The sequence below is a fragment of the Pipistrellus hanaki genome, assembly GCF_964339955.1.
Source record: "Pipistrellus hanaki genome assembly, chromosome: 2".
NCBI lineage: Eukaryota > Metazoa > Chordata > Mammalia > Chiroptera > Vespertilionidae > Pipistrellus > Pipistrellus hanaki.
In genome coordinates, this window is record NC_140504.1 from 153874508 (window position 1) to 153946596 (window position 72089).

Genomic DNA, 72089 nt, shown 5'->3' on the forward strand with positions numbered 1-72089 from the left:
TCTCTCTCCCTCTCCCTTCTTCTCTGAAATCAATAACAACATATATAAAAATAAATAAAATGATAGAACTACACATAGTATTAATAAAAATATAATATCAATAATAATATTAGCAATAAAAATTAATAACATTTATTGAACTCTTAACTATTTTCCAGACACAATACTAAGGTTTTTATATGGGTTATATAATTTGATACTTAGGCCATCTTAATGTAAAAAGGATACCACTTTTTTGTCCATTTTATATAGAAGGATAAAAGTTAGAGAATTTAACAAATTTGCCCCAGTTTCCCAGCTGCTAAACAATAAAATAGGTATCCAAACTAAAATAGTTCTGACTCCAGTGATCACTTGCTTAACTGAATTCATTAAACTGCTGTCTAAACATTTTCAACAGTATAAAAGTAGATGTTATCCTTTAGAGATACATAATGAAGGAGAATTCTGAAAAACACTTAAATCAGACAAACCAGAAAAATATATTTAAAAAATAAGTGATTAATTTAGATATTTTGTAAGATGAAGACAGTGAGATGATTACAGAAATACAAGGGTTTCTTTCTGTGTGTGTGTGTGTGTGTGTGTGTGTGTGTTTTAATACCACAACCAGTCTTGAAAGCCAATTTAGGATGGAGAACATGAATTTATAATAGCACCTATTTTGCTATTATAAGATATATCTTCACAAGTAAAAATGCTTGTTTCCTAGAAGAAATACTTCATCTCTCAGTTCGTCTCTATTCATTAATAGCAGCAAAAAAATAAAATACCTAATTAATAACTTTGTAAACACATACCCCTTTATGGAAAAGATGTGACAACTGAAGGGCATATATAGCTTTTCAAAAATAAAAGTTTATTGTACAGATCACATTCTTTTAGCCTGGTTAGTTTCATGGGTTACAGCATATTCTATATTTACAGTACCATGCAGGCAACTGAACAAAGACTGTAGTCCAAAACTATTGCATTCAATATCCCTTTTATTTTAAATTGTCATACCCAACTTAACTGACACTGCTCAGGAATGAGGTATGCAACATAAATCAATTTTCAGGTAGTTGAAGCTTACCCAGTGTTATATCAAACTGATTCTATTTTACTGAATTTAATAGGAACCTAAAATATATTACATATTTCCAGTCCTTCTTACAGAATGTATAAAATGTATTCTTTTATGATCTAGAATTATCATTATAAACATAAACATCAATATTTGTACTATGCTATAACCTGTCAATGCCCTGAGGATATTCAGGTAGTTTTCCTTTGGACTAAGACCACTTCAGAGCTGACATAATATTTTGAATAAAACAAAGCACAACAAAGAACACCATGTGCTTTGTATCCGGCCATTTAGAGATTAAAACCTTGGCTGTCCCATTTAAGAGTTGGGTTTGTTAGGCAAGCTTTTAACCACTTATGAGCCTTTCTTTTCCTATTAGCAAAAATGAAGGTAAAATACGAGCTAACATTGAGTATGTACGAAGTGCTGGCCGCAGTGCTATGGTTTTTGACTCCAGAATGAGATGCAGTATATCTTGTACAGCTATTAAATGCACAGATTCTGGAGTGAAACCATTTCTAGCTCTGCTCTAGATAGTAGGCAAGCTACTTAACCCCTCCATGCCTTAGTTTCCTTATAAGTAAAAATAAGGTCATAAAAATAGTTTTTATAGTGTTATTGTAGAAGTTAATATATTCAGAATACTTAGATTATCTGGATCCTAGGAAACACTGAATAGTAGTAAGTGATGGTGATGAGAACTCATTTAATCCTTGTAGAAATCCTGAGAGGTACTTAATATGATGATTCCTAATTTTGAAAATGATGAATCTAAGGCTGAGAGATCTGCACAGCTCTGTAAAGCAGTCCTGCCACTAAGGCTGCCTCCTCTATCATGCAACAGTTTTTGAAGGTTACATGAAAGTTTAGAGACAACCTTTCACTAAATGGTAATGGTTTGTCACCTCTCTATGCTTCAGTTTCTTTAGCCCTTTTTGGCTGCATCTAATATGGTACGCCCTGAGCCTAATGAGGAATGAAATACCTTGTCAATTCAATAATTACTGCTAAGCCACTTTCTGGTCTAAATAATATGTGTTTACCTCTTACTGGGAAAGGTTCATGACTTGTTGACAGATACTTTAACACTGGGTGTGGCCGGCAGTTTCTAACATGGTCCCCAATGATCCATCACCGCCTCCTGATATTTAGGCCATTGTATAATCTATTTCCCTTGAGAAGGGTTAATTAGTGACTTGCTTCTAACAAATAGGACAGGGCAAAAATGATGGCTACCAATTCTGATATTACATTATAATTTAATGACTCCTATCTTGCTTGCACCCCCCTCTCACCCTCTCACATGCTCACTTTAACAAAGCAAGTGGACATACTGTGGGCTGCCCTATGGGGAGGTCCACTTGGTGAAAAACTGAAGGTGGCCTCCAGGCAAATAGCAACAGAGAACTGAGGCCTTCAATGCAATAACTCACAAGGAACTGAATCCTGCCAACAACCACAGCAGGGTGCCTAGAAGCTGATCAACCAGGACAAATCTGTCATAACTAGAGCTCAACCTTGATTGTTCCTGAGTCAGAGAACCCACGAAGTCAGCCCCAGGCTACTGACCCACATAAACTTCCACATAACAAGTGTTGTGTTAAGCCATTAAGTTCTGGGATAATTTGTTACACAGCAATAGAAAAGTGATATACTGGGGCTTTTCCCATTGTGTCTCAAATCCCTGCTTATGTTTCACATATTGGACCAAGACACACTACTAAAAATAAGCAATCTCTGACTCAACTTTTGCCACATAATACTCTCATTACCCAGGTCCTTTTGCCTATCATACTAGACTATGAGCACCTTGAGAAATAAAACTGTATCTTTTGCCCTTACATTTCCAAAAGCAGAGGCTTCGTTATTTAATAACTAGAGGCCCATTGCACAAAGTTTCATGCAATAGGCCTTCCTTCCCCTGGATGCTGGCACTGGTTTTCCTCTGGCACCCAGGACCCAGGCCTTCACTCCAGCCACAGTGGAGAAGCCAACCCTTAAGGCTAGGCTTCTCTGCTCTGGCCACAGCGGAGAAGCCAAGCCTCTTCAGTCTTCAGTCTTTGCTCGGGCCAGAGCCTTCAGTCTTTGCTCCAAGCCTATATATGCAAATTAATGCACCATATTTGTTTGGTTAGTTTGCATACTCACTCCTGATTGGCTGGCGGATGTGGCAGAGATGCGGTCAATTTACATATTCCTCTTTTATTAGTATAGATTAAAATATCTGGACAAAGTTAAAAGCCAAATATGAAGTGCAAATTCAGAAGAAGCAATGATGTTAGAGGGAAGAGAAGGCTATGATTAAAGAGAGATTTCAAAATTTTAAATCCTACCAAAAAATTTTTGGGGATGATGATAATGTGCGAAATGGTGGTAGTACTTTGCTGGGCACACAATCCATTAATTAGCCCATGAGTAGTATCTTATCAAAGGCAATAGCCACATAATAAAGAATTAGTGGTGAGCCAAGCTCCCTTGATTTTGAGAAACTAATCTAGAGTTAATGCAGACAACTCATTGCCTCTCTAACATTTCTTGAACTCAGGGATGACATCCCAGGCCTAGAACATTACACCTAGCTTTATTTCCAGACACAGCATGACAAGAAGAATTTGGGGGCAAAAACCCTGACACATCACTTAGAGCAGAATGATATAAAATAAAACTTTCTATATGAAGGCTCATGGGCAGAACTTTGAAAGGTTCATATTACATTGAATTAAGAAAAATAAATTGTTTACTGAACTTTATCTGCCCAAATTGACCTGATTTTGGTGAGAATTGATTTTCTATAATTTGGGGGATTAATTCAGAAATGTCATAATCAAATCAGTTTTTAATAACTATTCTACTCTTAACGGCTTAAGTTTCCTTTGTTGTCCTTGCATTTTTATACTTTTAATTAAAGTCAGCAAAAATATTAGCATATCCATGATTTTCTATACTATTACTTGTTATTTATATAATGAGGGATGAGATTAGAAAGAGACCATATTCTGTGGAAATAATACAGCTCAGAACACTAGAGATTTGAGTTCAAGTCTCAGATGTTCAGTTAACAAAATTTGCCCTTAGATAATAATTTAGTTTCTTCATTAATTCAATCGGTATTATAAGTTATAATTTCTGTCTGGATAATGTGAGAGGATAAATGTTGAAAGCCTATGATAAGATTAATTGAGCTGTTCAATGCAAAGTAGAAAATAATCTGTATCTATGACCTCCTTTAAGGAACAATTAACTCACCTGCTTTAAGAAACTTTCTCTAACTCCAACTTCATCAGCAATCTCCTTGCCACTAGAGTTCTTGTGTGATTTATTTTATCATGCACTTATTTATAATCATAATAATTTTCACTCAAATTAAAGATACAAATGTACAAAAAGGTTTTTAAGGTAAATATCAAAGTCAAGCTTATCTTCCCATTAGCTCCAAAAAATCTAAATGTCTGCTCCCATGTAATTTGTTAATCTCTCCAATAATTTGTTATACATCTAGAATATTCCACCATATCATCTCTCACCACCAGCAACAATTGGTCAGCTTTTCAGAATATTATTTTCCAGGATGTATAATAGCATTATTTCCAGTAAATTGGAGTTTGTTTATGGCGAATTAAAACCTCCCAGTTTCAGGACAATCCCTACAAAAGACAAAATTTCAAAATGAAGAAATGAAAGGAATGTCTCCATCTGGCCTTAAGAAGACTGGGTTTCTCCATCCAACTTTACCTAATACCTGACTGGAGCTGGGCCATGGCACAAGCTTCCAACACACAAGTCCACCCTTCCTAGGATACAGCATATTGTACACTTTCGAGTGCCATCCCCAAATATCCCAGTGAGATCAACTTTGCAGGCTAAAGAGCCCAACATCAGCCTGTCTACTTCCTCAGCTACTGTGGCTGCAGCTCCTCTAGCTACTATTTTCTACAAAATTCTGAAAAGTTGACCAATTGTTGCTGGTGGTGAGAGATGATATGGTGGAATATTCTAGATGTATAACAAATTATTGGAGAGATTAACAAATTACATGGGAGCAGACATTTAGATTTTTTGGAGCTAATGGGAAGATAAACTTGACTTTCATATTTACCTTAAAACCTTTTTGTACATTTGTATCTTTAATTTGAGTGAAAATTTCTCCCTTCTATCTAGGGAGTTAATCAGAGGGTATTTTTACTTGTTGCTTTATATTAATAAAATAAATTCTTATAGTAATAAAAAATAACATAAATGATCCCTGATTTCGGAGTAGACAAACCTTTTTAGATTATATTAAGTAAAACTGGCCATGTTCAGAGGGACCAAATGCTAACCAAGGGTATTTCTCCCTCCAACCTTGCTTCAAACTACCCACTCAACCACAAACACACATAGACAACCTCCAGAGGTACTAATATCATTTCATTTCACATGAGAGTGCAACCTAGCTCTCTCTAAAGAGACAAACAAGGTTGCCTTTTGGGCAACTATAGCCGTTTATGCTATGATGCTTAAATCAGAACACAGCATGTTTTGAATACCCACAGCATGTCAGCCAATTCTTTCAGAGAATCCAGTCCAATAAGCACATCCCAACATTTCAGCTCAATGCAACCTTCAGACTATGGCCAGTCAAGTACAACCTAAACAGCTTCAGTTATTCTCTAAACTAAGGTGACCAGATCGTTCAGGTGTTGGCAGGACAGTCCTGATTTCTAACAATTTTTTCCCCATGTCCCACAGCATTTTAAAAAAGTCCCGATTTTTGGAAAGATTGGAAACATTGGAAAGATTCTTTCCAAAAATCGGGACTTTTTTAAAATGCCATAGGACATGGGAAAAATTGTTAGAAATCAGGACTGTCCTGCCAACACCTGGACGATCTGGTCACCTTACTCTAAACCCATCTACTCATACATTTTGTAATACCCAGGTTCTCCATCCATTCCCTAGGTCTCCATGTGCTGTCACTCTTCTGGAGGTCTGAGGTTCATCTGGAAATAAATTATCTTGACCTCCAAAAGCTCTCTTGTCCATGAAGATAGAAATATTCACTCCTAACATAACCTTTCAGTCACTCTCTCCTGAAGGCTTTGGCCTCTATGAATTATTTTCCTCTCCTTTTATTCATGTTGTCCAGACAAACAAGATTATTTATTTTTGTCTATTATGTAGGAATGTATTGAAACAAACTTGAAGGAATAAACTCAGAAATAAAACTCCCAAGGACAAGATGATAAAAGGAATCAAAAGATGTCTGAGAACAAGCCAGTAAAGACATTAAGTTATTACACCCTGTTTTTGAAAGTCATGGTGATTTGTCTGGAAAACTTAAGATAAAACTGGTGATGAATCTAACAAAAGTGGGATTGACATTTCACAAGGACATTTTACAATTGATATTTCTTATCCTCTATTTGTAAAGGATAAGATAAATGGAAGTGCTCTGGAAATAACACTGCAAGACAAGCAAATATGGATCTGCTACCGGATGAGAAAACAGTAAAGGAAAGCTGCCAGCAGATGCCATCAGGAATCATTATAATAAACTTGGTTTATTAGGATGTATACACATTAAGTGGTTAGTAATTGGTAATGATGCATTACCTGCAGGGAAACATTTATTATAATGACTACATTGGTCTCCTGGAGGCCAGAACAAAATGGAACATTTATAAAATGCTGAAAGAAAATAATTATTAACCCAGAGTTCCATATCCAGAGAAAGTATCTTTTAGAAATAAAATATAAATATTCTCAGATGAAGAGAATTTTCTGCCAGTAGATTTGTTCCCAAAGAATTATGGAAGGAACTTCTTCAGACAGAGGGTAAATAATGCCCAAAAGAAGCCTGCAATACTGACAACAGAAATGGTAAATATCTAGATAAATATAATTACCATTCATATCCTGTATTGTTTTAAAAATGTTTAATATTTGAAAGCAATTATAACATATCTTATGGGATTCTCAATGTATTTAGACATAAAACATAAGATAATTATAATATTAGGGGATCTAACAAAGGAAACTTGTGGAAAGGTGACTGGGTACTTATGGAAGATATAGGGAGACAATAGGATATGTAAATATCCAATTACAATATAACTGTCTTCAGGACAATGAATTTATTGGGGTGATAAAAAGTATATATGTTTCAAAAATACAATTGTATAATATGAATCAATCTTGCTTCTGATTCTAAAAGTTATTGAAGCAAGCAGGAATAGATTGAGGAGTGGTGTAATGTGAAATCCTTTCACAGCATACAAGCATCCTCATGATCTAACCCACATTTACCTCTCCAGCTTCATCTCACCCTTCTTTTCCTTGTACCACATACATATACTAATCATATAAAAAATTATTTGCAGTTCCCCAAATATTCCATACTCAATACCTCCATGACTCTGTATAAGCTAATCCTGCTTAGGAATGTTTTTTCTTTCTGGCATACATGGTAGGAGCCAAAATCTATATATGTAAAAGCCTAATATGCTAATAGTCCCTCCAACTGTTCAATGAATAGCTATGACGCACACTGACCATCAGGGGGGCAGACATTCAATGTAGGAACTGCCCCATGGTGGTCAGTATGCTCCCACAACAGGGGTACTGCTAAGCTGACCCATGAGCACCAGACACTGAGCTCATGGCTAGGGAGCACTGCTGTGGCAGTAAGCCTCTCCCATGGACACTCCTCCTGCATACTCCTCCCCCATCTGGAAGGGGATGGGGACTAGCATCCAGACTGACTTGGCACGAGCCCTTAGTCACTTCCTGGTCATGGGTGCATAAGTATTGCCCTAGGATGGGCACATAGATACCGCAGCGGAGTTGCCTGCTGCTTCACGCACTACTACATCCCAAGGGGATGTCAGACTGCCAGTTTCGTACCAATTCCCTTAGGCCAACCCGTGGGACCCCACTGGTGCACGTGCACCGGACCTCTAGTAATGACATAAAGGGGCAGAGTCTAGCCTGGAAAACTTGGAAAAGGGAATGAGATGGGGGACACAGAACCCTGGGAGGTCCAGGCTTAGGGGGAAGACCCAGCAGAAGCACTGGAAGGATTAGGAAAGAGACTGGCTAGTTTAAATAAAAGCTTGTTCTTGCCCAAGCCCAAGGTAATGTAATAAAAGGCCAGTCTGGCTAACACACATTTGTTCCTTCTTCGCCCTTTCCTTTGTGCCCTCTCTCTCTGTAGCAGCTGCCCAGGCCCAGGCACAGCACTGGTCATGGCCCAAGCACAACTGTGCAGATGGGGAAATGAGACACAAAGAAGTTCTGCATCTTTGGGACCTGACCCTCCTGGGCTTGGTGAGGATAAGTGCAGGCTAACAGCCCCAGAGACTGGACTTATTCCATAGCAGGACAGAGCTGAGGAATGTGGTTGTGAATGAGACACAGGACACCTATGGAATAGTCTCTTCTTTTTGCTTCAATAAATCTTACCATTATACCTTATTCTCCTATGTATGGGTCCCCGAAATGCTTTTCTCAGGACTCCGTGGAAGAACCCTATTTCCACTAAACATTTCTCAGAGCAGTGCTCTTTCTAACATACTACCAAGCATCTCATAGATAAATTCTAAACTAATGAATGGATTTTGTTTTTAAAATATATTTATGAATTACTTGTGGTTAGAAGTGGGAATTAATTTTTTCCCTAGAAATAATTTTAAAATTGGGTTGAATTATTAAATATAGATATTCTGAAGAATGTATAGCCCTTCAATTTAACAGTCTGCAAAATGGGAAGAATAAAAGTTAAAGGAAAAAATATTTTCATGGGTAAGTCCTTAAATCTTATAGGTTAAGATCCTGGAACATACCACTAATAATTCTTGTTATTATATTTTGGAATTATTGTCCCTCACTAATGGTATCTGCCAGATGTTTTGTAGTTGTTAGCTATCTCAGCCGTGCTAATTCCAAAACCTTCCTATAGGAGCTGTAAGGAGTTTTATAAAATATGGAAGATTCAACATTTTCCTTGGTTTAAATCCAACCACACTAACTGCATCCAGGGCCACTTCATGTGCTTATTACCTTAAGGCAATCGGGTCTATCACCAGAATGGGCAGTAGTGTATTTCCCTAAACTTATAGATTATGCATGAATGAGGTGAAATGCCAAAGAAAATTCTGAATGATATATGGAAAGTGGATAAGGGAAACAATCAATAAATGTCCATTATAATAGGAGATAATGTTCCTATGATCTATGAATTTTTTTCAAGGCAGAGTCATTTACAGACTTCATGCAGGCTTTTCTCACTGAAAAATTCACAAATTGACCCCTCTTCTATCAATCCCCTTCTACTAATGTCATTGTCACACACTGAATTTACCAGATAGTTACAGAGCAGTTAACCAAATGATTTTTTTTTCTGATTTGGGTATACATACATACATATACGTTTACAGTTGTGAGTACAAAAAATAGAATGCTTTCATGTATAATATTTATTAATTATTGTATTGTTTCCATATGAACAACTGTAAGCCTATTTTGCCCCACCCTGTATATACATACAAACATTCATGTCTTAGACATGTATAATTATATAGCTAAAAACAAACTGATTTTTACTGAACTATCTTTAATCGGAAAAAAAACAAACATAAAAATCACATTAAAAAGGACAAACTCAGACATTCAATGGCACATAAAACATTAGCATTTTCTACATACACTGACTGACATTCATTGATAAACTTCACTCCCTGAAGGGTAGTATAACCCTGACAAGCAGAGGATAATGAATTGGCATTAAAGTTTAAAGAAAAATAGAAATCTATGAAATGGCATATGATATAACTAGAATTTCCTACAGCCTCCTCCCTTTCTGCCACCTCTCTATCAAAAGAGACAAAAGATAAAGGGGAAAAAGTAAATACAGTGAAGAAAGACATAAGAGAAAACTACTTCTTGAATGGCTATAAGGAAAAAAAATTAAGTTCTACATTAATGCCAGAATATAACTTATAAAACTGTATTAGTTTTATTATTATGCACTAAACACACATATACACTAGGGTTTTCAGGAGGCCAAACTCACCACTAAACGTAAAAAGTTATACGTGACAAAAATAGCTTAGTTGTCAAACATCTGTGAAGCTTATTAGAAAGGCCAGCACGTGATTCTGAGCAATCCTGATACTCTCACCAACGTAGTTATATGGCTCTTTATTATTGATACTAGAGGCCCAGTGCACAAAATTTGTGGTGGGGGGGGTGTGTCCCTCAGCCCAGCCTGCACCCTCTTCAATCTGGGACCCTTTGAGGGATGGTCCTTGGAATCGGGTCTAAACAGGCAGTCGGACATCCCTCTCACAATCCAGGACTGCTGGCTCCCAACTGCTCACCTGCCTGACTTCCAGATTGCCCCTAACTAAGGTGACCAGATCGTCCCACTTTTGGTGGGACAGTCTCGATTTTCAACAATTTTTTCCGCGTCCTGCAGCATTTTAATAAAGTCCCGATATTTTGAAAGATTGGAAATATTGGAAAGATTCTTTCCAAAAATTGGGAGTTTTTAAAAACACCACGGGACATGGGAAAAATTGTTAAAAATCAGGACTGTCCCACCAAAAGCAGGATGATCTGGTCACCTTACCCTAACTGCTTTTGCCTGCCAGCTTGATCACACCCTAACCTAGGGGTGTCGAACTCAATCAGAGAAGGGGCCAAAATCTAAAATCCAGCCTAAATTGCGGGCCGAATGGTTTACTGAACAGTCATAAACTGACAATGTCATAAACTGACAGCGGAGTGCAGTGATGACAGCGCGCTGCGGGCCACATTGCAAGGCCTGGCGGGCTGGATTTGGCCCGCGGGCCTTGTGTTTGACACATGTGCCCTAACCACTCTGCTGCCAGCCTGATTGATACCTAACTCCTCCCCTGCCAGCCTGTTTGCCCCTAACTGCCCTCCCCTGCAGGCTTGATTGCCCCCAACTGTCCTCCCCTTCAGGCCTGGTCCCTCCCAACTGCCCTCCCCTGCTTGCCTGATCACCCACAACTGCCCTCCTTTGCAGGCCTGGTCCCTCTCAACTGCCCTCCCCTGTTGGCCACCTTGTGGTGGCCACTTTGTGCCCACATGGGGGCAGGATTTTTTACCACTGGGGGCAGCCATCTTGTGTGTTGGAGTGATGGTCAATCTGCATATTATTCTTTGATTAGATAGAATAGAGTCCTAGTGTATAGGTGAGGGCCAGCTGGTTTGCCCTGAAGGGTGTCTCGGATCAGGGTGGAGTTTCTCTTGGGGTGTGGGGTGGCCTGGGTGAGGAGCCTGTGGTGGTTTGCAGGCCAGCCACACCCCCTGGTGACCCAAACAGAAGCCCTGGTATCTGGGATTTATATATCTCCTACAACTGAAACTTTGTAGCCTGGAGCAGAGTCAAGCCTTCTGCTTGCTCTGTGATTGCTGCCATTTCTGTTTGGATTTGTTTACCTTCCAAAATTAAAATTTTATAGCCTTGAGTGGAGGCTTAGGCTGGCAAGGGCAGGCAGAATGCTTGGCTTCCTCCATTGCCTGGAAACCTAAGCCTCTCTCCTGTTCTCTGTGGCTGTAGTCATCTTGGTTGGATTTATTTGCATAGTTGCTCATTGGCTAGTGGGCATGGCTAGTGGGTGTGGCGGAGGTATGGTCAATTTGCATATTACTCTTTTGTCAGATAGGATGGGACTCTATTACAATGATAAAACCTTACCAAGGAGTTAATAGCATCCTCCCTGAGATATATCATTGTCATTTATATTCTTAAAAATTCTCTTTTCCTGGAGGTCTTTGGATGGTAAGTGACAAAAATCTAAACAAACAAAAATTATATATATAAATATATGTACAAATATATATTAAATTCTAGGGATCCTTAGAAAGACTAAAATTAGTCCTTTCTCTTATTTCTTTCTGTTAGGCATCAATGCATTTTACCAGACTAGAAGTCTCCATTCAGCTGTAACTATAGACACCACTGGCTGTGGCTCATCTCTTCTCACTTTAATCACCAGAAAGAGAAGGCTTGTTCCTCTTAACCCAGTCTTTTTTTTTTTTTTGGGGGGGGGGGGGGGGAGGGGAGGGGGGGGGTCTTGGGGGGCCTGTAAGAGAAAGAGAGAGAGAGATCTCAAAGGCCTCTGTTTGACTCATCTTGGCCATGGGACTACCTCAATGAGTCAGGGGGGCAGAATGCTGTAATTCAGCAATTGAATACTGTGTTCATTCCTGGGAACAAGGAAGATGGAAGAGTGTATTCAGAGTGCACGCTATAGTAGGAGAAGCAGTTATCCAAATGAGGAGGTCTGTATTCCCTAAAGAAATGAGTCAATTATCATACAAAACAATGAATGTAAACTACACTTCTAATTCTAAACTATAGCAGCTGTCTACATAATTTAGAATTCAGGATCTGGGAAAAGTAAAAAGTAGTTATTTTAAGAATATATGCATGGACTTACCCAGTCTTTACTGGGACTCAGTTCAGTTACTCATGGTAAAATTTTTAAGTTTCTTATAAGGATACATAAATTAAAGACAATCAGTGCACACAATAAAAAAAAATCAGCAGTTCAAAAAGAGGGTCCTTTTTGAGCACTTTGTAGTGAGTTTCTATAAAACATAAAGTGAGTAACGGAAATTAAACCAATGAGTTTAAAGGTAAGTTGCAAGAATACTCCCAGAAATTTGAAAGAAAGAAAACAGAGAAAAGAAAATTATAGAAGGACATTAAAAAAGAAGATAGATCCAGGAGGTCAAATAATCAATAAAGCTTCTAAAGAAGGGAGGAAAACAGCAGCCTGGAGAATTTAAAAGGAGTAATTTTCTCAGACCAAATAGTAGTCAAGATTCATGAAATAAGACTAATAACTAGGCACAGCATGGTAGAACGACTGAACTTCAAGGATAAGTGAGTCTTATATACATGCAGAAAGGCCATAAAATGTTTCTGAGGAAGAAAAATAATTAGATTGTATCACCCACATATAAGCTTTCTTTTTAGTGATTAGAGAGAAAAAAAAACTTAACAATTCACCAACTATTTATTAGATTCCTACCGCATGCTGTTAAGCAGCTAGAGATAGGGGACCAACTTATAGATACAGCCTCTGCCATGAAACTTGCATTCTAGTGGGAATAAGTGAAACTGCATGGGCAGAGAGGAGAAAGCTTCCTGAGACAGACAATCTCTACCTAGGTAGAAAAAAAATTGTTTCATCGTATTTAAGAGATGAATCATGCATTGCATTGCATTTTGTGACATTCATTCTGTTGATTAGGATTAGGCTCAACTGTAAGAGTAAATTAACAGGCTCATATTTTTCTCTTATAAAAGTCCATGGCAAGCAGTCCATGGCATTTTAGAAGCTCTACTCCACAAAGTCTTCAGAGACCCAGCCTTTTCCACCAATAATATACTGTGTACACATGCTGCCATGCCTCTCCATACACACACACACACACACACACACACACTCCCCCCAAATTGTTTGGGGAACCCAAGGAATCAGCATTTTTAACAAGTATATCAGGTGACTCTAATGCAGGTGGTCTATAACCCATCTGAGAAATCCTGATGTAGAACAAATACTCCAAGAATGTGGAAAAAGAGGATAAAGTGACTCCTAAAAATTTGCTGAGAGAAATAAAATTACTTCTAAGAATCTGCCAACCCAAGACTTTGGACAAGACCTTTAATGCTTGCATCTTAGTTTTTGTCATTTGAGAAATGAGATTTACTGCAGATTTCTAAAATCCCATAATTGTATAACCATAATCTAAACATATCCAGGATTCTTTTTTTTATTGTTCTAAGTATTACAGATGCCCCCCCCCTTTTTTTTACCACCCATTGACCTACTCCTGCCCCCTCCCAGACCTTCACCACATTATTGTCTTTATCCAGAGGTTACCCATATATATGAATATTAGTTCTTTTGTTATCTCTTCTGGTCCCCTACCCCTTCCCTCTGCTTCAGTCTGTTGCATGCTTCCATGTCCCTGGATCTATTTTGTTTGTCAGTTTATTTTGTTCACTAGATCCCACATATGAGTGAGATCATGTGATACTTGTCTTTCTCTGACTGGTTTATTTCACTTAGCATAATGCTCTCCAGATCCCTCCACATTATTTCAAAGGGTAAGATATCCTACCTTTTACAGCTACATAGTATTCCACTGTATAAATGTACCACTCTCAGCAAACTGAGAATACAGGATCATACAACATAATAAAGAACATATCTGTCAAACCTACAGCCCATATCATATTCAACGGTCAGAAACTAGAATCCTTTCCCCTAAGAACAGGAACAAGACAGGATGGTCCACTTTCTCCACTTTTGTTCAACAAGGTATTAGAAGTTCTAGCCACAGCCATCAGACATAAAGAAAACATAAAAGGCATCCAAATTCAAAAGGAAGAAGTAAAACTGTCATTATTCACAGACGACATGATATTGTACAAAGAAAACCTCCACCAAAAAGCCAGATTTAATAAATGAATTCGGCAATGTAGCAGGATACAAATTTAACTTCTAGAAATCGGTGGCATTTCTATATACCAATAATGAACTCTCAGAAAGAGAACCTTAAAAAGCAATTCCATTTACCACTGCAACAAAAAAATTAAGATACCTGGCAATAAACTTAACCAAGGAGGTAAAAGATCTGTACCCAGAAAACTATAGAACACTAAAAAAAGAAATAGAGGAAGACACAAAAATGTGGAAACATATACTGTGGTCATGGATTGGAAGAATTAACATAATTAAAATGTCCATACTACCCAAAGCAATCTACAGCTTGAGTGCAATCCCTACTAAAATACCAACAGCATATTTCACAGATCTAGAACAAATACTCCAAAAATGTATATGGAAAAAGACCCTGAATAGCCGCAGCAATCTTGAGAAACAAGAACAAACTTGGAGGGATCACAATACCGGATATTAAGCTATACTGCAAAGTCACTGTAATTAAAACAGCTTGGGCCTGGCTCAAGAACAGACATATAGATCAATGAAACAGAACACAGACCCCAGAAATTGACCCAAAACATTACCTAAATTAATATTTGACAAATGAGTCAAGACCATATAATGAAGTAAAGACAGTCTCTTCAATAAATGGTTTTGGGATAATTGCACAAGTACATGCAAAGAAAATGAAACAAGACAACCAAATTACACCATACAGAAGAATAAGCTCAAAATGGATAAAACACTTAAATGTAAGTTGTGAAATCATAAAATTTCTAAAAGAAAATGTAGGCAGCAAAATCTCAAGACATCTCTCATAGCAATATGTTTGCTGATACATCTCTTAGGGCAAGGAAAACAAAGGAAAAGATAAACAAATGGGGCTATATCAAAATAGAAAGCCGCTGCACAGTAAAAGAAACCAACATCAAAAAGAAAAGGAAACCCACTGTTTGGGAGAACATATTTGCCAGTGATAAATATATAAAGTACTCAAAATATATAAGCAAAATATATAAAGTACTCATACAACTCAAGAAAGAAAAGACAAAAAATCAAATTAAAAAATGGGCAGACAGGAATAGACACTTCTCCAGAGAGGACACTTCTCCATACAAATGGCCAAGAGACATATGAAAAAAAATGCTCAACATCACTAATCATCAGAGAGATGCAAATTAAAATGACAACGAAGTATCACCTCACACTTGTCAAAATGGCTACCATCAACAAATGACAAATGCTGGCAAGGATGTGGAGAAAAGGGAACCCTAATGCAGACTGGTGCAGTCATTATGGAAAACATTGTGGAGTTCCCTCAAAATATTAAAAATGGAACTGCCATTTGACCCAGTGATCCCACTTCTAAAAATATATCCTAAGAAACCTGTAATACCAATCAGAAAGAATATATGCACCCCTATGTTCATAGCAATATTATTTACAATAGCCTAGATTTGGAAACAGCTCAATTACCCATCAGTAGATGAGTGGATTCTTATAAAGATACTAGTGACCTGGTGCACAAATTCCTACACATTGAAAAGAAATTAATTAGAAGGAATATTTTAATATCTCTATTCCCCCTTTCTCTATAATAGAAGTGTCAACCAAATTCATTATTGACAATGACAGATCAAAACATATGCATGAGATTGGCACCAGCAAGAGCTTTATATGTATCATGCATGGGCAAGTCAACATAGCCTTTTATATAGAGAGAATAAACTTGCTTAATTAGACTTTTTTCTGATTTAACTAAACTTTTTCCAGCCCAGTGAAGTGCCCCAACTTCTCTTTCAGATAATTGTCAGAAACACAGCAGTAAATACCAACACAAAGCACATTATGATTGTAGATCACACAGGAAGAACAAAAGGAAAATATATTCTGCACAGTGAGAAAGCCTGAAGTCACTTTCAAGGTCCACCATTTCTTCTTTTCAGTCAGATCAAGTTTCTAAGCTTTCTAACTCTCAATATTCCAGCTAATGAAAAGAAAATAGGATTCTAGCGAGTCTCCTACCTACCTACTCCAGGACTTCTGTGAGGATCAAATGAGAAGAAGCTGGGGAAAATGATTCACAGACATTTGGTTATAGTATGAAGTGTTTCTACCTGGCTATAAAGCAAGTCGTGTTCCTGGGCTGAAGAAACTGCAAGGAGGCTAGTTGTGGCTGGGGAGAGGAAGCCAGGCATTGCTATGTGATGTCATTACCTGGAAGAAGGGAGGGACACTTAGTATATTAGCCTTTTATATAGATAGAAAAAGACTAGAGGCCCAATGCATGAAATTTGTGCAAGAGTAGGCCTTCCTACCCTCCCTCCCCCTCCCCCCTGCAGGCACCAGCTTCCCTCTGACACTTGGGACCTGGGCTTCCCTCGCAGACCAGGCTTCCTCCCAAAGGATGCCCAGTTTAATTAGCATAGTATGCTTTTATTATTATAGATTATTATAGGTGGTAAGTAGATTTTCTTAGGGGAAGCAATTTGGTAAGTTTCACATAACTTTCCCAAAGTCCAGTGTGTACTTATGAAAGTTGCCTCATGCACCAAATAATGGGAGCAAAGGTGTAAATCTACATCTTACCCCTGGGGAGAAAGGAATTACTGGCACTTGCTTAAGTACCAGGGTGAAGGTATTGCAACAAATACCACAGGAGCTTTTTTAGAAGCAAAACCAAGAGGTTTTATCGGGTGAAAACTATGCCTCTGGGATGCGGCGGTTGTTTTTGCAGGTTAACCACGACTCAAGATCCTTGAATAGCCAGGGTTTGCTTTTTCTTTTCAATTTTCAAAATTCCGTTAAACCCAAAGCTGGGCTTCAACCAATCTGGTCTGGGACTAAACCCACCTCACCCTTCCTGTGTGAGTGTGGGCACTTGACTCCGCCTCGCCCAGGACCTGGAGCAGCAGAAGGGAACAGCTCCAAGGAAGGCGGGTGAGGCGGGGAAGCCGTCCCCCCGCCCAGCCGGCCCGCTGCAGAGCGGTCAGTACCAGGCACCAGGCACCCGCGCCGCCCCAGGTCCCAAAGCCGCCGCCGCCGCCGCCCACGCCCGCGGCGCCCGGTCCGCGGCGGGTCACATGACCGGCGGCGCAGCCAATCCGCGCAGCGCCTGCGTTATTCAAATCGGCGGCGCGGCCCGCGGGCGTCCCGGCCACACAGCCGCCTGGACCGCCGGGGAACCTTCCTGCGCCATGCGCCGCGCCCCGCGCTGACAGATCCCCGGGCCGGAGGGCGGGAGGCATGGAGCATCCGAGTGTGCCCCCGGGGCCTTACCGGGCCACCAAGCTGGTAAGCATAGCCGCCACCATTTTTACGGGAGAGTGCTCCTGCTTTTACCTTGGCGGAGGGATGGCGCCCAGAGCGGCTGGGTGCGCTGGCTGGAGATTGGGAGGAAAAAAGAAAAAAAAAGCATTGAGGGGGATCGCGGAACCGCTGCGGGGCGAGTCTGCCCCCCTCCGGTGCTGCGAGCACCCCGCGAAGGCGCAGCCCACTCCCGCCTCCGTAGGGGCTCCGGCCCGGGCGCTGAGGGCGGCCCTGGGTCCGAGCGCCGCCGCTCCCCGCGCCTGGTTTCCCAGGTCCCCGGGCTCCGCGGAGAATTCTCTGCGGGCCCGACGGGGCGCCGGCCCGGACCCCGCAGTGCCTGTGGCTGGCTCTGCAGAACTGAATGCAGGACGGACCAGCCGGATGGATGCCAGTGGGTCACAGCTGGCCCCGTCCACACTGGCAAGCCGGGGATGTGTGAGGTGCCATGGAGCACAGCGGGTGCGTCGCTGGGTCTGCGCCCGCCCCTGGGGGTGTGACAGTAGGAGAGTCCCCTGACTTCTGCAGCCTCAGTTTCCCGGTGAAGTGGGGCTGATAATACAGGTCCACCCTGGAATATAATATTTCTGGAGAGGACAGGTCTGTGGAAGTGTGTGATGATGTGTAGGATAAGAAACAGCTTACTGCCAAAATCGGTTTGGCTCAATGGATAGAACATCGGCTTGGGGACTGAAGGGTCCGGGGTTCGATTCCGGTCAAGGGCATGTACCTTGGTTGCGGGCACATCCCCAGTGGTGGGTGTGCAAGAGGCAGCTGATCGATGACTCTCTCTCACGGATGTTTCTAACTCTCTATCTCTCTCCCTTCCTCTCTGTACAAAATCGATAAAATATATTTTTTTAAAAAGAAATAAAGAAACAGCTTACTGAGAGGGTCGGTTGCAGCTCGTGGCTGTGTGTTGGATACATAAGTGACAGGTTGGGGTGTGGGAAGAGGAAAAGGATGCGGGCCTTGTGTTTTCAGCGGTGAGACTTTGCAATGTGATGCTGGGGCCGCATAGGTTAGAGACAGGGTCACACAGGGAGCAGGGGCTAGGCTGGGCTTATGGATAAGATTTCTTGACCTCTGTAAGATTGTTTACTAAATAAAAAGTGTGTCGCCCTAACGAGTTTTGCTAGAGTGTCAGCCTGCGGACTGAAGGGTCCCAGGTTTGAATCCAGTCAAGGGCATGTACCTTGGTTGTGGACACATCCCCAGTAGTGAGTGTGCAAGAGGCAGCTGATCAATGTTTCTCTCATTGATGTTTCTAGCTCTCTTTCCCTCTCCCTTCCTCTCTGTAAAAAAAAAAAAAAAAAAAAAAAAAAAAAAAAAAAATCAATAAAATATTTTTTTTAAAGTGTGTGTCTACACCATCACCACGTTCATGCCCCCCCTTAGCGGTGTCACAAATTTGAGTGATTTGAGGACAATTTTGAAAATGTGTCTTTTAAAAATGTAAATATATCACAGTGTCATTAAATACACAATGGACTTAAAATTTACTTAATTCAACCCCATCTGTTTCATGTTCAATATTGGAATCTTCACATAAGAGATAATATAATAAATATACTGTATAAGCTATTTTAATATTAAAGGTGTTTTACTATTAAACTACTGCCTGCCATGAGTTCTGTTTGTGGCCAGCATTGTAGTTACAAGCTCAATCAAACCTGGGTTAGAATACCTGGGTTAATCACTGAGCTGTGTGACATTGGTCAAATTATTAAATCTCTCTGTGCTTCTCATAAAAAATTGGGAAAATTGTGTTCATAGATTTGCAAGAATTAAAGTGAAATGATTAATGTAAAGCATAATGTCCAACACAAATGCTACCACCATACTATTAATATTAATTGAAGATTTTTTAAAAATATATTTTATTGATTTTTTTTTACAGAGAGGAAGGGAGTGGAATAGAGAGTTAGAAACATCAATGAGAGAGAAACATAAACCAGCTGCCTCCTGCACCCCCTCCACTGGGGATGTGCCTGCAACCAACGTACATGCCCTTGACCGGAATTGAACCTGGGACCCTTCAGACCAAAGGCCAATGCTCTATCCACTGAGCCAAACCTGTTTCGGCTAATTGAAGATTTAAAAAAACAAAACAAAAAAACCACAGGAATAAATCCTCTATTGAGGACTAACGGACAGGTTCATTGCAGCTCTTCATTATTCCTAGGTTTCCTAAATAAGCCAACCAGCCAATGAAGTGCTTTTATTCAAAAAACATATGAAAATATTATCACAACAGTAGGATTAATTAAGATACATCTGTATGCGGTATCAAATTTTCTATAGCACCAATAAGGTGAATAATTTCTTCATGAAATTTTATGATGTAATCAGATGTTAATGAAAGAATTTCCTTTGTCTAATTTATTTTAAATCAGTAAGAGATTTCCTTTTTGTTAATTTTTAAAAATATTTTACTTCTTTTGCAGTGGAATGAAGTTACCACATCTTTTCGAGCAGGAATGCCTCTAAGAAAACACAGACAACACTTTAAAAAATATGGCAATTGTTTCACAGCAGCAGAAGCAGTGGATTGGCTTTATGACCTATTAAGAAATAATAATAATTTTGGTCCTGAAGTAACAAGGCAACAGACTATCCAACTATTGAGAAAATTTCTAAAGAATCATGTAATTGAAGATATCAAAGGGAAATGGGGATCGGAAAATCTTTATGACAACAATCAGCTATTCAGGTACTGAATAAAGAAATAACTGGAAAACTGAATTACTTAAAGTTTAACTCCACTTTTAGCATACATTTATTAAAACAGCGGCTTCTTTAGAAGTAATTATAATTTCTGAAGAGAACTGTGAGTAGTCTACTAGTGATTAAGACCATTTAGAAGTTAAAGTTAATTGCTGCACAATTCAAACTTTTAAAATGTTAGATAGCATATATAATAAAATAGGGAATTGGGAGGAAAGTGAAATATTAGCACTTCTGAAAGCTCTATACCATTTTAAGGACAGATCATTATTAACCTTTAACTTCATAGATTTAAGAATTACAAGACAAATTGTCACAGGTCCTTGCCTTCAAGTGCCATGATCTTATATAACTTAAGAATGCATGTGATAAGATAAATATTAGCAAACTTTAATAAATAACACAAGAAATATACCACTGGTTAAAGAGAATAATTAAGTATTTATTGTGTATCAGAGACCCTGCTTTATGGCTTACATGTTTTCTTAATCACAGTAATAGTTAAGAATGGTAGGTGTTAGCTCCTTTTTACAGATGCGAAAGCTGAGGCCGTGCTGTAACAAATCATGTTCCTCTGTCTGAATATGTTCCTCCACCTTGAAACACTGCACCCATCTATCAAACTACTTAAATACATTTCTCATGTCAGCTCTATTGTAGCCTGTTTCCATGGAGCCTTACCGAGTCTCTCGGGCCACATAATTGCTTTTTCTCTCATGCACCCAGGATTCTTTGTTATATTTCCCTTAAATTAGGTCCTTGGATTCTAATATCCACGTGTTTTGGTTTTGGTTTTTTCTCTCTGCAGAATTGGTACTTTTCAAATGAAATATCTTAGAAATGGCTTCTTGCCTATGTGATCAAAGATGACTTACGCTGTACAAATAAACTGCAATAGGGGCATATGAACAGTTCATTTTGTAAAACTCTAGCAATCTTTCTTCTCAAGTACACCTTAGTCACCTTGGTGGGCTCCTTTGCTGCTGCTGCTCATCCTTTAGTTGTTACTGGTTTGAAGATCCTCGACTTTTCTTCACCTCTCTCCCTGCGTGATCTTATGCTATGCCTTCACCTACTTTACTTGCAAAACTCCAACCAAAATATCTCTCCTGAGTTTTAGCCTTTTTTCCCCCCTATTAGTCACTTCAAATATAGCAAATAGAAAATCACTATCACCTCAAAATATTAATTTTTTTATATTTATATCTGAAAGGATGGCACTATCTTCCCTATAGATACCTGACTCCCTTTCTTCTCCCCTTTAAATATGATTTAATTATAAAATGATTTCTACTGTGCTGCCTCAGGAGTTCTCTTTTCTGTCCACTTTTCTCTCCACTAAGAATGTTCTTTTTGTTAGACCATTATTCTCTCTTAACTGGAATTCTACATAACTCTTCAACTAGACCCTCTGCCTTAGTATTTTACAATAGCAACTACAAAGTATATAATAAAGTTTTCCAAAAATGTGTAAGACCTTCCTGGGAGAAATTATAAAATTGAAGATAATAAATGGAGAAGGATGTCCTCTTCATGAATGAGAAGACCTGCTTTTTCATAAATTGATAAATTCAGGGCATTTTTATTCAAGACCTCTATATAATTGTTTTTGTTGAATTTGACAAGCAGATTCTAAACTTTATTTAATAATGTAAAGGTCCAAGGCAATTTTGAAAAACAAGAAAGGAAGAATTGTCTTAACCTGGTATCTGGGCTTAAATTAAAACAATTAAGAACTGAGAATACAAACCCTTACATATATGAGAACTTGGAATAACATATGAATTAAATAACTATATGTGAAAATACAACTCTAGTAAGATAATATAAGAAAACATTTTAGGATGGAGGAATAAGAAAGAACTTTTAAGGTGACTTAAAAACTTATGCATAAATTAAATGTATGACTAAAGATACCACTGAATGAAAAAATACCAAACCATATACTGTTTTTGTATGTTTATTAAAAGTATAAAAACATAAACAAGAAAGAAATATACTAACTATAGGTTAATGATTTCCCTTAGGAAGAGAAATATAGAATAAAATAATTTCTTTAATTTAAAAAAAAAAAAACATGTTCTGGCTGGTGTTGCTAAATGGTTAGAGCATGGGCCCATGCACCGAAAGGTTGTGCATTTGATACCCGTCAAGGGCAAGTACCTAGACTTCAGGTTCGCTCCCTGCCCCTGTTAAGGAGACAACCAGTCACGTCTCTCTCAAGTCATATTTCTCCTTTTCCCTCTCCCTCCATCCGTTCTACCTTCTACTCTCTGAAAAGCAATAGAAAAAATATCCTCAAGTGAGGATTAAAAAAACACTTAATGAAGTATTTGGTTAAATGTTAATTGCATTGGTTGATGGTTACATACATAGATGTTTTATATTATATATATATATATATATATATATATATATATATATATATATACACACACACACACACACACACACACACACACATATATAGTATCTTTGAAGTATTTATATTACCATGAAAGGAAAAAGCTATATAATTAAAAAAAAGTGGCCTGGCTGGTGTGGTTGAGTGTCAACCCATGAGCCAAAAGGTCCCCAGTTCATTTCCCAGTGGGGTCACATGCCCAGGTTTTGGGTACAATCCCCAGTAGGAGGTGTGCAGGAGGAAGCCAATCAATGTTTCTTTCTCACTGATGTTTCTATCTCTCCCTTCATCTCTCTATGAAATCAATAAAAACATTTTTTAAAAAGTAACAGAGACCAACTTCTGGAAATTAGACCAATCACAAAGGGCAGAAAATATATACAAATTAGATAACTTGGGGAAAATATTAGAAAATGTAACATTCTAAATTGTTTTATATGTAAATGATACCTCCTCAACATAATTGATTTAATAATAACCTTGAATTATCCAGAAATAAACAAAATGGCCAGTGTACTAAAGAAGCAGGAAAATATTTAAGTAACTTTGAAGGTTTAATGGGAAAATCTATATAGACTTTTTATTCCTTGATAACGTAAATCAGTTTTTATGTGATTTTTAAGATAAATAAGCAGTAAATTGTTTCTGATGTACATTATTTAATTTGCTTATTGTTCTTGAATCAGATTTCCTGCAAATTCTCCACTTAAAACTCTTCCACGAAGGCATCCAGAATTGAGAAAAAACAGCATAGAGAACTTTTCCAAAGATAAAGACAGCATTTTTAAATTACGAAACTTATCTCGTAGAACTCCTAAAAAGCATGGATTACAATTCTCTCAGGTAAACCATCCTTTTTACTAATCACTAGTTTTAATATAACTACTATGTGCTTAATAATAGAATCATTAAAAGTAAATGATTTTTTAATATATGTAGCCAGTATTTGATACTCTTAACTTTCATTATACTTTAAAAATGTATGGAACTCATAGAAACAGTAATAGAAACTGGTATTGAGATATACTTGAAATAGTAGTTGTATGATTTAAGCATGTTTTATTTTAAATTTATTTGAGGGTGATTTACCCAACTGCAAAACCAAAAGCTTTATGTTATATTATTTCATCAAATACCGTATTTTTCGGACCATAAGACGCACCGGATCATAAGACGCACCAGTTTTTAGAGAAGGGAAATGAAGAAAAAAAGATTCTGAAACAAATAGTGTCCTAAAATATTTTATGTGCATTAAAACCCAACATCACAGTCATAAACACATATAATCAACCCTGTAAAGTAAACAGCAGCATTTAGAACCATTTTAGAGCCGGGCAAGCACACAGAGACCACACTGAGCCGGGCAAGTAAAAAAACTTTTTTTTTAAAGTATATGTGTAGGCTATATTTGGACCATAAGACGCAGGGACTTTTTCCCCCCACTTCTGGGGGGGAAAAAGTGCGTCTTATGGTCCGAAAAATACGGTAATACCTATAAATCCTCATGGAGTGGTATTAGTTCAAGATATCCTTAATTTGAGCATAACATATTAACCCAAAGTAATTCTCTTTTTAGGAAAATACTGAAAACATGAACTGTGACATAATCAATGAAGATCAAGAAAACTCAGCTGATAATAGAGAAATTAGCCAGAAAGATATTGAAGAAGTTTGGAGATACATCATTCTGAACTAGTAAGCTAATATAAACCAAGTTCCACAGATGTTTAGAATTTTAATTTTTCTTTTTTCATCAATATATGCTAATGCAAAAGAGCAGTTTAGTTCTCAAAGCTTAGAACTTAACCTGTATATGTGTTTAGGTTTTTTGTTTGTTTATTGTGGTTTTATTTTTTTGCTGTAATTCTAGTAGAGTAGAAATAGAATGTTTTCAGTATGATTTGGTGTGTTGTTTTTTAATTGTAGCTGTATATTGGACTCTATATTGGAATCCTTAAAAAGTTATAAAAATAAATGTTTTTAAAATTAGATACTAAATATAAGCTTTCAAAGTTTGGTTTCAGGAAAAACAAAAACAGTATACTCTGAGGGCTTTATTTGTTTGCCAAACCCTTTCATATTTATATTCTATTGTACTTATTTTATGGAGAAAAAAAAATGTTTATGTTCTTTCTTCTATTTAGCCTGCAAACCATTTTAGGGGTGTCATCCCTAGAAGAAGTCATAAACCCAAAACAAGTAATTCCTCAATATATAATGTACAACATGACCAATACAAGTAAACATGGAGTAGTTGTACTACAAGACAAGTCAGGTTCGTATCAATAAAAGAAGTTGGATTCTTTTTAAACTTGCAAACAAAGGTGATAGCTATTGTGGGGGTGCACGGAGACCACAATGTAGGAGGCAGAATAGTTTAATTGAAAGAGCATCAGGGACACTATTGCTTTATCATGGGTGCTTTAGCAATCACAATGGAATATTTTTTAAGTGAATATCATATAATATTATTTTAGCTTAGGATAGATTCATGATTTTTTTTTAATGACACAGTTAAATATCCAAAAAATGGTGTGTGTGTGTGTGTGTGTGTGTGTGTGTATATATATATATATATATATATGTGTGTGTGTGTGTGTGTGTGTGTGTGTGTATATGTATATGTATATGTATATGTATATGTATATGTATATGTATATGTATATGTATATGTATATATAAAAGCCTAAGTGACCGAACAACCCGCCAGGCAGTCACTATGATGAGTACTGACCACCAGGGGACAGATGCTCAACACACACAATTGGGCTCCCTCCTGTCTGGATTGGGCCTACGGGGTTGGGGCCAAAACCAGCTCTCTGACATCCTCTAGGGGTCCTGGATTGCAAGAGGGTGCAGACTAGTGCACAAATCTATGCAGCAGGCCTCTAGTACAAATATAATTAAAACCATTTATTAGTCACATTTTACTGAAGACGTATAATGTGCCAGGCATTGTCCCCAAGATTTAGTGATGAACAAGAGGGAAATGGCCATGCCTTCCTGGAGCTTACATGAGCATAAAAATTTAAAAGGGTCAAGACATACAAAACTGAAGTAACACAATAAAATAAGCCCAATCTCTCAACACCAGTACTCTAAAGAAGCTCTGGCTTTGTATTATGTTTATTTTTATGGTATTATATATATTTATATATTGATTTAAGATATAGGAAAATCAGGGAGATAATTCAAGGCAGAGACGTTAGAAAACAAAATGTATCAAAAATGTCTTTTTTGTTTTCATCCTCATTGGAAGATATGTTTGTTGATTTTAGAGAGAGAGGAAAGGAGAAGGAGAGAGAAACATCAATCAGTTGCCTCCCATATGCACCCTCATGTGGAATCAAACCCCAAACTTAGGTATGTGCCATTATTGGGGAATCAAACCTGTGATCTTCTGGTGCACAGGATGGTGTTCCAATGAACTGAGCCATCCAGCCAGGGCTTGAGTAATTTTTTAATAATCAGTTGCTATCTATGGAATTAATTGAAATGCCATTACTTTGAGTTTCTTTTTGTATGCAAGAACTTTGAGGTCTTAATTGTAGGAGCAAATAGTAAATGTCAAAACTTAAGAGTTATTCATTTGGCTTTGAACCATTCCAATGGTTCATTCTGTAAAGTAACAGTATATGTTCTCATCCAAGCTTTCTATTCTTTATAACTATAAACTTTTCAAGTCAAGTATTTGTATGGTTTTTATGTTTGTATAAAAAAAACTGCTAGATTTTATGCAACATATTTCAATTAGTAACAATGAAAAGATTTGAAGCACGCCTCACTGTGAAAGCACACTAATATTCAAATATACCTTGTTTCAATTATAGGTCTCTCCAATCAGTATTATTAATACAGTATAGCTATAGTCAGATCAGAAATGAGGATAAAGAAAAAATGGTGGTAATGGGTAGAGATTAATGTTAATTTATTTTCTAACCACCTCCTATAAAATAATTAATCCTTGATTTGAGGGTATTAAGATTTAAATATACTATCAAAAACGTTGTGAATTAATTAAACAATGTTTATATTTTTTTATGTGTAGATGATCTTCCTCATTGGGTATTATCTGCCATGAAGTGCCTAGCAAATTGTAAGTTAAACAAATATATATATGTGTATTATATATTGATAGTATTGAATAAGAACAGAAAAGTATTTTTAAATAATGTATTAAATTTCTGATAAAATTAAAGCATATAATATATTTTGATGTTTAAATGAAAATCTAGAAGAATTGGTTACATTTCTTTCCATATGGAGTATGTTACAGAGCCCTTAATTTTTTCTTTGCACATGGTGTTTTATAATTCAAGCTCATAATTTATGGCTCAATTTTCATAAATTATAAAGTCATAGGCTAGAAGATCTCAAATGATTTTTTGGTATAATCTACATCAGTTGTCTCAGTAAGAACCAGAGTTCAAATAGCAACTTGTAAGTAAAGCAGCTTATAAATGGAAAGTTTCAATCAGAAATGAAGTCTTATTAAATCCACTTCAAACCCCTTGCCATTGTACACAGCTTTAACATTCAGGTGTTCCATAAACAAGCTTCTACTCTATAAGATATACCAGGGATAGTCAATAGGTATGCTGCAAGAATTTTTAAAACATGCAATACCTGATTATTTTGTCAGGGGCACTGACCTCTTTGCCCTTAAATTGTCAAATAAAAAAATGATAATAGTCAACAGAGGAATAGCCATTTGGTGTGAATGCCCTCTCTTGGACCATAAATGTAGTAGTGTTGAATCTTATTGGACACATCTCATAATAAGGTTGTGTCTGATTGATTAATTCTTGGTATCAGAAATATTTATATACTTAATTTTTTTAAAAGTTACTTTGAGAAAAAGAAAAAAAAGTTACTTTGGAACAAAAAGGATTGGTAATTATTATTATTTTTCTTTGTAAGTCAATCAAAAGTATACCTATATTTTTTGTGAGTTCAGCAAAAAGTTTATGGTGTGCTGCAGAATTTTAATGATTAGTTTATGTGTAGATGAAACAGGTTGAAAATTGCCAGGATATACTAATGGGACTTTTGTGAAAAAAAGACCTGTTACTAATCAGCAAATCATTTTTTAAAAATATATTTCTATTGATTTTTTACAGAGAGGAAGGGAGAGAGATACAGAGTAGAGAGTTAGAAACATCAATGAGAGTCATCAATCAGCTGCCTCTTGCACGCCCCCTACTGGGGATGTGCCTGCTACCAAGGTATATGCTCTCGACCTGAATTGAACCCGGGACCTTTCATTCCGCAGGCCGACACTCTATCCACTGAGCCAAACTGGTTTGGGCAGCAAATCATTTTTAACATGTCATCAAGCTTTTTCACAGTGATCAGTGATAACTGATTTTTATAATTTAAGATTCCAATCAGGTACGAAACCCTAATTGCTTTCAAGAGCAATTTTAAAAATTTACAGAGGTGTGTGAGTCTCAATCATCAAAAGTTAAGTTATATTTTAATTTCTTGAGACAAAGGTATTTTTCTAGTCTTTATAAAATTATTATTTTATTAAGGTTCAGTATAAGTATATATTCCCTTATTGTCCACTGGGTGTCAATATGACAAAATAACAGAACGATGAAGTAAATAATATATGTTAATAGAAATGTTTTATTTATTAAATCAAGGTAAAGATCTTGGTAATAATCCTAAGATTTTTGAGTTTTCCTTTCTACCTTCCCCCTACCTCACTGCCCTCCACTCTCATAACTTGGCTCATAATTTGCAGGTCAGATAAGCATACTATTCTCTAATGCTCCATCTTGAGAGTTTTGTGTCTTCCCTTTCTTCCCAGTCCATTTATACCTAAATGATACCAAAAATGTAATTTACTGAATTCCACTCTAATGACAGTATATGTAGCCAAGTATTAAGACTTTTACTTGTTATTTAATCCCCCTCAGTTATCCTGTCACATATAAGAATTAGTGATCAGTATACTATTACATTTTTTTTTCTAGAAAGAAAACTAAGGCTTATAAAAGTTTTCTAATTCATAGATTCTCTAACTATAAATTGTATAGTTTTAATTCCAGTAAAATATTTCATCTTAGAAAATTTTCTATTGCTTATTAACTTTTTATTCTACATATTAAGAATATTTTTATATCCTCCTTAGAAAAAGATTTTGTTCTACATAAAACCCATATTAGCCTTTATGCTATTAAATGTGTGTGTAATATATGATTTGTTTTCTCTAATCTCTTTTTAGTGTGTATACTCACACATGTGGAGCCATACAAAAGTTTAGGATCAGAATAAGAAATAATTTGGATTTGGGAAGAGAAGGATTTTAACTTGAAAGATAGCATGCTGACTCTCAAACTTGAATGTATATCACATTCACTAGGGAAAATTTGCCAAAGATTCTGATTCAGTTGATTCAACCTGTTTGGAATCTTTTTTTTTTTTTTTTAACTATGCCTCCAGATCCTTAGGGGAAGCCCAGATCAGTGTTTAGAAACTACTACCGGTAGATTAGTAACGCAGAAGCAAACATTTCTAGGTCAGTAATTCTAAGCTCTAACTCCATAGATTCTCATCTGTATAGAGGAGTTTATATTTTTAATGGGCACATTGGATGATTCTCGTTATATAGTTCATGGACCACACTTGGAATGTTGGACCTCAAGGTCCTGGATGCTGCTTTCATTTTACCTTGCTCGAGAGCAAGCATGTCAAACTCAAAGGCTAACATGGGCCAAATAAACAAGGTTTAAGTTTATGTGGGCCACAAAAAAACAAAAGTTTCAATTTTCATAGAAATGTAGGTTTATTTCTATCGAGACATGCTGAATACAATCGGCTGGAAAAAAATGAGCGATCATTAACACAAAATAATAGGAAGTTTTAATAAAAATTGATATTTTTTTCTTGAGCATTAACTTATCAGACACTGAATAATAAGCGTAATGCAAATAAACCTATTTTTCTTGTTCTCCGAAAGTGAAATATTTCCTGTTGCATACACTAAGTCAGTCAGTCCAACACTAATGACATGGCAATCGGCTGCTAAAATATTCACTGCTAGTATTACTGGAGAGAAATGGTGCACGTGTGCATTAATGAAATGAATGCAACACTATTGTAGTAATCAGCAAACATTGTAGTTCGTGACTATTAATTATGTACAACAGAATATTGTAAAAATTAAGTTACAAAATATATAGTGAAAAGTTTCTTACATAACATTGTATTGGCTAGGCCACTGAAATATTCGTTGTGGGCCGGCAGCCTGTGGGCAAGTTTGACATGCTTGCTCTAAGGTCTAATTCTAGCTTGGCCACCAATGGCTCTTTCATCTGGATCAAGTTACTCTGAGGTTCATTCTCCTCATCTATTACATGAGATAAGATCTTATTTCTAAGGAAAACACTCTGAGTAGGCATGCTTATTTAAATAACGTTTAACTAATGAAACAAATGTAAATATATTGTTTAAACTTGTTAAGGTTATATTTCATGTCAGGCAAAATTTATTCATGAAAATATAAATTTGCAAAGACAATTTATAGAAATTATTTGCAGTATCCAAATATTCTTTGCTTTTTAAAATGAATTGTAGTAAAATTTTATTAAAATAAACTTCCCTAATGCTTTTAAAATATATTTCCAATTTTGCTTTATATGCAGTTTTCCAGGCTTATAGATATTTTTTAAAATGGTAATAATTGCAGTAACTTCTGCTGAAAAGACAATGAGAGGGAAGGAGATGTGCACAACCCTTAAAATGTTTGAACTGTGACATAATTTGTTATTAAACATAGTTTCTTTATGAAATACAGGTTTCATATTTTTATAAGTATATTTAAAAATATTTTTATAAATATTACTCATATTTTTTTTGCCTTTTCTTAGGGCCAAGAAGTAATGATATGACTAATCCAACTTATGTTGGATTTGAACGAGATGTATTTAGAACAATTGCAGATTATTTTCTAGATCTCCCTGAACCTCTACTTACCTTTGAATATTATGAATTATTTGTGAACATTTTGGGTATGTATGGAATTTACTTATTGTTTAAATTTATTTCATTAAAGTTTTCAAGTCTCCCATAATTTAAAATATCAAAAAAGTATAGTATAGGTAAATATGAAGGCAGCAAGCTATAACTTATTTTTAAATTCAGGAATACCGATTTCTGTTGTGTTGTTTTCTAATAATTCAGATATATCAATCCAACACCAATTCTCTACATCATTCGGGTGTCCTATAGTTCAGTTTATTTTTGACACTAGCCAAGACCCCACAAGTTAAAGAAAAAGTCTGATACAGACTACCCATTGTTAGTGTAGACTCCACAGATTAAGGGCTGAGTTCCACAAGGCTGCTCTAACTTCAGGCACTATCTGCACATGAGGTCCTCAGGCTTACTCACTCTCCACCCTTCCCCCCCCTCCTGGCTAACTACCAATTCAGGGGTTAGCATGAAACCCCTCAGGTTGAATAATTCACTACAGGAACTCAGAACTCTGGGAAGTGCTTTACTTAATGATTACCGTGTGTTATAAAGGATGCAAGTCTGAAAGAGCCAATTGGGAGGAGAGAGGGTAAGTTATGGGCTGTGCAGAGCTCCATGCCCTCTCCAGGAGTGCCACCCTCCTAAGCACATCCATGTGCTCACCAACCCGTAAGCTTCCTTAATCTTATTGTTTCAGAGTTTTAACTGAGGTTTCATTACATAGTCATGATTGATTAATTCATTCATTGGTCATTGATGGTTATATTACTTCTCCAACCCCCTCAGGGAGGTCTGAGTTAGGGCTGAGGATTCCAAACTTCTAAACAAGGCCAGCCCTCATTAGCATAAACTCAGATTGCTCTAATAGACTTATATGAATAACAGGAGATTCCTTTCACTCCAGAAATTCCAAGGATTTTAGGAGCTCTCTGCCAAGAACCAGAAACAAAGATCAAATATATGTTTTATTATACTATATGTTAGTTATAATTAAGAGCATTCTAATACTTGTAGACTGTGAGCGGATATTTTAATGTATTTGACTCAATGCATTTAATTTAATTGTTGAAATAAATCTTAGTTATTGGTATCACAAATTGAAAACCTCTGGTCAGTCTTGCACTTTGTAACTGAATGTTGCATGTGTCCTGTTTAAGTGGCTTCTGAATTCAGCAACTGCTATTTGTATTATACTAACAATATGTACTATAGTGATGCCTTGTGTTTTTTTAACTTTACTGTTGTTTTTATTTTATTTTTGTCCACTGTCATACAGTTGCATCTTAATTTTTGTTTCATTTCCTGGTAGTTGTTTGTGGCTACATCACATTTTCAGATAGACCCAGTGGGATACATAAAATCCAAGATGATCTACAGTCTTCAAAAATCCTTCACTTAAACAGTTTGAATTCCTTCAAATCAACTGAGTGTCTTCTTCTCAGTCTGCTTCGTAAAGACAAAAACAAAGAAGAATCAAATACTACTGAGAGACTGCAAATAAGCGATCATGGATTTCAAGAAAAATGTGTTAAGAAAATGCAGTTAGTTGATTTAAAAAACAGAAGTGTCAGTGCTAATGACATAATAGGAGGAAGCTGTCATAACTTAATAGGCTTAAGTAGTATGCATGCTCTATCCTCTAACATCAAACCAAGGTGCTATTCTTTAGAAGGAATGATAGATTTGCCAGGGAGTTCACATAAAGAGGTCTCCAATATCATCCATCACCCTATTCTGAACATAGAAGGACAAAATAGACAAGTTTTAGAGTCTGAGATCACACAGGAATCCACAATGAATCTTCATTCAGAGGAAAGTATTCAAAAGCCACTCTGTGTTGGTTTTAAGAGAACCTCTACTATGACTGTTCAAGACCAAGAGGAGTCATATAATGGGAAAAGCAAGTCAAAACAGCTTTGTAGATCTCAGAGTTTACTTTTAAGAAGTAGTACGAGGAGGAATAGTTCTATCAATATGCCAGTGGCTGAAATTATCATGAAACCAAGTCTTCGACAAGGCAGCACAAGTGTGCAAACAGCTATGGAAGGTGAACATGGAGAGTCTAGTGCCACAATCAATAAAAGACTCTGCAAAAGTACAATAGAACTTTCAGGAAATTCTTTACCTTCAGCTTCTTCTATGTTGACTGGCACACAAAGTAAGGCTGATGCTTTCATTGCACGTAATATTAACTTTTAGTGTTTACTAACTATTTTTGCTTACCTGGCTTTTCTTCTCTGAAATTGCTTTTTTCTCCCTCCAAAAGTAAAGTTTCTTACTGTAAAAGACTTTATACTACTTACCTAAAGCACCTTCTTTTTTTCAATTTCACTTATTCTGACTCACTTTAGTTGTAATAACTGTAGGATAAGTTCTGACGAAATTAAGTTCTGAAGAAATTAATGAGAATCTTAATCATGCTTTTGAGTAATGTGGAAATTTCTAGGAATAGTTAAAAGAAATGAAATATTGAAATATTATTTGATTTTCTTTAAATAACTCCATATGCTAATAGTATGAAAGCAACTAATGTTATTGATTATTTTTTTCTGGGTTGGGACTTTGCTTTCTAGGTTTGCTACAACCTCATTTAGAGAGGGTTGCCATCAATGCACTACAGTTATGTTGCTTATTACTTCCTCCACCAAATCGTAGAAAGCTTCAACTTCTAATGCGCATGATTTCTCGAATGAGTCAAAATGTTGATATGCCCCAACTTCATGATGCAATGGGTACAAGATCACTGGTAAGTTGATTTCTTAAGGAAAGAATAGCCGAAACCGGTTTGGCTCAGTGGATAGAGTGTCAGCCTGCGGACTGAAAGGTTCCAGGTTCGATTCCGGTCAAGGGCAACATACCTTGGTTGCGGGCACATCCCAAGTTGGGGGTATGCAAGAGGCAGCTGATCGATGATTCTCTCTCATCGATGTTTCTAACTCTCTATCCCTCTATCTTCCTCTCTGTAAAAAATCAATAAAATATATATATATTTTTTTTTAAAAAGGAAAGAATAAGTCCTGGTTCATAAACCAAAAAAAACAAACAAAAAAGGAAACCAGACCATCTAAAAGTACTACTTGAGTGATGTCATGGTCTTGACATCCTAGTTTCTTAGGTTAGAAATGCTCTTAAAAGTCTAACATTTCCTAGAAATAAAATGTTGACATATTAACCCTTTGTGCCCTATCTGTTACACTTTCACATCTTGATCTTTGGTCTGAAGATCTTTCCTCCTCACTCATCCTGTATCACTTCATAGTCGGTCCACATATATTGCCCTGTGTCAATTCTGTTTGGTGGGAAGGAAGAGGAGATGTAGGTATTGTTGGAAACTTAAGGACACTAACTGAAGCATAAAGTTAATGGAAATGCATGTATAGTAAGTCTAAGTGTTTTAGAGATTGTGGTAAGCTGTATTTGATAAATTATGTGAATTAGAATGGCACATCATTATGGTCAAGGAGTTGAAAGAAACTACTGTGTAGCCGTCTCAGGTTCTACTTGTATATGAGATGAGGGCAGAGGTATATATGTGCAGATATTGTTGTAGTATAAACTCCTGAATGTAGTCCTCCCCTCCCCTCTCCCCTCCTCCCTCCCTTCTTCTCCCCTTCCCTTTCCTCCCTTCCCCTCCCCTCCCCTTCCTCACAATGGAGCTTCAATTTATAAGATGTTTTTGTACCAAGAATTTGGACCTAAGCTCTATTTTCCCACTCATTAGGGACAGTTCTTTTACAATAATAGACCTAATATAAGGAGGGAGACTTATTCTTGAGAAATTGTAGCACCACCTTTTGAAAGAAGATGTTTTATGAAAATAATTTGAGAGACATGAGTAGGAAGGGGATAATTTTGTTTTTACACTTTTTGAGTGTGAGGTTATGGGATATCTGAGTGAAATTTATCCAATAGAATGTTGGAAATGTGAGTCTGGTTAAGAAAGTTCCGGGCAGAAGGCAGAGTTTTTGAAAAGGTAGTAGTTGAAAGCTATGAGAGTAAATGAGCTCTACAAAGCTGAGAAAGAAGAATAAAACACTGAGGGCTAAGCTTTGTAAGGAAAAAGGAAACCTGCCTCACATGCAGGAATAAAAACAAAAATGTTTCAATTCAGTATGCTCATCATATATTATGTGAAAAATACTTAAAACAGAATTCTGATATTCTAATTATTTTAGAATGAAGTGTGTGTGTGCGTGTGTGACTTATATAAGCTATTGAGTTACTTGGTGTACCGGTTAATAATGCAGATTTTTACTTATTTATTTTTAATTTTTTTAATTAAATTATTATATGTGTACATATCTTACCATTGGCGCCCCCCCCCCCATATATGCTTTCCCTCCCCAGAGTTTTGTGTCCATTGGTTATACTTATATGCAAGCATAAAAATCCTTCGGTTGATCTCTTATCTACTCCATATCTCCCTCCCCTCTGTATTTTGACAGTCTGCTTGTTCTTTTACTGTCTCTATATCTATCTTTTGGTTCATCAGTTTATAATGTTCTTTATTATCCATAAATGAGTGAGGTCATGTTGTGTTTCTTTTTCATTGACTGGCTTATTTCACTCAGCATGATGTTCTCCAGTACGGATTTTTATAATTTAAAAAAACAATAATTTCAAGAGAAACATTAAAAGTGCTTTATTCAAAGTTACATCCATCGCTAGCTACACATTTTCTCCATCTTTTAGGTAATTTGTGGATATTGTCCCAATAGAACTTTTCTTGTTTTGAGGCAAAGCATTCAGAGACAAAATTTTCCACTTCTTTATACGTTTTGAAGTGCTGCTTAGAAAGTGTGTGTGCCATAGATCTGAACTAGTGGTAATCTGAAGGAGCAAGGTCTGCTGAATATGGCAGGTGGGTTAAAACTTCCCAGGCAAGATCTTTTTTCTTTTTTTTTTAATATATATTTTTATTGATTTTAGAGAAGAAGGGAGAGGGAAAGAGAGAGAAATATCAATGATGAGAGAGAATCATTGATCAGCTGCTTTCTGCACATCCCCTACTGGGCATTGAGCCTGCCACTCGGGCATATGCCCTTTACTGGAATCAAACCCAGGACCCTTCAGCCCACAGGCCAATGTTCTATCCACTGACCCAGGCAAGATCTTTTAACGTGTCTTTAACTGGTTTTGAAATGTGTGATGGTGCATCATCATGAAGTAAAATTACTTTGCTGTGTCTTCTGGCACATTCTGGTCATTTCACCATCAAAGCATGGTTCAGATTAGCTATCAGTATTAATGGTTTCACCAGGTTTTAGAACACATGTTTCAAACACAAGGCCCGCGGGCCAAATCCAGCCCGCCAGGCCTTGCAATGTGGCCCGCACCGCGCTGTCATCACTGCACTCCGCTGTCAGTTTATGACATTGTCAGTTTATGACTGTTCAGTAAACCATTCGGCCCGCGATTTAGGCTGGATTTTAGATTTTGGCCCCTTCTCTGATTGAGTTCGACACCCCTATTTTAGAAGTTCATAATACACCACAATTTTCTGATCCCAACAAACTCAGAGCATTGGCTTCTTTCCGAAGCAATTTGGCCTTGCAGTTAATGTTGATGATTGACCTGGATCAACACATGATTTTGTGCATTTGGGATTTTCAAAAAAATCCACTTTTCATCGCAGTCACAATTTGATGCAAGAAAGACTTTCATGCCGTTGTAACAACATTTTACTGATGACTTTTCAGTTTTTCATTTGTCTTTCGTTCAATTGATGTGGCACCCATTTTTCTTCCTTTGAAATCTTTCCCATTGCCTGTAAACAATTGGAAATTGTTTGCTGAGCAACATTTAATATTTCTGCAGGTTGTTTTTGAGTTTAACGCTCATCTTCATCCAAAAATGCTTGTAATTATTGGTTTTCAAACTTTTTCAGTTGACCTGGACATCCTTTGTCTTTCACATCAAAATCATCATTTTTAAAGTGTTTAAACCAGCATTCACAAGTATCTTGAGCTGGAGCATGTTCAATATAAGCTTTCTGAAGTATATGATAACTTTCAGCAGCACTTTTCTGCAAAATAGTGAATTATACTTCCCGCAAATGCTCTTCTATTGGCACAAAATTCAACATTTTTAAGCGTAAAAAGAACTATGATGTTAACATCTTAAGCAAATTTGACATACAAAGTTTTGAAATTTGCCGTCAAAACAACAAAATAACGTACATATCAAATGGCATATATATAACTCCATCTATTGATAAAAATCCTCATTATTAACCAGTACACCTAGTATAGGAATATGAATGAGAGCAAATGAGCCCTGAAATATAAAATGTATTCCAGAATTTGAAGACCCTTTGTAACCATTAACATTTATGTGTCATACTAGAGGCCTGATGCACAAAATTTGTGCAAAAATAGGCCTTCCTTCCCCTGCTGCCAGCAGCAGCTCCCTTCTGGCACCCGGGACCCAGGCTTCCCTCACAGCCCTGGCTTCATCAGGAAGGTTGTCTGGTCTAATTTGCATATTACACTTTTATTATTATAGATAGTCTCCTGGTTTGTGTTTTTGTGAGATTAATGTAATAAGTCATTGCTCTCTAATAGTCTTTAAGCAAATATATATATATATATATATATATATATATATATATATATATATGGTATTAATGAGACCTATGGTGTTTGCTGACAAAATTATGACAGTTAAAATCTAAGCCTTTCATAATGGAATTATATTAAGGAAACACATAACAAATACTTTAAAAGAAAAGTAGACATGCTTACCTTTCTAATAAAATTATTTTTCTCATTTTTAATCTGAAGCCTGCTTATGTGCTACCCAGAAATTACTGATATTCTTACATAAAAACCTTAGGTTTTTAAATTCACATCTCTTAATATGTTTTTAGATGATACACACTTTTTCTCGATGTGTGCTGTGCTGTGCTGAAGAAGTGGATCTTGATGAGCTCCTTGCTGCAAGATTAGTTTCTTTCTTAATGGATCATCATCAGGAAATTCTTCAAGTACCCTCTTACTTACAGACTGCAGTGGAGAAACATCTTGACTACTTAAAAAGGGGCCTTGTATGTATTATAAGTCAAAATTATCTGCATTAAATGCTCTGCTTCCCGGGTGCACACCCCACGCCTCCACTTCCCTCCCTGCTAGGTGCCTCACCTTGACCTTCCAGACTTCTAAGCTCCAAGGGCTTTTCCTTTGCCTCTATAACTTGTTTTCTAAGCCCACTTCATATACGGATTACTTCTTCTGCCTCTGTGGTTTTTCAAATAAATATTCTATTATAGTTTGAAACAAACAAAATATCCTCTGCGTTAAGTCAGTTGCAAGTGGCAAACTCATCTCAAACTAACCTAGTCAGAATGGAACACTTTATCAGCTCACGTTATTAACCTCTAAAGGTCAGGACTATAGACAGAATCTGGGGACTCAAATAGCAATAGGACTCTCTTTTCATCCTTCCATCTCTTATTTCCATTTTTGGTCCTGCATTTGACAAATGGCCCTTTAACATGATGAGAGTATGGCTGATTAAAGCCATACTTGAGATACAAACTTATGTTTGCAATCCAAAGGAAAAAAGAGCAAACCTCTATCTCCAATTTGAAAAGTTCTTAGTATGGACTCTGGCCCAGTCTAGATTAATTGCATATCCTTTGAGTGACTGAGAGTGAGTAGTTTGGAGAGAGGATCTTGTTCTTCAAAAAGGTCAGGATTCTGAGGGTTCAATGGGAGGAATTGTTTATAAGAAGGAGAGAAGGAGTACTGAGCAGCCAAAAACAACAGATGACTACTACATTCAGTCATTGGCTACCCAGCACATATATTCATATTTCTTACGTACCATTCTAATATTGCCCTGGCTTACAGTTACAACTATCCCCTATACTTTCCTTTTTTCCCCCCAACAAGATATTATGGGTTCAGCCCATGTCATTGAACCTCGAAAACAGAAGAGTACTTTTAACTGTTACTATGTCGAACATTCATGTTTTAAGATGCATTAAAATACCACTTCAGTTGTTATTGTTTTGTAGTTAAGATAATAAAATCCATGATTAATAGTTACAATGATAATAGCTACTTTTATTTTTAATACTTTTTGTGTGCTAGCCATTTTTGACATATTATTTCATGTAATCAGGGGACATTTTACAGACTAAGAAAAGTTAAATACTTACTGAATCAAAGCTGGAGGGTTATGGAGCAGAAATTTAAACCTTAAAGTATTGAATGTTTAATGGCAAAATAATAGGTACTAAAAGCCATCAAAAGAACACTTTATCAAATAGGGACATTATCAGAATTAATAGGCTTTGTAATATTTTGTTCACTACAGATTAAAAATCCTGGAGATGGACTGATTGCTCCTTTGCCAACATATTCATACTGTAAGCAGATTAGTGCTCAGGAGTTTGATGAACAAAAAGTTTCTACCTCTCAAGATGCAATTGCAGAACTTTTGGAGAATATTATTAAAAGCAAGAGTTTGCCTTTAAAGGAGAAAAGGAAAAAACTAAAACAGGTAAGAGGATGAGCAAGTTCTCAATCATGTAAATAATTTTTAAAATGCCGTTGCTAATTATTAATAACACTTAACATTTAATTTCTCATTTTAATATTTTAATTGGATATATAAGCTGCATATGACTCCCTGCCTGATGTTACTCTTTGCTCTTAAATTTTAATAATAACATGTATGCTCCTTTACTTCTAGTGTTCTGTATGATTATAATTTGGATTAGTTCAGTTTCAAGTCTCTGAAATATAGTAGACCCCTTTATCATTCTTAGGCTTTATTGGTGGGAAGGAAGAAGATCTGGAGATTAGAGGGATATTTAGCTGAGGAGAATCCTAGAAAGTTAATACTAAAATCTAAGAAATCTTACAGTGTACCTTTCATATATGAGAAAGCAGAGGGAGAACAAGGATAACTTGAAAGGTATTCATCATATCTATTAAAAGAGTGATATGCAAATTAACCATCATTCCACTCCACAAGCCAATCAGAGCACATATTCGAATTAACCCCAACCAAGATGGCTGCGGCCACAGAGGCTTGAGTTTCTCTGGCAACAGAAGAAGCCAAGCTCTCTGACTGTCCTAGCAGGCCTAAGCCTCCACTCAAGGCTACAAAGTTTCAATTATTGAAGGTAAACAAGAAACTGCTGCCGCCATGGAGTGAGCAGGAGGCTTGACTCGGCTCCAGGCTACAAAGTTCCAATTGTAGAAAGTAAATATATTCCAGATACCAGGGCCTCTGCTTGGGTTGCTTGGGGGCGTGGCTGGCCTGTAAACCACCACAGGCCCCTCACTCAGGCCGCCCCATGCCCCAAGGGAACTCCCACCCTGATCCTGGACACCCTTCAGGGCAAACCAGCTGGCCCCCACCTGTGCACCATGCCTCTATCCTATCTAATAAAAAAGTAATATGCAGATTGACCATCATTCCAACATACAATAGCTGCCCCCTGTGGTCAATGATCCCGCCCCCATGTGGACACAAGATGGCCACCACAAGATGGCCAGCAGGGGAGGGCAGTTGGGAGGTACCAGGCCTGCAAGGGAGGGCAGTTGAGAGGGACCAGGCCTGCAAAGGAGGGCAGTTGGAGGCGATCAGTCCTGTAGGGGAGGGCAGTTAGGGGTCACCAGGCCGGCAGAGGGAGGGATATTGGGGGCAAACGGGCTGTCAGGGGAGCATCTAGACATCAATCAGGCTGGCATGGAAGTGGTTAGGGGTGATCAGGCTGGCAGCAGGCAGAAGTGGTTAGGGGCAGGCAGGCAAGCAGTTGGGAGCCAGCTGTCCTGGATTGTGAGAGGGATGTCCGACTGTCCATTTAGGCCCCCTCCCTCGAGGAGTCCCAGATTAGAGAGGGTGCAGGCTGGGCTGAGGGACAACCCCTCCCCTGCCCCCGTGCACCGGGCCTCTAGTCTAGGGGTGTCGAACTCAATCAGAGAAGGGGCCAAAATCTAAAATCCAGCCTAAATCGCGGGCCGAATGGTTTACTGAACAGTCATAAACTGACAGTGTCATAAACTGACAGCGGAGTGCAGTGATGACAGCGCGGTGCGGGCCACATTGCAAGGCCTGGCGGGCTGGATTTGGCCCGTGGGCCTTGTGTTTGACACATGTGCTAGTCTCTGTAATGCAATCAAACCTTGTTTCTTGAATGTCTCCCATCTCCAACAGTTCTGTTCTGGACCAAGTTGTACACAGGAAAATTGTTTTGTTGTCAACCAAAACTTCAGTTTTTAACCTGGCAGCCCTTTCATGCCGATACCTCGGCATGATAAAAAGTGTCTCTCAGCAAACAAAGGAGAGAATGCTTTTGTTGCAAAGATTAGCACAATTTTAAAAATAAAGTGGCCATCAAGACTGCTAATGTTGCTAAGGGTGTGAAAGTGCTCACAAAACAACCACAAGCAAATAAGAACTGTTGTTGTGGAAAAAGGAAAAGCAGTTAGCAGGTGATAGCATTTTAGAGGCAGTGGTATATGACAAATTCCTTTAAGGCTAGTAGGTATGGTTCCATAAGTTTAAGAAAATAAGTGTTTATTTATAGATTAACAGTATTTTAGATTTAGACCTGTACTCTATATAAGAAAGGTTAAAACGGAATCATTTGGGAGTCTGGAATGGATTAATTCAATTCACATTATTTCTAATGGGACAAAATGACTCAGTTTTCAAACAAATTGCTTCTCAAATAGCCTCCGGAACCTTGACTGAATTAAGTTAGAAAAATGAGGTTCCACTGTACATCTTTGAGAAAGGCACGGAATTAATTTAAAATATATACTGGCTTCAGCTAGGATAATAATTGTTGAATACTCTCTAAATCCTTATGTCATTTTAAGTTTCAGAAGGAATATCCACTGATATATCAGAAAAGATTTCCAACCACGGAAAGTGAAGCAGCACTTTTTGGTGACAAACCTACAATCAAGCAACCAATGCTAATCCTAAGAAAACCCAAGTTTCGTAGTATGAGATAATAACTGAGTTAGAAATTATTTAATACTTGTGGAACTTAAGTAAATAAAGCCATATCTCAGAATCCAGCTACTATTTAAAAAGGAAGTCTATTTATTAATTAATTTTTTCCTAAACCTCATTGTACATGAAAGTGCCAAAATAGTTTTTATCAGTGTGAGACTGCTAAGAAACTAGCGGATCCCAACTGAGAGAAAATAATAATAGGTGATTCCAGATATTTTAACATAAATCAATCTTTGTTTGTTTATACAGTTGTCAGGAAAAACTGTCATGTGTACTAAAATTGTGTTTACTTGAATTTTGAAACTGACATGTTCAGCAAGATGAAGCTCTAATTCTGTTTTTAAAAGAAAACTCAGCATGTGTACATATGTATATTAGCTTAAAGAATTAGTTGTGTAGTGTCACTTGTTTTTAAGTTAAGAATATGAAGAATATTTGAAAACTCAATGAATTAATTCTCAACTGCTAAATATTGCACTCATTATTTCTATTCTTTTTTTAAAATATATTTTATTGATTTTTTTTTTTTTTTTTACAGAGAGGAAGGGAAAGAGATAGTTAGAAATATTGATGAGAGAGAAACATCGATCAGCTGCCTCCTGCACAATCCCTACTGGGGATATGCCCACAACCAAGGTACATGCCCTTGACCGGAATCGAACCTGGGACTTTTCAGTCCGAAGGCTGACGCCCTATCCACTGAGCCAAACCGGTTTCAGCTCATTATTTCTACTCTTGATCTATTTATATATGTATGTGTTTTTAAAATGTGTATATATAAGACTGGTTTGCCTTAAAAATGTATCCTAGTTGCTTCAGTCATTAATTTTTTTCAGTAAATATATAAGACAATCATGTGTTCATTCATAAGATATTTATTTGGCAACTACTATGAGCCTTTCATTATTTTAGCTATGGAGAGACAATGATGAATAACATAAATCCTCTTCCCTTAAAGTATCTATTTCTAATTAAGGGAGATATGCCTAACAGGTACTTAAAAATAAAAATACACCCACCCTCCAAAATCAAGTCATGGGGAGTCCTTCATCTGAAGACTGACCCCTTTGATTATGAGACAGTTTTCTAAGCTAGTATTTTGTATTTTTCAAACTGTTATATATTAGAATCACCTGGAGATCTTTTAATAATATATCCTTAGGCCCTACCTTATAACAATTAATTTTGAGGGATGGTATACAGCAGCAATTTTAAACCTTTTTCATCTCATGGCACACGTTAACTATAATATTTCTGTGGCACACTAAAATATCTTATATTTTTGCCAGTCTAACAAAAATCACACTGATTCAGTCACTCTGGACAGCTATTGCTGTGTTGGCTTTTTTTTTTTTTTTTTTTTTTTGACAACCTAAGGGAAGAGAGGTCAGTGCCCCTGGCTAAATAGCCAGGTATTGCATGTTTTAAAAATTCTTGTGGCATACCAGTTGAAAATCGGTGGTATATAGTATAGGTATCAGTATTTTTCAAACTTTCTATCTGATTCCAGTATTCAGCCAATTTTGAGAATCAGTGCCCAAAACACTTTGTAAAATAAATGTCAGGCTGGGGGCACACTGGCTCTTTATTAGAAGAAAATCTATAATAATAAAAGCATAATATGCTAATTAGATCAGATGTCTGTCCAAACGACCTTCCAGACGAAGCTGCAGCGGGTGGAGGCCGAGGCTGTGGCAGCTGCGTGGCAGCAGCAGGGGCCAAGCCCCTTGTACGAATTTCATGCATCAGGCCTCTAGTAGCAGTATAAATACCTCTCATCTTAACACATAATTCTCCAAATGTAGGTTTGACTTGGCTCAAAATCAAAGTTTTCCTTCCCTATTTTATTCCAAGATTGTTTAATATCCATATCTTAAATATAAAGATATACATAATGCCTGAGATGTAGTAAACACTTATTGTTCAATGACTGTTCTGATTTCTCATTGTAATGTTGTACTATAAAATGATAATGTTCCATTTGAGATTGCTATCTTTTTATTAAAAATTTGTACAGAAAATAATATTTTTTGCCCAGAAACATTAGCTATAAAAAATATTGGATCACATTATAATTCTTTCCAAGATGTTTGTGTGCTAAAAGTTTTTCTCTTTAAAAGTGTGTAATAATGTGAATTATGTTGCATATTGAGTTAAAAATTATGGGTTTTGTAACAATTTTTGTCTTTGTATTTATTGATTGATATTAAATAAATATTCTAAAGACACAGTAGTAAATTTTGATCTGTATTAGTGTTGAGATTACAAAATAAATATGGTGTAATACTTTAATATTGTGAGCTCTAAAGTCAGGTTGGAATCCTTTTGTGCAATTACTGTGTAACCTCAGACAAGTTACTTTCTAAGTCCCAGTTTTTCTTATCTGTAAGATATTGTACCTTTCTTTTAGGATTGTTGTGAGGATGTGAGGATTAAATAGAATAATGCATGTGAAGTGTTTAGAGTTTAGCACAGTATCTAGTATAGAATAAGCACCCTATAAATATTAGCAGTTTATTACCAGTATTAAAACCACCTAGAATCAAAGCACTAGATGAGGTCTTACTAGAACATAATGCTCTCAATTACTTTGGGCAGAAATGAATCAAAATATAATTGTGAACAATTGGTTCACAATTGTCTTATTAAACTACTAGAGGCCCAGTGCACGAAATTTGTGCACTGGAGGTAGGGGTATGAGGGTCCCACCAGTCCAGCCTGTGCCCTCTCACAGTCTAGGATTCCTCACTCCTTACCACCCACCTGCTTGATGCTCCCTATCTCTCAGCTCGCTGCTCCTTAGTGCTGCTGCAGAGGCTCCTGCCACTGCCACTGCACTCACCAGCGACGAGCCAGGCTTCTGACTGAGCAGTGGAGGTGGGAGCTCACTGACCAGTCATTGCACTGTTTGGTCAATTTGCATATTAGGGTTTTATTATATACTAGAGGCCCAGCACATGATAGAAATCATGCGAAGAGGCACCCCGTGGGGGGCCAGGACCCGCACCTGACTTGCACAGTGCCAGCTGCCATAGGAGTGAGGCTGAATCCGCGCTGCGGGGTCTGGGACCTGTGCCTGACTCACAGCATTGAACCCTATGGTCTTCAGTGTAGAAAGGGCCAGGTGAAAGCCTCAGCAGCCTTACTGGGGCATGCTGCACGCACAGCCTGCTGATTGGTCGAGACTGTGATGATGTCCCAGGTAATTTGCATATTTCTCTATTCAATTTAATGCATTCTGAATGTACATACTAGTTGGACATTTTTGATCTGGTATAAAAGGAAAATTTGATGAGGAAGGAAGCATATATCTTCAGAATCAATATCCTTGATTATATAAAAACATGAGATGCAGTACATAAGTAGAAGGTTTAGCCATCAACTGTAGCATGGACAGATTTTGTTCAGTCAGAAAAAAAAGGAAATCTTTAAGTTCAAGTATAGATGGGCTGATTGATTTGGTGCTCATAGAAACTCTCTCCGAATTCCTTTTATTTTCTCAGGAAATAAGAATTAATATCAGCTGCCTAGAGTACAGTGGGGTGAGGAGGATACTGCATGTTTGAAGAGAGGGTGTGAAATAGCCTAGCAAAATTGTGGACATGCACAGATTAAACGAGATCAGATATGTTATTTGAACAATTGTATTTCTGGTCCAATAGTTTCAGCTAATTGTTGTTATATAATGAGCCACTCTCCCTACATATTGTATAATCAGTTATGTAGCATTCAGTACTAGAGAGTACATGACATTTCCTACTAACTATCTTTCTGTCCTTTCTATTTCTCTCTCCCTTGCCCTTCCTCTCTGAAATCTATAAAAATCTATATATAATATTAACAGGCTAATATGCTAAGTATCCTTCCACTAATATGCTAAGGATATCAACATAGCAATGCCCACCTTCCTCTCCCTAGTAATGACTAGCTTCCTTGCAGTTTCTTCAGTCCAGGAACATGGCTTGCTTTATAGCCAGGTGGAAACATTTTACACTTTAACCAAATGTCTGTGAAGCATTTTCCCATGCCTCATCTAACTTAATCCTCACAGAAGTCCTGGAATAGGTAAATAGATTTGGTGGAATCCTATTTTCTTTTCATTAGCTGGAAAAGGGAGGTTTAGAAAGCTTAGAAACATGACCTGACTGAAAAGAAGTAAGAAATGGTGGACCTTAAAAATGACTTCAGGTTTTCTCACTGTGCAGAATATAGTCAAACACTGCTGCAGTTAAATATTTGTTCTCCCTACATGATCTACAATCATAATGCACTTAGTGTTCATATTTACTGCTGTGTTGCTAACAATTACCTGAAAGAGAAGTTGGAATGCTTCACTGGGCTGGAAAAAATTTAGCTAAATCAGAAAGCAGGTCTAATTAAGTAAGTTTGTTTTATATATATATATGGCTTGATGTGCATGCACTATACATATAAATCTCTCACTGGCACCAATCACACATGTGTGTTTCAATCTGTCACTGTTGATCGTGAATTTGATTGACACTTCTATTATAGAGAAAGGGCAAAGAGTGATATTAAAATATTCTAATTATTTCCTTTCAATGTACACAAATTTGTGCACTGGGCCACTAGTATATACATTTTTTTTTTTTTTTCATTTTCTAAGACTTGAAAAAAATGCACAAAACAGTTGATTTTTTCTTTCCCTAAAAGCCTCACAATGTGTACTGAAGAAACACAGAATGAATAACATAAGTTTAAGTAGTGTTGACTCTTGCTCATTATAAAAACAATTTTTGTATCAAAGTCTATCCTCAAATATATCAATTGATTTCTGAATTTTCCTTTCTTCCATAAGCAACTAGAAAACCAGTGTATGTGAAACAACTGTTTTTAGACATTAGACTACAATAAAAGTAGTGAGCCTTGTGACTGCCCCCAGATTACTGCCTGGAGGCAATTGCTAGGCCACAGTGCAGGGACCCGAAACAAAAACAAAGCCCAGGGTCTCACTTTGTTAAAGAGCTAGATAGAGATCAGAGTTCAGAATCACTGAGGGAGCTGCAAAACAACAACAAAGCCCCAGAGGTTTGCAAGGTAATCTAGAGATTTCTGTTCAGTACTAATGCGATAGGGCAGGATGAAGGAAGTCCAGTGAAGTACTAATCAGCAAAGCCAAGGAAAGAATGACTGGAAAGTAGAAAACAAAACAATTGCTGGACCACACAGAGCTGGAAATAGTTCATGTTTCCACCGACCAGAACTGAGAGAGCTAATGCTGAGGCATTGGATAGCATCTTCAGAAGAGTTGTGTTGTACTATTCTAGTGGGGCCAAATTAGCCCCACTACAAGAGTACAAACTGTATACCTTAATCTATAAAGAAAGAAGAAAAAAAAAGAGTACAAACTGTTATAGATTCGGCCTATTAGATATTAAAAAAACAAGCCTCAAAATGTTCATATTATAACTTCCTGTGTTCCAGAACAAAGTCTAATACTTGAAAGAAATAGATGATCCAGCATTCAACAATGTAAGAAGCACAGTGTTAAACATCCAACCAAAAATTACCAGACATGCAAAGAAATAAAAAATATATATGACCCAGGATTTTTAACATCTATAATAATAAAAACATAATATGCTAATTAGACCAGACATCAGATTGGAAGTCCTTCTGGATGAAGCTGGGGCTGTGAGAGAAGCCTGGGTCCCAGGTACCTGCTGGCAACTGGAGGAAAGCCCAGGTCCCAGATGCCAGAGGGAAGTCAGTGCCAGCAACCAGAGAAAGGAAGGCCTTTTATTGCACAGATTTCATGCATCGGGCCTCTAGTTTATTATAAAATACTAAAGGACAGGTACACGAAATCCATGCATGGGAGGTAGGGGTGTGTCCCTCCACCCAGCCTGCACCCTCTGCAATATGGGACTCACAATCCAGGACTGCTGGCTCCTAACCACTTGCCTGTCTGCTTCTCTGATTGCTCCTAATTGGTTCTGCCTGCCAGCCTGGTCACCCCCTAACCATGCCCCTCCCAGCCTGATCGATGCCTAACTGCTCCCCTGCCAGCCTGATTGCCTCTAGCTGCCCTCCCCTACTGGCCTGGTCACCGCTAGCTTCCCTTTCTTGCTAACCTGGTCGCCCCTAACTGCCCTCCCCTGCTGGCCCAATTGCCCCCAACTGCCCTCCCTTGCAGGCTTGGTCTCCCCCAACTGCCCTCCCCTGCTGGCTCAATTGCCCCCAACTGTTCTCCCCTGTAGGCCTGATAGCCTCCAACTGTTCTCCCTTTCAAGCCTGGTCCCTCTAAACTGCCCTCCTCTGCTGGTCATCTTGTGTGTTGGAATGATGGTCAATTTGCATATTACCTCTTTATTATATAAAGAAAATCATTACTATAGAAATGGAAGATATGAAAAAAAAGATGTAAATATAAATTCTAGAGATTAAAAATATGTGAAATGAATTTGGAGAACATTAGCCAACAGCAGAAGAAAATATCTATGAACTTGAAAACAGCAATAGGAACTACCCAAAATAAAATATAGAAGAAACAAAAAGGGGGAGAAAACACATACACAAAAAAACTAGACCTTCAGTTAACTGTGTGGTAATATGAAACTGAGTAATGTGGGCAATAGGAGCCTAGCAGTGAGAAAAGAAAAAGGGAAGACAAAAATTATTGGCCAAAAATAATGGCTGATTTTTTCTAAATGTGATAAAGAACATAAACCCCATGGAAGCTCAAGTAACCCTCCAGCAAAAGAGCCATACAACCTCACCAAGGCAAATATAATCAAGTTGCTAAAAACAAGTGAAAAAGAAAAAAAAAAAAAACTTAGCCGAAGCCGGTTTGGCTCAGCGGTAGAGCGGTGGCCTGCGGACTGAAAGGTCCCAGGCTCAATTCCGGTCAAGGGCATGTACCTTGGTTGCGGGCATGTTTCTCTCTTATCGACATTTCTAGCTCTCTAGCTCTCTATCTCTCTCCCTTCCTCTCTGTAAAAAATCAATAAAATATATATATTAAAAAAAACAAAACAAAACAAAACTTAAATGTAGCCAGAGAAAAAACATTTTATATAGAGGAACAAAAGTAAAAATTATGTGTGTATGAGGTTAGTGGGAAATACACTTGGGAACAATACTTACAAGAAAGGGATGAAGTTAGGATGGGGCAAAACAAGGGTGGCTAGTAATGCAATGGCAGCAAAGGCCCCAGCTGATCCTAAGGAGACTCGAGCTAGATAGCCCCTCAGGATTGTCTCAGATTGAAGGAAGGGCTGGGTCTCAATACTTCCCATAAACTATCATTGGTCATGGGTTAATTCTAGGGAGGAGGTGTAACCTTGGATGAGGCAACTCTCTTTGGCCAAGCACGTTTCCTAAAGAGGAATGCAGCCAATATTAGTGATGGCTGGGACAATGTATTACTCAGCACTGAGTCGGGATCTATGCAGAACACCTCCAAGAGATCAAACAAAAAGAGGGTTTGTGTTAATATGAGAGAGATTATGACAGGGGTCCTCAAACTTTTTAAAGTGGGGGCCAGATCACGGTCCCTCAGAGAGCTGGAGGGCCGAACTATATGAACTACTAATCCCTACTGTAACACCTTGGCTGCGCTCACTGCCCAAAAAACCTGGCGGACAGGATCAGACTCCCCTGGGGGCTGCATGTGGCCCGCGGGCCGTAGTTTGAAGACCCCTGGATTATGAGCATGAATGTTTTGTATTATTTTTTACTTCAGTATTTATTGATCTACCTTCATTAAAAGTGAAGTCTACTAATTATAGAGGACTTAGATATGAACATTTAAATCACCTATAATCTTATCAATCACATACAATCGTATGAAAATCTTGGCCTATTCTGTCTTCAGAACTGTATGCCACTTGAAGACCAAAGAAAAAGTAGCTCTTGCCGGGACCGGTTTGGCTCAGTGGATAGAGCGTTGGCCTGCGGACTGAAAGACCCCGGGTTCGATTCCGGGCAAGGGCATGTACCTTGGTTGTGGGCACATCCGCAGTAGGGGGTGTGCAAGAGGCAGCTGGTTGATGATTCTCTCTCCTCGATGTTTCTTTTTTTTTTTTTTTTTACATATTTTATTGATTTTTTTCCCCCTCCCTCCCTCCCACAAATCCCCTCCCTCCCCAGAGTTCCATGTCCATTGGTTGTACTTATATGCATGTATACAAGTCCTTCAGTTGATCTATTATCTCCCCCAGATCCTCCTCCCCTCCCCGCTGAAATTTGACAATCTGCTTGTTGCTTTACTATCTCTGTATCTATCTTTTGGTTCATCAGTTTATAATGATCTTTATTATCCACAAATGAGTGAGGTCATGTGGTGTTTCTCTTTCATTGATTGACTTATTTCACTCAGCATGATGTTCTCCAATTCCATCCAGGTTGCTGCAAATGATGAGAATTCCTTCTTTTTTATGGCAGCATAGTGTTCCATTGTGTAGATATACCATAGTTTTTGGATCCAATCATCTGCTGACGGGCACCTAGGCTGTTTCCAAATTCTGGCTATTGTAGATTGTGCTGCTATGAACATAGGGGTGCAAATATCCTTTCTGATTGGTGTTTCTAGTTTCTTGGGATATATTCCTAGAAGTGGGATTACTGGATCATATGGGAGTTCCATTTTCAGTTTTTTGAGGAAATTCCACACTGTTCTCCACAGTGGTTGCACCAGTCTGCATTCCCACCAGCAGTGCACGAGGGTTCCTTTTTCTCCGCAACCTCGCCAACACTTGTCGTTTGTTGATTTGTTGATGTTGGCCATTCTGACAGGTGTGAGATGGTACCGCATTGTTGTTTTGATTTGCATCTCTCGGATAATTAGTGACTTTGAGCATGTTTTCATGTGCCTTTTGGCCTTCCTTCTGTCTTCTTTTGAAAATATTCTACTTAGGTCCATTGCCCATTTCTTAATTGGATCATTCACCTTCCTTTTATTTAGTTGTATCAGCTGTCTGTAGATGTTGGAGAATAAACCTTTACCAGCGGTGTTATTTGCAAATATGTTCTCCCACACCGTGGGCTTTCTTGTTGTTTTGTTGATGGTTTCTTTTGCTGTAAAAAAGCTTTTTATTTTGATGTAGTCCCATTTGTTTTTTTCTCTTTAGCTTCCATTGCCCTAGGGGTAGTATCAGTGAAGAAGTTCTTTTGGCATATGTCTGAGATTTTGCTGCCTGTGGATGCTTCTAGTATTTTTATGGTTTCCCGTCTGATGTTTAAGTCCTGCATCCATTTTGAGTTTATTTTTGTGTATGGTGTAAGTTGGTGATCTAGTTTCATTCTTTTGCATGTGTCTGCCCAATTTTCCCAACACCATTTATTGAAGAAACTGTCTTGACTCCATTGTATATTCGTGCCTCCTTTGTCAAATATTAATTGAGCATAGTGATTTGGGTTGATATCTGGGTTCTCAATTCTATTCCATTGATCTATATGTCTGTTCTTGTGCCAGTACCAGGCTGTTTTGAGAACAGTGGCTTCGTAATACAGTTTGAAGTCTGGTATTGAGATCCCTCCTACTTTACCCTTCTTTCTCAGGATTGCTGTGGCTATTCGGGGTCTTTTATTGTTCCAAATGAACTTTTGGAGAGTTCTTTCTAGGTCAGTGAAATATGCCGTTGGTATTTTAATGGGGAGTGCATTGAACCTATAGATTGCTTTAGGAAGTATGGACATTTTGATGATGTTGATTCTACCAATCCATGAACATGGTACGTTCTTCCATCTCCTTACATCTTCCTCTATCTCTTTTTTCAGTGTCGTGTAGTTTTCTGCATATAGGTCCTTTACTTCCTTAGTTAAATTTATTCCTAGGTATCTTAATTTTTTTGGTGCGATGGTAAATGGAATTGCTTTTTTAGTCTCTGTTTCTGTAGTTTCACTGTTGGTGTATAGAAATGCCATGGATTTCTTGGCATTAATTTTGTATCCTGCTATGTTGCCAAATTCATTTATAAAGTCAATTAGTTTTTTAATGGAGTCTTTTGGGTTTTTTATGTACAATATCATGTCATCTGCAAATAAGGATAACTTTACTTCTTCTTTTCCAATTTGGATGCCTTTTATTTCCTTCTCTTGTCTAATTGCAATGGCTAGTACTTCCAGTACAATGTCAAACAGGAGTGGCGAGAGTGGGCATCCCTGTCTTGTTCCTGTTCTTAGAGGGAATGGTTTTAGTTTTTGCCCATTGAGTATAATGTTGGCTGTGGGTTTATCATATATGGCTTTTATAATGTTGAGGTATGATCCTTGTACTCCCACCTTGTTAAGAGTTTTTATCAGGAAAGGGTGTTGGATTTTATCAAATGCTTTTTCTGCATTAATTGATATGACTATATGATTTTTATCTTTCAATTTGTTTATGTGATGTATCACATTTATTGATTTGCGGATATTGTACCATCCTTTCATTCCTGGAATAAATCCTACTTGGTCGTGGTGTATGATCTTTGTGATGTTCTTCTGGAGTCGATTTGCTAGAATTTTGTTGAGGATTTTGGCATCTATGTTCATGAGGGATATTGGCCTGTAATTCTCTTTCATTGAGTTGTCTTTATCTGGTTTTGGTATTAGGGTGATGCTGGCTTCATAGAAGGAGTTTGGAAGTGTTCCTTCCTCTTGGATTTTTTGGAATAGTCTGAGGAGGATAGGTTTTAGTTCTTCCTTGAATGTTTGGTAAAACTCTCCTGTGAAGCCATCTGGCCCTGGGCTTTTGTTTGCTGGAAGCTTTTTGATCACAGTTTCAATTTCTTCCCAAGACACTGGTCTATTGAGATTTTTAGATTCTTCCTGATTGAGTTTTGGAAGGTTGTATTTTTCTAGGAATATGTCCATTTGCTCCAGGTTATTCAGTTTGTTGGAATAGAGTTGTTCGTAGTATTTTGTAACAATCTGTTGTATTTCGGTGGGGTCTGTTGTTATTTCACCTCTTTCATTTCTGATTTTGTTTATTTGGGTCCTCTCTCTTTGTTTCTTGGTTAGCCTGGCTAGAGGTCCATCTATCTTGTTTATTCTTTCAAAGAACCAGCTCTTGGTTTTGTTGATCTTATGTATTATTTTTTTGGTCTCTATGTCGTTTATCTGTGCTCTGATTTTTGTTATTTCCTTCCTTCTGCTTACACTGGGCTTTTCTTGTTGCTCCTTTTCTAACTCTTTGAGTTGTAGAGTTAGATCATCTGTTACCCTTTTTTCTACTTTTTTGCAATAGGCTTGTAAGGATATGAACTTCCCTCTCAAAACTGCTTTTGCTGTGTCCCATAGATTTTGGATTGTTGTGTTTTCATTGTCATTTGTTTCCAGGATGTTTTTAATTTCTTCCTTGATTTCTCTGGTAACCCAGTCCTTATTTAATAGCATGCTGTTTAGTCTCCATGTGTTTGATTTCTTTGGATTATTTTTATTGTAGTTAATTTCCAGTTTTATGCCATTATTGTCTGAGAAGATACTTGATATGATTTCTATCTTCTTGAATTTGAAGAGACTTTGCCTATGTCCCAAAATGTGGTCTATCTTTGAGAATGTCCCATGTGCACTTGAGAAGAATGTATATTCTGTGGCTTTGGGGTGCAGTGTTCTGAAGATGTCAATTAATTCCATCTGGTCTAGTGAGTCATTTAGGATTGATATTTCTTTGCTGATTTTTTGTTTAGATGATTTGTCGAAGGGTGACAGTGGGGTATTAAAATCTCCTCCTATGATTGTATTGCTATTAACCTCTTCCTTAATGTCCTCCAGCAGTTTTTTTTTTATGTATTTGGGTGCTCCTGTATTGGGTGCATATATATTTACCAGGGTTATTTCTTCTTGTTGGATTGTTCCCTTTAGTATTATGAAGTAGCCTTCATTATCTCTTGTTATGTCCTTCACTCTGAGATCTAATTTGTCAGATATAAGTATTGCTACCCCAGCTTTTTTTTCATTTCCATTTGCCTGGAAAACTTGTTTCCATCCCTTCACCCTCAGTCTGTGTGCATCTCTTTTTCTGAGGTGGGTTTCTTGTAGACAACAGATGTATGGGTCTTGTTTTCTTATCCAATCTGTTACCCTATGTCTTTTGATTGGAGCATTTAATCCATTTACATTTAAGGTTATTATTGATAGGTATTCATTTGACGCCATTTTTATTCTATACCCGTGTTCCTTCTTCACTTCTTGTTTCTTTATTTTTACAGTAGACCCTTTAGCATTTCTTGCATTGCTGGTTTGGTGGAGATAAATTCCTTCAGTCTTTTTTTGTCTGTGAAGCTCCTGATTTCCCCTTCAATTTTGATTGATAGCCTTGCTGGGTACAGTATTCTTGGATTCAGACCCTTCCTTTGCATGACTTTGTATATTTTATCACATTCCCTTCTGGCCTGATAAGTGTCTGTTGAGAATTCAGTTGCTAGTCTGATGGGGGTTCCTTTGTATGTAACTTTCTGTCTCTCTCTGGCTGCTTTTAAGATTCTTACTTTGTCGATGTTGTTGGCCAATTTAATTATAATGTGCCTTGGAGTCTGTCTTCTGGGATTCATTTTGCTTGGGACTCTGCGAGCATCTTGGATTTGTGTGGTTTTTTTCTTCTCTATTTCAGGAACGTTTTCTGTCATTATTTCTTGAAATACTTTTTCCATGTCTACCTCAGTTTCCTTTCCTTCTGGAACCCCTATTATTCGAATATTATTTTGTTTTGTATTATCCCAAAGCTCCCGTAGGCCCTCCTCCTGCTTTTTAATCTTTTTTTCTAGAAGTTGCTCTACTTGGGTATTTTTTTCCATCTTATCTTCTAGCTCACTAATGCTGTCCTCTGCTTCATCTAGTCTACTCTTGATGCTTTCTATTGAGTTCTTCATGGTAGCGATGTCATTTTTCATTTCTTCTTGGTTCTTCTTCAGTTCCTCATGGCTCTTCTTCAGTTCCTCATGGTTCTTCCTCATTTCTTCTTGGCTATTGTCAAATTTCTCTTCCATTCTTTTTAGCCATCCTATGATCATTACTCTGAATTCTTGCTCTGGTAGGCTGTTTGCCTCTGACTCATTTACTTCCTTTTCTGGTGATGCCTGCTTTTCTTTCACGTGTGGACTATGTTTTTGTCTCCCCATGGCCTCTCTTTTTAGGATGTCTGGTTATGTGGTGTTCCTTCTCCTTTCCGTGGGTGACCGAAGACCTCCCTTGAATCCACGTGTTTGCGCCGATTCGGGCTTCTCAGCTGCTCGATGGACCTCTCCGCTGTGGGATTTCCAGGCCTCAGAGAAGCTACTCCTTTCCCTCCAAGCTGCAGCCCGCAGCTCGCCGCCGCCGCCGCCGCCGCCGCGGCCGCTGGAGTGCTGGCCACCCGGCCAGGAAATCCTGTCCAGCGGACCGCTCCCTACCTTCCTTGAGAACTCCGCTGCCCCTCAGCTGCCAATCAACATTCCCTGAGCGACTCAGACGCTACTTTTATCTGTTCTGGGACCAGAGTCAGAACAAGTCCGACTGTTCGGTCGCCATCTTCAGGCTCCGCCCTCTCCTCGATGTTTCTAACTCTATCCCTTTCTCTTCCTCTCTGTGAAAAATCAATAAAATCTATTTAAAAAAAAAAAAAAAGAAAGAAAGAAAAAAAAAGTAGCTCTTGTTTTGTCTTCCAAAGCATGTGTGATTAGCTAGGATTAGAAATTAGCACCAATTTTTCTTAAAAGTGTATAATGATGCTAAAAATACAGTGAAAAGACCTGCATTTTTGTTCATTATGTACAATGTGTCAGCCTTCAATATTTGTGGGTTTTCATCAGCTTTCAAATTTACAACTTGGAAATTCTAAAGACTACTTGGATTTTAGCATCCCCAACCTATTTCCTGACCTAAGTGATCTGATTTGTCAGGCAATACCTTATGCTTGAGCAAAGAGTCCACGTCTCTTTCTCTTCCCCAGCTTGATCGTCATGTGCCCCTCCATCCAGATTTGTACTCCACCTGTGGCTAGGCTGGAATGCTATTAAGCATTACAGACTCATTGTTAATTAAATTGAAAGTTAAATTTTAACATCACACCATAAATTGGAATGAATTGTTACACAATTAAAAAATAACTCAAATGCTAGTTGAAAATTAACTTTTGGAGTTCAGTGTTGTGTAAGTCCTACAGTGACCCTGTCTGTGTATTTTGTAAGAAAGCTGAAGTTGGATCTGGGTGACTCCTGGGCAGCACTGCCATCTGCAGGCCTCATGTGATGCAGCTCCTTTAGTGTTCAGGTTCTCTTCTTAAAGGGGATTTGAATAGAAGGAGACTTGACTTTGGGTATGAACACTTTTAATATACAGATGACATATTATAAAATTGTATACCGGAAACCTATCTAATTGTATTAACCAATGTCACTTCAATAAATTCAATTTTAAAAAAAGGGATTTGAATCTACTGAATATGGCTTTATAATGTCAGGTATGCAATACTAGTAAACACAATTTTAAGGGTGGATTCACAGGTACAGATCCGCATAATTTTAAGCCACTAAGCTAATATCTACTGCCATATCTACATTTGTAATCAAAATATTAAACATAATGTATAGAATGTACAATATATTGTATATGGAATGAACATGGATACCAGAATCATGCAGAACTGGGTTCTAATTGTGACTTTGTTACTTATTAGCTCTATAACACTAAACAAAAATTGCTTAACCTCTCTGAGATGCGTTCTTATTTATAAAATGGGGATAATACTTAATTCATGGCATCTTTGAGAGTTCAAATTTGATAACATGCATAACGTGCCTAAGCACAGAGTCTGCATGTAATGAGCCCCAACTAATAATAGTTCACTTCCCCTCATATATATAGTCTGTGGTGGTTAATAGGATCTGACTATTGCTCACACTTAGGAAATTCCTAAAACGGAAGCTCTGTTTCAAAAAGCAGTTTTGGGAAAGAGCTGAGTCCACATTTCAAGTCACTTTTGTAAAGATGATTTAACTTGGACACATCCATGAGAGAACTTATGCCTCTAAAAATAAATGACACCCATGGGAGTTCCTCTTGGCTTTCCATCCAGGGAGGGTTGGCAGTGTGTTTCTGTGTCTCTTTTCCCCAGTCATGATCTATCAACAGTGTTGTCCTTTTCCTAGTGCAAGGATGCTTGACATGCCACTACCTATGTTCCCAGGTGTGGTCCAAGAGGCTGACAAAACCCCTCCACGCATGGCCCAGTGTCTCATTGCTGCTACTCCCAGTACAGCTCTGCTGACCTCACCCATGGCTGCTGCCTTGCTGCACTTTTTAATTTCTCTTGTCTCTGCTTTCACTTTGCATTCTGCTTTTCTCTCCCGCACACTGCAGTGTCTTTCTCTCTCTGCATCCTCTGTTCTCCTGCCTCCGCTCTCTGATATGCTGGAGGCGCTTTTTACACTTGGGGAAAAGTTCTTCTCTAACACACCCTGAATCTTGGGAACAGGAAGCAGTAAGTAGTTTTTCTTCATTCCAGAACATCCTGGGCCATAACAACACAGCAGGGATCAAAGCAGGCACACATCAAAAGCACCCCAACCAGGAGGAGCAGCCCTGAAGCTCTCTGTGCCTTCGGCTCTTCTTATCATCACTGCCTGTGCATCGTATACATCTCAGCGCATCTCTGCCCTGTCTGCTGTTCCTCCTCCAGGCTCAGCAGAGAAATCTGCTCTTTACCAAACTTTCTTAACAACTCAAGATAAAAACTCTTTCAAATTCACTTGCCTCCTTTCTCCCGCTTATAATTAGCTAATCGACAAATAATTGCAGTGGTACTCATTCATTTGACATTTTTTAAGCCCTTCCTGTGTGTTTGGTACTATGCGGGAACAAATGAATGGCACACACTCCCTACTCTCAAGGACCTTGAAAGACAGCAAACACATAAACACATTGTTCTAATATACTGGTAGTATACTAGAGGCCCAGTGCAAGAAGTTCGTGCACGGGTAGTGTCCCTAGCAGCTAGGACCTCTCTTCCACCCGGCTGCCTGCCACCTTCCAGGGCCTCCCTTCCTGCAGTTGGCAAGCCGGCCCTGCCCCCTGTTTGAACTCCTGGTCAAACTCCCAGTCAAGGGGACAATTTGCATATTATGCTTTTATTATATAGGATTATATAGGATAGTTGGTGGTACAGGTAGGCACAGGGTCTTTGGGGAGTAAAAAAGAAGGGGACCATTTCTCAGGTCAGGTAATGCCCCAGCTGAATATTTTGCTAGACAGAGTACAGAGATGTAGGAAAGGAATGTGGTAAAGTAATGCCCTTGTAGATAGGGGCAGATTACAGGGGTAAGAAACAGCAAATGTGTTTTTGAGGGATGGATTATCGTAGCAGATCAAGATTTCTGAACTGTGTATTTGAGGCAAGGAATTACTGAAGCTCTGGCTGAGGAAAAAATAGATACTGTTTGGCAGCCCCCAGAATGTTAGTAGCAAGATGATAGTCCAGGTATAGAAATTCACCAGGGCAGAAATCCCTGGATGTCTAGCAAGGAGCAAAACTGGGAAAACAATAATCTTGCCCCCAGGGTAATAGTTCCTCCCCTCGCATATTGCTGGCCAGGCAGGTTAGACCCCCTAACCTTTTTCTCCCGGAAGACAACATCTAGGCCTCACTTGTATTTTAGTTCCAGGCCCAGAAAAGCAGCAAAACCATACAAGTGATGTGTGGCTGTCTCAGGACCAGCTATATTGACCAATGACCCCCTACCCCAGCACTGACCAATCAGTGGAGACCACAACCCTGAAAGAGCACACCTGGAAAGCTGATGAATATTCTATTAAAACCCTCACCTCAGACCTCCCCCAAGAATTCTAACTGTAAGAGAGTGATACATACCCTCAGGACAAAGTACCCAGTATGTGCTCCTCCTCCAAGAAGCACACCCCTGCCAATCCCCCACTGGCACATATACCCCAACCTCTAAGGGACCCCATGAGACTTGCAACCAAGAAATCAATGGGCATGGCAGCTTGTTCAGGGCTAACCCTTGAACCTGTCTTCAAGGCCCTCTTTTCCCTGACTTCTCAGAGAGCTAGAGCAGCCCAGCCTAGGCTTTCCAGTTCCTTTTTCTATGTCCTTTCTAACTTCACTGTCCCAGGTATATTTTGGCTGCTATCATTGACCCAGTGTCCCCGTGGTTTAGTGCTGTGCAGCCCTTCCTTTTGGATATCCCACCCTTTATCCTCTTTCCTTAAATAAATTCAATTTTTCTTTATCCACCATCTGAGATAGCTCTTTTACCTGCCCATGTAGCACTATGTTCACTTTTCATTTACCTGAATCACATTCAAGAACTTGGACTTTACCTAATTCATATAAGATAGATCTTTTGACTGTGACAATTAAAATCTAATTTCAGTCCAGTTAGAACCTTTCTAAATATAGTTGTTAAAATAAACTACTATAATTAAATTAAACATCTCTAATTAAGGAAGGCAAAAAAAATAATACGTTAGGCACTCAAAAAATTGTCCTCAAGCAAAAAATAAAACAGGAATTTGCCTCAACAGTAGATGATTCAGACAAAGAAATTAAAAGTGTTCCTTTAAAGGTATGAACATTAGACAGGGAGTTCCAGTCGAAATGGCGGTGCAGGTAAACAACATGGTACTGGAATCCTCCCACAAACAAATCAAAATTACAACTAAACTACAGCACAACCATCATTCAAAACTGCTTGAAATCAAGCTTGACAAAAGCCCTACAACTAAGGATAAAAAGAAGAGCCACATTGGAACTGGGAGGAGGCACAGAAAGGGCTGGTCCCATACCCACATGTGGTGGATAAAAATCAGGAGGGATATTTTGGCTGCAGAAGTCCTCCCTAAGAAACAAGGAGTCCCAGCCTCACACAGGCCCCCCAATCCAGGGGTTCAATGTCAGGAAGAGAAGTCACTGTAACTTCTGGCTTTAAAAACCAGGAGGAATTATAGCTGAGTAAGACCGAGGGCTGCATTTATCTTAAATAGCCTGTGTAAGGACTTACTTGGAATCACTCACTGTGAGTTCCAGCCCTGGGGCACCAGGGACATATGGGGAAGAACTGAGTTGTCTGGCATTGTGGTGAGAGCTAGAGTGGCAGCTTTCTCCCAGACAGAAGTGCTGGCAGAAGCTATTATTCCTTTTTCTGAGCATTCCCCCAACAGAGTCAGCTTCCAAATCTGAGTGTCTATCAACCTAGCTAACACTGTTCACCCCACTCTGTTGATTCAGAACTCTCCCTCATCTCAGCTACAGGCCCAACCCAAGCCATTTCCAGTGGCTTTTCCATACAAACAGCTTGTCTTGGGCCAAGCTTCAGACTTTCCTAAAATCTCTCAATAAGCAGCATCTGGCCTTAACATGTCATAGTCCTTGCTAAGTGGTCTGAGGAATTCACCTTTGTTCTCAGCTTGGCATCTCCTGGGTACCTCCAAGCCCAGCACAAGAAGCAACCATCTACAGATCACTTTGTAGCTAATGCCAGGTGGCTTCTGGCAGAGCACAGGTGGTAGCTGACCTTGGCCTGTACCTTCCTGGAGGCCCCAGAGATAGTGCACTCACAGTGAACAGCTTTGGACCTCATTGAAACACCACCCAACCTTTCCAAAAGAGACACATTCAAGGGGTGAAGTCAATGGTGCCAGAGCCCCATTGAAGTAAGTCCTGCTCCATAGGGTGGACTCCTGCACAACTGATCCTCCACAGTGGTCACAGCTGTCCTCACAGCCAATTGGCCTGGATGGAAATCCTTCCCATTGACATACCAACAACTATCAAGGCTCAACTACATCAGACTATGAACTGGTTTCTCAACAGAAATTCTGCAGGATAGAAAAGATTGAAATATTCCAAGTGAAGAAAAGCAAGGACCTGCAACTGAGATTACTCTACCTATCAAAGCTATCTTCAGACTCAAAAGGCATGTAAAGAGCATTTCTTTTTAGAGAAAAAAAAAGCTAAAGAAGTTTATAAAAATGTTAAAGGGACTTCTATGAGAAGAAGGGGGAAAAGGAACTAAAATATGAATAACAAAATGGCAATAAATACATATTTATCAACAATTCAAATGCAAATGGATTAAATGCTCCAATCAAAAGACATATGCAGGTTTGGTAGATAACAAAACAAGACCCTAACATATGCTGGCTACAAGAGACTCATTTCAGACCAAAGGACACACACAGACTGAAAGTAAAGGAACAGAAAAAGATATTTCATGAAAATGTAAACAAACAAAAAACAGCAGAACAGCAATACTTATACCAGACAAAACAGCAATACTTATACTAGACAAAATAGACTTTAAGCCGAAACCGGTTTGGCTCAATGGATAGAGTGTCGGCTTGGGGACTGGAGGGTCCCAGGTTCGATTCTGTTAAGGGCATGTACCTTGGTTGTGGGCATATCCCCTGTAGGGGGTGTGCAGGAGGCAGCTGATCGATGACTCTCTGTCATCGGTGTTTCTAACTCTCTATCTCTATCCCTTCCTCTCTGTACAAAATCAATAAAATATATATTAAAAAAAATAGACTTTAAAACAAAGGCTACATAGCAAGAGACAAAGAAGGACCCAGCAAGTCCACTTCTGGGTATTTATTCCAAGATACCCAAAACAGTACATTGAAAAAGACATATACATTTATATGTACATTGTAGCAAGATATGGAAGCAACCTAAGTGTTCATTGATAGATGAATGGATGATGAATTGGTGCATGAATAAAAGGGAATATCTATCAGCCTTAAAAAAGAATGAAATCTTACCATCTACAACATGAACAGACCGAGAGAAAATTGTGCTGAGTGAAATAAGTCAAACAGAGAATGACAAATGCCAAATGACTTCATTTATATGTGAAATCCAAAAATCAAAACAAGCAAATAAGCAGAACTGAAAAAGACTCTTAGATACAGAAAACAATTTGATGTTTTTCAGATGGGAGAAGGTTTGAGAGGATGGGTAAAAAGGTGAAGAGATCAAGTATAATAGTACAAATTGGTAGTTATAGAATAGTCACAGGAATGTAAAATAAAGTACAAGAAATATCTTATCTAATAAAAGAGTAATATGCAAATTGACCACACCTCCATTACACCCACAAGCCACGCCCATCAGCCACGCCCATCAGCCAATCAGAGTACGTGTGCAAATTAACCCCAACCAAGAGGGCTGCGGCCACAGAGAGCAAGAGGGAGGCTTGGGTTTCCCAAGCAATAGAAGAAGCCAAGGTTTTTTGCCTTCCCTAGCCAGCCTAAGCCTCCACTCAAGGCTACAAAGTTTAAATTATAAAAGGTAAATAAATCCAAACAGAAATGACGGCAACTAGGGAGCAAGCAGAAGGCTTGGCACCACTCCAGGCTACAAAGTTTCAATTGTAGAAGGTAAATAAATTTCAGATACCAGGGCCTCCGCTTGGGTCGCCAGGGGGTGTGGCTGGCCTGCAAACCACCAACAGGCCCTTCGCCCAGGCCTCCCCAGGCTCTAGGGGAACCCCCACCCTGATCTGAGACACCTTTCAGGACAAACGAGCTGGCCCTCACCCATGCACCAGGTCTCTATCCTATCTAATAAAACAGTAATATGCAGATTGACCATCACTTCAACACACAAGATGGCTGCTCCATGTGGTCAAAGATCCTGCCCCCATGTGAACACAAGATGGCCAGCAGTTGGGGGCGATCAAGCTTGCAGGGGAGAGCAATTAGGGGTGACCAAGCTGGCAGAGGAGGGAAGTTAGGGGCAACCAGGCCTGTAGGGAAGGACAGTATGGGGGACCAGGCCTGCAGGGGAGGGCAGTTAGGGGCAAATAGGCTGGCAGGGGAACAGTTAGACATCAATCGGGCTGGCAGGGGAATGGTTAGGGAGGTGATCAGGCTGGCAGGCAGAAGCAGTTAGGGGCAATCAGGAAGGCAGGCAGGCGAGCAGTTGGGAGCCAGCAGTCCTGCATTGTGAGAGGGATGTCTGTCTATTTAGGCCTGAACTGTGTTGGACATCCCTTGAGGGATCCCAGATTGGAGAGGGTGCAGGCTGGGCTGAAGGACACCCTTTCCCCTCCTTCCCCCTTGCACGAATTTCGTGCTCTGGGCCTCTAGTGGAAAGATAAAAAAGTAAAGTAAAAAATAAAATTATAAACATTAGAGAGTAAAGTTTTTAGACCAAGATTCTCCAGGTAATTGTTTCAACAACACACAACTGTGGCAGATATGGCTCACTTAGCTAAAGAAAGATTAGGAGAGATTTACAGTGGGGGGGAAATCACTAGCAAATCTGACTGTGGATTTCTGCATTTATGATTGATGGCAAGAAAAGACATCATGGCAGCTTCATGGAATATCTCACAACTCTAATGCATATTTTGTGCCATTATCAGCAGTTGCAAACAAATTGACAAGGCTTGCAAGAAAAGCTATTATAATCTAATCATCTGCATTTTGACTCCCTCAGCTTTTTAGTTTTCCCTATATGCAAGATAAGCAGAGACTGGAAATCAGTAATTCAACAAGTCTTATTTAGGAATTTTTAATGGTTTCTTTTTTTAATGTATTTTCTTTTCATAATTATATTTGCTATCTTATCAAATGTTTGGCCAAATACTTAATTATAAGATATCATTAAAGCATTATAACTTATGCATAACTGTACCACGTTTTCTTTTGTGGGAGGTTTTTCTCCTTCTCTTGCCCTTTGTGCCCTTGTCGTATTCTGCTGATTACATAGCAGGACCTTCTGAGAAGCAATTTAACTCTAACAGAGATTTTCAATCTGACCTCATTTTACAAACTTGAATGGAATTCAGGGTATTGAATCGTGGCTTGAATAGCTTGGCCTAAGCTAAAGCATTAGATTCCACAGATATTCTAAAAAAACAATCTGCTTTCCCATTTGTGCAGAGGCCCAAGTCTATTTGGTTATAAAATATCTACTTTATTAAATAGACAGTTTTAGGATAAATCCTTTGGAAAATGGGAATTCTCTTCATAAGCCATAATAGTATCTTCATAGATATAGATATTATTTTGGGAAATGGGTTTATCTTTTCATTTTTTTCAGCTATTATCTCAGAATAATTTTGCTGATAGTGAATTAAATTTGAGAGGATGAGTTGTTCATCTATTTATTCATTCACTTCTAGGAATTATTCCAGATACTAGAAACACATACAAGGATTCTTCTTCCATAGACATGGTCCAGAATTAACTACTGCTCTTTTTTTCCCCCTTTACATTGGAAAATCACAAAGCTACTTTTCCCATATTGTGAAGTACTGAGTAATGCTCAAGTGGACACATAATTAACATCTCAGTACTCTAAATTTAGAAAAGTACTACTGCTCTTTTTACTTTTAAATTTGAAAGCAAAAAACTTGAAGTTCTCAATAGATTAGAACTTAAACTTTACAAAACATATACTGAGCACTTAACCTATTATTATTATATACAACTTTCAGTTGGGCTTGAGAATAAATATGTTGACCATTTTGATTGATATGTGTCAGGGCAGTGATCAAAAAGTAACCAAAAAACCAATTTATCCAAAATAACTCCTTTAACAACTCAACCCTAGTACAAAAATTTTATATCACGCATTCATTCATACACCCATTTATTTATTTACTCAGTAATACTTGCTATGTGCTCTGCATTGTGCTAGACAATGAGGATAAAAGTCTAAATAAGACACTCTATTCCTGATGTAGAGAAGCTCACATTAAAGAAAGAGATGGATAAATTGCCAATTATAATTTAATAAATGCTATGATAGAATTATAAAACTATGAAGTAACATGCATATGTTGTGTATTTTCAGGGGTTATATTGCCTATCTCTCCACTGGATGAAATTTGCTGAAGAAAGAAACCCTGTCTTTTTATTTACTTCCATTTACATAGTGTATGACACTATTCATTTCTTCATCAGTAGTTTTTCTTAAGTTTCCTTCTTGCTTTACCCAACCACCATATCACACCTAATGCCTTCAGTCATGAAATTCCATAATTCCATGTTTCAACTTCCAAAGACACACAATTTAAGTGCCCTGGGCTGTTCTGTATGATGCTCAGAAAGTTTTTCTGAAATTTACTTCAAAACATATCAACTAGTGAACTTCAGCCCTCAATCTAAATTAAACACACAGGATCATATTTACCCTCTTGTCTGAAATAATTAATAATAATAATAATAATAATAATAATAATAAATAATTTTTAAAAAGTGTTTAAGATACTGGACATCAGCCATTAAAGAATAATGATCCCTAAATAAGGTAAGCCATCTGACTGCACCAGCTTAATCTTATGAAAAGCTTATAAGTGTGATGCCTAGGAAATGAACCTGGATAGAATTGGAAAGATTCTATGTTGAGGATATAGAGCTAAGAATGAAGTGACTAGCATTCACACTGAGTCTTATAGAGGGAGAAGTCTACAGAGAGATAAGTCTAAAGCACATGTGTCAAACACAAGGCCCGCGGGCCAAATCCAGCCTGCCAGGCCTTGCAATGTGGCCCGCACCGCGCTGTCATCACTGCACTCCGCTGTCAGTTTATGACATTGTCAGTTTATGACTGTTCAGTAAACCATTTGGCCCGCGATTTAGGCTGGATTTTAGATTTTGGCCCCTTCTCTGACTGAGTTCGACACCCCTAGTCTAAAGCTTTGCAGAGTGTTCTCCTTAGTTATTCAGTTGAGATACTTAACAGTTCTTCTGTATGAGGAAATTACCCAAGGCCAAGAGAACAACTAAATGGATTAGAGGTAACAGTGTTAGGTATCCCCAGAGCTGAGACTAGTGCCTATCCCCACTGCCCAAAACATTCTACTAACAGAAAACTTCATGGTTCATGAAAAATTTTGTAGAACACACTGAAGAATCTTACTAACTCAGTATTGAATAGTAATCCTCTCTAATAAAAGAGAAACATGCAAATTGACTGCACCTTCACTAAGCCCATCAGCCAATTAGAGTGAGTATGCAAATTAACCCAACTAAGATGGTAGTTAATTTGCATATCCAAACCAGAGTGAAGGCTGAAGACAGAGTAGTAAGAAGCCAAGTGCTGCAGAAGGGAGAGAAGCTGCAGAGAAGCAAGCAGGGCAGTGGAGAAGAAAGGGAAGCAGATGGGTGGGGGAGAAGGGAGAGAAGCTGGCAGGGCAGCAGAGACCACAGCAGGAAGCCCTATTGCAAGAATCTTTCTGCAAGGGGCATCTAGTCCTTGTATAATACAATGTTTGGAAAAATTTGCCTTACATTGAACCCTGCTTCAATCCCACCTAACAAATCTTAAAAGCAAATTCTAAAAGGATCAAATTATTTCTGGTAATGCTGAGTTCCAGAACAAAGCTCAAGAATGCAAATAACCCCAGCAACTAGTGAGATAAAATTTAAAATTTCTGGCATCCAATCAAAAATTACCAGGCATGTAAAGCAGTAGAAAAATATAATTAAGACCAAACAATGGACACTAACCCAGAACTAACACATATATTATAATTATCAGACAGGTACATTAAAACATTTAAGAAGTAGAGATATGGGCAATATTTAAAAATGCAAATAGAAATTCTAGGTATAAAAACCAGAAAGTCTGATATGAAAAATGTATTAGATAGGATCAACAATAACAAATCCAAAGAAGACAGAAAAAAAAAGAGGAAAGGGAAGTAAAGAACAGAAGAAATGTACAGAAAACAAATAAGATGATAAACTCAAGTTTAATCCATCAATAATCACATAAAATGTAAATGTCTCTATATTCCAATAAAAAACACATATTATGGTACTTGCCTCCTCCCACAACCACATCAAAATTACAACTAAACTACAAAACAACCATCATTTAAAAACACCTAAAACCAAGCTGAATAGAAGTTCTACAACTAGGGAATTAAAGAAGCCACATTGAAACTGGTGGGAGGAGCAAGGATGCTGAATGGGCTAGGTCTCACACCCATGTGTGTTGGATATCTTGGCTCGGAGGTCCCCTCTGAGGAGTGAGGGGTCCCAGGCTCACACAAGGCCCCAGGTTCAGGGTTCCTGTGCCTGCAAGTGAAGTCCCCATACCTTCAGGTTGTAAAAGCCAGCAGGGATCAGTAAGTAAATCAGTAAATCGGCTGAGTAAATCAGAGGCCGCTGGAATACCAGGTTAACATCATGGTGAAAAACTCACTACTAACATAATAGTGAAAAACTCAATACTCTCTACTTAGATCAGGAACACAAAGTCTTCTTTCATTCAACATTACACTGAAGGTTCTAGCTAGTGCAATAGGAAAGAAAATAAAAGATTGGAAAGGAAGAAGTAAACTCTTTATCACAGACAATATGACCTTCTATGTAAATAGAATATATGATGGAACCTATAAAAAGACTACTAGAATAAATGAGTTTAGAAAGACTGCAGGATAAAAGATCAATATACTACTATCAAATTTATTTATATACACTAGCACCCAGCAAGCAGAAGTTCAAATTTTTAGAAAAGCAATGCAATACGCAATAGCCTAGAATATTTAATAACTACTTAATAGGTGTTGGGCTCTAAGTTATAGTGATAAACAGGGCCACTGCTTTCATGAAACAAACATAACAACATAATGCACTCTGATAACTATAGGAACAGAGATAAATGTGGATATTTAGTCAATTATTAGCTTTCTCCTGTTTGGAAACCTGTTCTCCCCTTGTCTGAGAATGACTCATAAATAATCTAAAAATTCCGTAAACTAGAACAGCATAAGCAGGATTCCTAATGCTATCAGAATTGCACTTTTCCTGGTGTTCATGTGCCTTGTAGTTAAGAGGATAAGTCATTCCTAATTTGTATTTGTCTGTTCTCTGGCCCAGAGAGGGGGTAAAATGTCTGTTCTAGAAGATTTCAGCTGCCCAATCCTCTCTGCATTTGTACCAACTGGCAGAAGCTGAGAACTTAAAAGTATACTGAATTCCTCAATAGCTGAGGCATTATTAATCCAATAGTGCTGGCCCAGAATCCTCTTTTGTGCCTTTTTGTTTGGTTGGTTGGTTTTCTCTTTGAATCAAGAGCTGATTGATTAAAATAAGAGTGTAATCAAGATTTTAAGTAAAATATTTCAAATTCTTTGGGGGGAAAAACAAACCCAAATCCTTAAACACTCGTTTATAAGCGCAAATTTGGAATTTTTCTTGTGCTCAGTTAAGGCAGTTTTTCTAGAGTTTTCTACTAACTTGGCTTAACAAATAAGTTTTATTGAGATTTTACTGAAACCCTGAGCATAATGATGCATAAGTATTACAGTAAGGTTGCTGCCAGGCTCTGGCTTTTAAAGATATCAGATGTCAAAATACATCACACCCAAATCTGAGACCCCAAATAATTTAAATGTTTGTTACACACCAGTGTGTACAAAGCAAGGGGGATTCCCAGAGTGAAAGGTAGGGCCCACTGGCAAGATGTCACTGATGTCCCCTGGAGGAGAAGAGAGAGGGGATACCTGGGCATATATTTCTTCTTTCCCATGGTATTTGAATGATGCCCGGCAAACTAAGTTCGGGAGGTGATGGGAAGACAGAGGGACAGAGGGGCTGGAGGTGTTACCTCACATGTAATTATGGACCAGAAGTGAATGTAGAGCTTTTGCTAGTCTGATTTCCACCCTGGGGGAGCTGCTGGGGTGGTTGCCAGTTTCCATCTTAACAGGTGTTCAAAGATTTAGCCAAACGCCATTGTGCTAGGTGATTAATTTTATGTCACTACAATAAGTAAAGAGAGATATGATAACAAATCAGACAAGATGATATGATACAGACAAAAATAGATATATATGTTTCAAAAAATTACAAAGGAGAGCATCTTGTTTGGAGCATAATAGGAAAGTGATGTTTTCACAGATTTGTGATGGAAACTGGGCATTTCCCAGATGGACAAGGGAAAGAAGAAAGCAAAGGACCTAGGCTGTAAGGAAAGGGCAGCATGAAATGGTATGAAATCAATGGGAAGTGGTGAACAGGTTGGGACTGCTGGCATCCAAATGAAAGGACAGAGTGGCAGATGATGACACTGAGAAGTAAGCATCTTACAGCTGTGCCAAAGTGCACTTTATCCAGTATGGAATGCAGACCTCTTGAAAGACCCTAAGTATTGAAGGGACGTGGTCTGATTTGCCTTGAAGAGGAATGACACTGTGGTTGAAGGCACAGAGAAGAGGTAAGTGCGCTTGAAAGCTTTCAGGAGCATATGTCTACAGGGAGCACTAACAGGGTGAAGCTGAGAGTACAGAGGTGGTAGAGGAAGCTGGGTACCAAGAATGGTGCCAGGTTCCACTGGGGTGACCTGGATCAGCTCTGGCCTGATGCTAGCCACTCCCACTCCCACGCAGTTCCTTTCTTCCTAATCCACTTCTCATTCTCTTGGGAAGGATTGAGGTCTCTGGCAAATAGCCCAAAAAACTGTTATGGGAACAGCAGCCCAAATAATGCTCAAGCATTAGGAGGATCTGAGTGCTGAAAGCCGCCTCTGTTCCCCTTCCTATGTGGGAGGGGGAAGGAAGGGTTCTCAGAGCCACAACTCCCTTTAGGAGGACTGAGAAGGCATATAAAGGGCCCTGGCTGAGGACTTGCTTCTTCATTCCACAGTTGGTGCCAGAACTCCTCCACTGAGAGAAAATGTCCATCCAGTGAGTATCTCTGGGAGATTTCTTTTAAATGCCTTGGTGGGTTGATGGTAAATAGGCTATTTCAGGAACTCCTAAAGAGGATTGATGTCCTGTTTAGGGAAAGCCTGGGTCTTGTTGAGGGAGTATCTTCCTATTTATATATTGAAGCCAATATCTGGAATTCAAGTGGAATCTATGTGACTTAGAATGGACCTTGGAGGCAGCTGTGAGCATGAGGATTTCAATAAGACAGACCTGGGTTCCACGCCTCACTCAACCACTTCCTAGCTGGGTGATTTGGGGCAAATTAACATTTTAAAGACTAGGTTTCTCCATATATAAGATGCATATAATAGTACTTGCCCCATTGCATTGTTGTGAGATTTAAATGTGCTGATAATATACAAACTTGTTTTTAATGGTGCATGGCATATAGTAAGTGCTTAATAAAAGATAACTATCATTAGTTATTAGGGAGCTGGTCAGAACTCCTACTATAAGAAGTTATACAGTAAAGCCAAAGTGAGGAGGCAGAAAATAAGCAAAAATATAAAACTTGACTATTTATTTAAAGTACTTGGAGAATTTTTTTAAAGCTCTTGGAGATTTGTGAAGACCTGAGATGACAGTAAAAGATGTTGGTATAATATGGGGTAGAGAACAAAGCATGAGGTACTGACCCAAATAGCTGTCTTCTCTAAATGCATAGGAGGGAGAGAGATGAGACTGTGAGGCAGGAGAATCAAGATGGAGAAAGCTGAGAGCATCGATAGGGCAGAATAATTGCATGGGAAGGACTCTGTTAGGAAGAGAAGTGACAGCAGCATGTTTGGTTTATTTACCTTCAGAGCTATGGGGAAACTGCAGAGGGCAGGACTAAGTCCACTGTGACATTAAAAAGGAGGTCATTTCTCCTAACATTAAAGAAGGAGCGCTGACCTGGGCCTCTCTTGCAAACCTGGGCATGTTTCTATCCCCCAAGCTCCGTGTGCTCCCTTGGCAGAAGCTGGACTGGTAGGGTGAGTTGGCCTTGAGCCAGAGAGCACCGTTTGTCCCTGAACCCTGCTCCTGCCTCTATGGACTTCCTTTGAGCATTCACATGGGCCTCTTCCTTGTGATTCCACATTTCAGAGTTGAGCATCCTGCTGCTGGTTACAAGAAACTGTATGAAACTGTGGAGGAACTCTCTTCGCCAGTTGCAGCTCATGTTACAGGTGGGTCTTAGCGTCGTCCTCTCTTTTACTTCAAGATCTCTCTTCTCTCCCTTCTTATTCATTGGCACCTCTCCTTACTGGCTTTCCTAAGGGCTATAGAATGGAATCTGGAGGTTCAAGAATTTTATTCCCTGAATCCATTTCTTCTCACTTACTTTTTATTTATTTCTCTAATGTAGAAAGAAAAAAAAATACTACCTAACTGGAATTCCTTGGGATTCCTTGGGATTAGGACTACATCTTTGTCATTTTTCAATCATCAGTGCCTAGCTTAGTGCCTGGCAGATAGTAAAGGCCCTGTAAATATCTGCTCTGTCAGTGTCTTGGTGAATGAGGATCCACTGGAGTGTTTGGAAATACATTAACAGGTGGTAGGTTTTATATCCATTGGAAAAGAGTAATGGTTCTGGAGTCAGGCAAATGTAGGCACTAATGGCAGCTCTATCATTTTAGTAGCTGTGGATCCTACAGATTACTTAAACTTTCTGAGCCTCCATTCTTTCACCGACTAAAGACCAAATTTTACTTCACGGGGATGTTTAAAGATGAAATGAGCTAGTGTAAATAGAAAGATTCACCCAGTCTCCGAAACAGAGTGATCAACAGGTGGTAGTACTGTTGTTATCACTATCTAAGGTATTATATAACCCATACAGCATACTTGCTTGGACATGGTGTCATGGGAAGGACCAAAGTTTGGGCAAGTCTCTTTTCTCCCAGTTTCCTCTTCTGTAAATTAGAAGGAATGAGCCAAACACTCTAAACTAGATTCTGATGCTAACAACTTAGGTTCTTACAATTATATTAATGCTGTGCCTTTTAGTTGAGCCACACCTTCTTAAAAATTTTACCAGAAATATAAATTTTTGTCAAATAGGTCGCTAAGATTGAGCTGCAGAAAATAATTAGTTTGTTCCAAAAATAAGAAATAAAAATAAAAAAACATTGGTAAGGATTAGCAAACACTGCCAAACTCTGCACTTTTCAAGGGATAAAAGGGCACAAGTGTAATTGGTTAAACTGAAAGACCTTAACGTCTTTCTTGTGTGGCCCTGGTGTGCAGAGGGAAACACTGAGGCCCAGAGATGTCACCTGGCAAGTCCCGAACCCGAATCCAGGTCCCTAACCCCCAGCCCTGTGCAGCTTTTGCTACAGCAGGTTGGCCTTCACCTGGACAATAGCATATACCCTCTAAAGAATATAGCTCTAGATTTTAAAAGGCCAATATTCTTGTTGTAGCCATTTCAATTATTTTTTTTCTATAGGCCCATCTTTTTTAGTGTTTTGATCTCTGCTCTTAATCCATCCTTCCTACCCCTACTGTATCCAATTATATCAAGAAATGTGAAATTCTTAAAAGTGAGATGTTGGGAAAAG

At 38.3% G+C, this 72089-nt stretch overlaps 1 protein-coding gene across 2 annotated transcripts; it reads left to right on the forward strand.

Moving 5' to 3' along the window:
- The first annotated feature begins 17621 nt into the window (after positions 1-17621).
- On the forward strand, positions 17622-43300 carry DEPDC1 (DEP domain containing 1). 2 transcript variants are annotated; one of them, XM_084875623.1, is made up of 12 exons: positions 17622-17829; positions 20289-20554; positions 23659-23815; positions 24549-24667; positions 25117-25247; positions 27021-27068; positions 30850-30990; positions 32265-33113; positions 33529-33701; positions 37824-38000; positions 39275-39460; positions 41794-43300. In XM_084875623.1, the coding sequence occupies exons 1-12, from the start codon at positions 17782-17784 to the stop codon at positions 41929-41931; spliced, it is 2433 nt and encodes an 810-aa protein (XP_084731749.1). In that variant the 5' UTR covers positions 17622-17781; the 3' UTR covers positions 41932-43300. The 2 variants fall into 2 exon arrangements, with proteins under 2 accessions (XP_084731749.1, XP_084731748.1); XM_084875622.1 differs by lacking the exon at positions 32265-33113 and having other exon boundaries at positions 17652-17829.
- Positions 43301-72089: the final 28789 nt, after the last annotated feature.

Bases quoted from the DNA above. Each gene is read 5' to 3' on its own strand.
- DEPDC1 (XM_084875623.1), top strand. From the start codon at position 17,782: ATGGAGCATCCGAGTGTGCCCCCGGGGCCTTACCGGGCCACCAAGCTG. The intron at 20,555-23,658 runs GTACTGAATAAA...TTCTTGAATCAG, and splicing joins GACAACAATCAGCTATTCAG to ATTTCCTGCAAATTCTCCAC. The intron at 39,461-41,793 runs GTAAGAGGATGA...TGTCATTTTAAG, and splicing joins AAAGGAAAAAACTAAAACAG to TTTCAGAAGGAATATCCACT.